At 39.7% G+C, this 65,977-nt stretch overlaps 1 protein-coding gene across 3 annotated transcripts; it reads right to left on the bottom strand.

Moving 5' to 3' along the window:
* Positions 1 to 6,681: 6,681 nt before the first annotated feature.
* On the bottom strand, positions 6,682 to 57,180 carry LOC127029105 (kinesin-like protein KIF2A). Of its 3 annotated transcripts, XM_050914747.1 has the most exons (20): positions 57,094 to 57,180; positions 55,656 to 55,775; positions 55,162 to 55,216; positions 53,020 to 53,142; positions 52,343 to 52,443; positions 49,868 to 49,963; positions 42,400 to 42,454; positions 38,973 to 39,135; positions 35,786 to 35,876; positions 35,578 to 35,641; positions 35,066 to 35,157; positions 34,685 to 34,827; positions 33,176 to 33,380; positions 29,103 to 29,213; positions 21,907 to 21,974; positions 20,009 to 20,122; positions 18,728 to 18,878; positions 17,250 to 17,351; positions 14,754 to 14,889; positions 6,682 to 8,453 (listed from the first exon to the last, which is right to left on the bottom strand). In XM_050914747.1, exons 1-20 carry the CDS (start codon positions 57,169 to 57,171, stop codon positions 8,368 to 8,370), a joined length of 2,154 nt encoding a protein of 717 aa, XP_050770704.1. In that variant the 5' UTR covers positions 57,172 to 57,180; the 3' UTR covers positions 6,682 to 8,367. The 3 variants fall into 3 exon arrangements, with proteins under 3 accessions (XP_050770704.1, XP_050770705.1, XP_050770706.1); XM_050914748.1 differs by lacking the exon at positions 20,009 to 20,122; XM_050914749.1 differs by lacking the exon at positions 20,009 to 20,122 and having other exon boundaries at positions 53,077 to 53,142.
* Positions 57,181 to 65,977: the final 8,797 nt, after the last annotated feature.

Raw genomic sequence — 65,977 nt, 5'->3', positions numbered from 1 at the left:
CCAGGAACCGGTAACCTGACAGTAAAGATGTTAGAGAAAGTTAAAAAAGTAAGTGTGAATTTCCCCCCAAGCTCAAAATACATTGTGGCTTAGACTATGGCAAACAGAAGGATCTTTAGCTATCTGATTCAAATAAGTAGAATTACTCTATGGATATTTTTCTTAACATTTCAATAATTCCAATGAGTTTTTAGCTGCTCATGTAAATCTTGTATGGTTCTATCAAACAATATTGCTGTTATCCATTTATGTGATGTATTGCATGTTTTGTGGTGGGGAGGGAAGGTGTGTAGCATAATAGGAAATATTTAAGAATTATTTAATACTTTAGCAATAGTTACAGATTTTTTTATAATTTGAATTTTAATCCCAGTTAGGAGGAGTTATATAAAGTTGCAAATATATACTTTGTTTTCAGGTTATTGCTTGTGAAATTGACCCTTGACTTGTTGGTGAACTTCAGAAGAGAGTCCAGGGCTGTCCTGGTTTCAGCTGGGATAGAGTTAATTCTCTTCTTAGTAGCTGGCACAATGCTGTGTTTTGGATTTAATGTGAGCAAACTGGCCACAGTTCGCTTTCACTTGGAAGGGCGTCCAGTACACCTGGAATTGACTGCACCAGGGGTGGAAACACAGCCCCACCATTTGCCATGGACTAATCCAGACCGCACAGGAACAGGGTGAAGCTCCGGAACATCGGCAATACATTGATGACATCATCGTATGGGGCAACACAGCAGAAGAAGTTTTTGAGAAAGGGGAGAAAATAAGGGAAGAATTTGGATTCTTCTGGAAGCCAGTTTTGCCATAAAACAAAGTAAGGTGAAGGGACCTGCACAGGAGATTCAGTTTTTCGGAATAAAATGGAGAGATGGGCGTCGTCAGATCCCAATGGATGTGATCAACAAAATAGCAGCTATGTCTCCACTGACCAGTAAACAGGAAACGCAAGCTTTCTTAGGTGTTGTGGGTTTTTGGAGAATGCATATTCCAAATTATAGTCTGATTGTAAGCCCTCTCTATCAAGTGACTCGGAAGAAGAACAGTTTTAAATGGGGCCCTGTCGTGGTTTAACCCCAGTCAGCAGCCAAGCACCACACAGCCGCTCCCTCACTCCCCATTCCCCCTGCCCCCCTGCACCCGGTGGGATGGGGAGGAGAATCGGGAATGAAGGCAGAACTCATGGGTTGAGATAAGAACAGTTTAATAACTAAAGTAAAATATAATACTAACAATAATAATAATGAAATATAATAATAATTATAATAGTAATGAAAAGGAATATAACAAAAAAAGGGGGGGGGGAAGGAAAAAAAACCCCAGTGATGCACAATGCAATTGCTCACCACCTGCTGACCGATGCCAGAGCCGCGATCCGCCCCTCCCGGCCAACTTCCCCCTGTTTATATACTGGGCATGACATTCCATGGTATGGAATATCCCTTTGGCTAGTTCAGGTCAGCTGCCCCGGCTATGCTCCCTCCCAGCTTCTTGCACACCTGCTTGCTGGCAGAGCACGAGAAACTGAAAAATCCTTGGCTTAAGATAAGCGCTACTTAGCAGCAACTAAACCATCAGAGTGTTATCAACAGTATTCTCACACTGAATCCAAAACCCAGCACTGTACCAGCTACTAAGAAGAGAGTTAACTCTGTCCCAGACTAAACCAGGACAGGCCCTGAGCAACAACAAGCCTTTGAACAGATTAAACGGGAGATAGTTCATGCAGTAGCCCTTGGGCCAGTCCGGGCAGGACCAGATGTTAAAAATGTGCTCTACACCGCAGCCGGGGAGAATGGCCCTACCTGGAGTCTCTGGCAGAAAGCACCTGGGGAGACCCGAGGTCGACCCCTAGGGTTTTGGAGTCGGGGATATCGAGGATCTGAGGCCCGCTATACTCCAACTGAAAAGGAGATATTAGCAGCATATGAAGGAGTTGGAGCTGCTTCAGAAGTGGTTGGTACTGAAACACAGCTCCTATTAGCACCCTGACTGCCGGTGCTGGGCTGGATGTTCAAAGGGAAGGTCCCTTCTACACATCATGCAACTGATGCTACGTGGAGTAAGTGGGTTGCACTGATCACACAACGAACTCGAATAGGAAGCCCCAGTCGCCCAGGAATTCTGGAAGTGATCACAGACTGGCCAGAAGGCAAAGATGTTGGAATATCACCAGAGGAGGAGGTGATGGGTGCTGAAGAGGCCCCACTGTATAATAAACTGCCAGAAAATGAGAGGCAATATGCCCTGTTCACTGATGGGTCCTGTCGCATTGTAGGAAAGCATCGGAGGTGGAAGGCGGCTGTATGGAGTCCTATACGACAAGTTGCAGACACTGCAGAAGGAGAAGGTGAATCGAGTCAGTTTGCAGAGGTGAAAGCCATCCAGCTGACTTTAGACATTGCTGAACGAGAGAAATGGCCAGTGCTCTATCATCTCTATACTGACTCATGGATGGTGGCAAATGCTCTGTGGGGGTGGTTGCAGCAATGGAAGCAGAGTAACTGGCAACGCAGAGGTAAAACCATCTGGGCTGCCCCATTGTGGCAAGATATTGCTGCCCGGCTAGAGAACCTGGTTGTGAAAGTACGTCATGTAGATGCCCACGTACCCAAGAGTCAGGCCACTGAAGAACATCAAAACAATCAACAGGTAGACAAGGCTGCTAGGATTGAAGTAGCTCAGGTGGATCTGGATTGGCAACATAAGGGTGAATTATTTATGGCTTGGTGGGCCCATGACACCTCAGGTCATCAGGGAAGAGATGCAACATATAGATGGGCTCGTGATCGAGGGGTGGACCTGACCATGGACACTATCGCACAGGTTATCCATGAATGTGAAACATGCGCTGCAATCAAGCAAGCCAAGTGGTTAAAGCCTCTTTGGTATGGAGGACGATGGCTGAAATACAAATATGGAGAGGCCTGGCAGATTGACTATATCACACTCCCACAAACCTGCCAAGGCAAGTGCCATGTGCTTACAATGGTGGAAGCAACCACCAGATGGCTGGAAACATATCCCGTGCCCCATGCCACTGCCCGGAACACTATCCTGGGCCTTGAGAAGCAAGTCTTATGGCGACACGGTACCCCAGAAAGAATTGATTCAGACAATGGGACTCATTTCTGGAACAATCTCATAGACACCTGGGCCAAAGAGCATGGCATTGAGTGGGTGTATCACATCCCCTCTCATGCACCAGCCTCTGGGAAAATCGAGCGATACAATGGATTGTTAAAGACTACATTGAGAGCAATGGGTGGTGGGACCTTCAAACATTGGGATACACATTTAGCAAAGGCCACCTGGTTAGTCAACACTAGAGGATCTGTCAATCGGGCTGGCCCTGCCCAATCAGAACTTTTACCTACTGTAGAAGGGGATAAAGTCCCTGTAGTGCACATAAAAAATATGCTAGGAAAAACAGTTTGGGTTACTCCTGCCTCAGGCAAAGGCAAACCCATTCGTGGGATTGCTTTTGCTCAAGGACCTGGATGTACTTGGTGGGTGATGCGGAAGGATGGGGAAGTCCGATGTGTGCCTCAAGGGGATTTGATTTTAGGTGAGAACAGCCAATAGATTAAATTGTGTGATGTTGTATGTTATATAATCCTGTCATTGTATATCATCATTATTACAATTGTTATATACTATATTAATGGTATTAATTAACTTATATAAGTAAGAATTACTTAGATTAATGAAGAATGAACTTTGACAAAACTGAGTGAAGTGCAGTAGTGATGGAACCAGAACTGACTGCAGCATGCAACAATCCAACACCACACATCATCCTCCTGCTGCGCCCAATGTCACCTGCCCACCACATCACACCGAAGCCCAATCCTGTTCTGCCGACTGAGCAGACTTCTTTGCATCATCCCTCCTGCCCAGACAGACTGTTATGACAGATGGAGCTCAAAGTCATGGACTGAATGAACTCAACAGACATTTAATAGAGATGGCCCATAGACCGTGGGAATGATATCTGTGTGTCTATATTAAAAGACAGGAAAAGTGGTGGTGATTAATTGGAAATGTATTGGAAAGTGTGGGATCTGGGCATGATGTAAATGGTATAGAATGAGGGGTGGATATTGTCCTGGATTCGGCTGGGACAGAGTTAACTCTCTTCTTAGTAGCTGGTACAGTGCTGTGTTTTGGATTTAGTGTGAGAATGATGTTGATAACACTCTCATGTTTTAGTTGTTGCTAAGTAGCGCTTATCTTAAGCCAAGGACTTTTCAGTTTCCCATGCTCTGCCAGCAAGCAGGTGTGCAAGAAGCTGGGAGGGGACATAGCCGGGGCAGCTGACCCGAACTAGCCAAAGGGATATTCCATACCCTAGAACATCATGCCCAGTATATAAATGGGGGCGAGTTGGCCGGGGGGGGCGGATCGCGGCTCTGGCATCGGTCAGTGGGTGGTGAGCAATTGCATTGTGCATCACTTGTCTTTTCTTGGGTTTTATTTCTTTTTTTCTTTTTTTTTTTGTTATATTCCTTTTCATTACTACTATTATTATATTTTATTATTATTACTGTTAGTATTATATTCTATTTTACTTTAGTTATTAAACTGTCTTTATCTCAACCCATGAGTTTTACTTTTTTTTTTTTATTCTCCTCCCCATCCCACTGGGAGCGGGGGAGGAGTGAGTGGCTGGCTGCATAGTGCTTAGTTGCTGGCTGGGGTTAAACCACAACAGTCACCTAAGTCTTACCTAAGCCAGAGTGACTGCAATGGGACATGCTCTTCTCGCAAAAGCAATGAATGGAATACAGCATACACAACTCTGGTTCTTATTGAGAACATGCAATTTTATCACAGATAATAGGCAAGAAGTTGACACTGTATTTTAAAAGCATTAAATTCTTTCAGGACTGAAGTGAGGTACTGGACTTTCATTTGACAGCATATTTTTAAATATACAAAATGACATATGGATTGATGCTGCCATAATTGAAATCTGTGTTCTCTGATCATGGACTTCATCTCAGTATATTCTTGTGCAATACTCAACAGTACAACCCATAAGTCTGGTCTGGGCAACAAAACCAGATTTGTAGTCATTCCATTTGTTTGGGATGTTTTTTTTGTTTGTTTTAAAGTTTATTTAACCACTTTTTTTTTGTTGTTTTTTTTGGGGGGGGTTGTTTTTTGTCAACTGTAAATTCTGGCAGCTATTTTTATAAGAAAACTACTTCACCCTTCAAGGCAAAGAAGAGTTTTAGCATAGAGCAAAGCTTTCAGTGAGTCTTAGAGCAATTCATGCCTGTGTCTTGACAGAAAGACTTACTGAAGTGTCTTAATATAGTTTGGATTATATATATTTGTTATTAAGGACAAGGCAGAGGTTTTTTCCCAAGTTTGCATTAACTCTGCATAGTAGCTGTCAAAAGAAAAATCCACTTAGGTCTGTCTTATGATTCAGGAAAACAGTAACTGTTAACTCTGCAGCATCACGTAGGGGTGAAGGCCTGACTCTCTACGTATTAACTACCATAAGTCATTTTTTCACGTATAGCATATCTCTTTCCATCAGACCACAGTAAGTGGAGAAGAGGCAAATTAGCAAAAACTCCTCTAAGATATAACTTCATTTTATACACGTCCAATGTCAATACTTTAAAAGTCATTGGAAAAAAAAAAAAAGTACAGAAACATGTACTTGAATTTGCAGGCATCCAGAGAGATTGTCTTGGAAAACTGAATTGCTCGTTTATTTTATAATTTAACGATTCTATTGCTGCTTCACTGCATATAGAACCAATTTATGAGTGAGTATAAGTAGCCACAGCAATATGCACAGACCAATACAGAAGGAACAAGTGTTGGAGATTTGTCTCACACGTCTTAAATGCTTTTGTTTTACAGGACAGGAATCAAGATAAGCTTGTCTGAGTCCTATTAAAGTAATTCCAGTCCATCATAGCAATGGGCTACAGGAATTCAAGTGCTGTAACCAGCTGTATCAGTTTTTTTAATCTTGATTCTCACTGATTCAGTATCTGTAGATCAGTAGATCTGATCTTTACAGCAGGCTCTATTGCAAAGGCTGTCTATTAACATCCCCCCCAGTTGATGCAATTTCAACTTGCATCTGCTACCTGACAGGACATGTCATTTACAAGGCTTACTAAAATGTTTCTGAAATCTAACTGCCTCTGTCCTTCCTGTCCTCTTTGGTATCCCTATAAACCACATCCTGCTTGTGGCTCTAGGCTTGCATGGAAGAATAGTAGGGAAGCAACTGTTTCTCATGTAGGATGTCTCAATCTTCAGAGGCTTTTTAGAAAGTAAGATTTCTCTAAAGCAACTTCAAAGAAACCCTCTGGTATTATACAATAACCTGTACTATTGCCTACTAACAAAAGCTGCTGCCTTCTATTTCATTGGGTTTTTTTCTTTTAACTGTGATGGAAGACATTCTTAAATGTTCAGAAAGATGTGTGATGTTTCTTTTAAGACCTGTTGCAAAATTTGTCAAGACAGTCCTCTGGGGAACTTCTTTCTATATGACAAATTTGTACAGAACAGTTAGTTCCAGAAGTGAATATTCATTCTGAAATCAGAGGCCTTTTGAAAAGTGTAACTCAGATGTGTTTACAAAATGAAACCCTTCCCAAAGCAGAACAGAACTTTCATAGAAGTAAATTCTCATCTGTAATTCATTTAATAGCTTAATTTATTAAACACAGTATGTAAAATCTACATTGTTATTTCAGTTTTCACGTTTACACACAGGAGAATATTTTTATTTTTAACCATGATGTGACAAGAGCTTCCCATAGCCTACCTTCCTATGGGAGATACAAATATTAAACACTACAAGAATTCCTGGCTCATTTCACTCTCTTTTCATTGCCTTCCCTTTATTTCCCTCCAGGCCTGGCACAAACAAACAGGCTTGTATTACAAAAGTAATTTTTAAACAGTTCCAAGGGAACGTCTGCTGATATGAATTCCTGGAAACAGGGAGAACTCCTAGAGAGGTCTACAATTCTTCATTTGACAAGTTCTTATATGAAAGGTCAATCTTTTTTGGATACTGACTTGCAAAAATAACTTGAGTGCCACCACCTAAAAAGTGCTGATACACATGGCGCCATTTGTGAGAATTCAGGTACTTGTGGGATTTCTATTAGTGCTAGGTAGAGGTATTGTGCAAATCCTCAAATGATGCAATTTCACCTCACTTTTCAGCTGCTGGCACTGTACAAAGGGAAAGATAGGTATTAGCTACTTTTTTTAAAGCATCAGAGATACTTAAACTATCTGCAAACTACAGTTAATGTACATGTAAGCTTGTCATGCATCAAAAGCCAAATTTTAACGATATGTGAAAGGCCAATATGTATTTCTTTAGCCGGATCTCTGAATTTTGACAGTTAGCCTATCCATATGCAAAGGTCAGATCATACCTTTATTCTGACAGCATTATCACACCATACCACATACTGTATATCTGCATTATCCTAAGATACAACTCTCCTCAGTACTTAAACATTACCCTTTATTATACATCAACTAATTTATATTTTTGGGGGTTTTTTTGTGGTTTTTTTATTACAGAGAAAATGTTAGAATTATATAACTATTCTTTATGGTATTCAAATAAATCTAGATTCCAGATTTTTTACAAGGAGGATGGAATGTCCAGCTGTTTCTCCACTCTAACAGCTCTTGCAGTTCCTCTTCAAAGGATATGGCACATGCTGTGAAATGCACTAGCTACCAAAAAAAAAAGTCTCAAACATTAAAAATGTACACACACTAAAAGTAATTTATATTGACAAATAAGGAATGTTGTTTATTAAGGCTGTGCTTCAGAAAGAGGATGTTTAGGGTTCAGTAGCCTTCATCAAGGCACAGAATGGGAAGAGGCAAGCACAGCTGTCTAGAAGATAAGTTATGTAAAACCACTAGTGCAGTATGCATGCATGCAAACACAATTTAAACCTGCACAGCTGGTCTTTGTAATAAAACTGAACATAGTTAAAAGGAAATACTGTGACTTTTTAATGGGCACAGTTTTACTTCATTATTAAAAAATGGCAAATATTTCCAAACACAAAATTCACAATTTGAATAAATGAAATATTTTAAACAAAGTGCTTCACAGATCTGAACCCTGCATGGTTGTACTGTCTGGTCTAGAAGCATTTTGTAGACATCATAGGAGCATTTCACACAAAACTGAAAATGTCATTCAGGTGAATAAGAAACAGGACATTTCCACAGACATTTCTAACGTTTTTACGCTTTCAAGTAGTTGAGTTCTTACGGCCACTGGGTTTTGTAACAAATGTGTGCTACAGCAGTACGGGTTCATAAATTCCTTTAGCAGCAGAGGCCCATTTCAAAGGGCACGTGGTCTTTTCGGGTTGATCTGTTTACTGGCCTGTTCCTCCTCTTGTAGAGCTGCCCGGAAAGATTTCACTTTATCTTTAATGAAAAAGAGAGAATGAGTACTGATGTGCCTGTGCTCAACATAGATCTTGAAACTAAGCTCTGATGCTCCACATCCTGGCCCTAATGCACAACAAAGAACATTCCTCCACAAAAATAGCTGATGCTACAAACTACAAGAGGATTGAGATAAGCTTAAATTCAATACTCACCATACAAACAAGTTGCTTAGCAACTTAGTCCCTTCTTAGGTGCTACCCCTGTCTCTAGGCAGGATAGGTTTGGAAACTGCACACTTGCATTGTGCAGCTCAAGAGGAAAAATAAATTGTACAATCTCTGGAAGCAAGGTCAGGCTTCGCAGGAAGATTACAGAGCTGGGGTTCGTATGTGCAGGGAGAAGACACAAAAGGCCAAAGCTCAATTAGAGTTGAAACTGGCCAGTGTTGTTTCAGACAACAAGAAAGGCTTTCTTAAGTACATTAATAGGAAGAGGAGGTCTAAAGAAAACATTGGACTGATACTTGTTGAAGACGGTCATCTGACTAATAGGGATGAAGAAAAAGCAGAGGCATTCAATGCTTTTTTTGCCTCAGTCTTTAATAATACTGACAGACCTTGGGCTGCCCGGTCCCCTGAGTCAGAGGACTGTGAGTGTGGGAACAGTGACTTTCCATTTGTGGACACTGAAATTGTAAGGGACCAGCTGTATCAGCTGAATGTTCACAAGTCCATGGGGCCTGATGGGATTCATCCCAGAGTACTGAAGGAGCTAGCGGATGTTATGGCAGGACCCCTCTTGATCATCTACCAAAGGTCTTGGGAGTCTGGGGAGGTCCCCGCTGACTGGAAGCTAGCCAATGTTATTCCAATTTTTAAGAAGGGCGAGAGGGAAGACCCAGGAAACTACAGACTTTTTAGTCTAACCTCAGTTCCTGGTAAAATTATGGAGAAGATCATATTGGGTACTACTGAAAGGCATTTCAAGGACACTGCAATCATCAGGCACAGTCAACATGGGTTCACAAAGGGAAAGTCCTGTTTAACTAATTTGATATTCTTCTATGATAAGATCACCTGCCTAGTGGATGAAGGGAAGGCGGTGGATGTAGTTTTTTCTGGATTTTAGTGAGGCTTTTGATACCGTCCCTCACAGCATCCTTCTCAACAAGTTGTCCAACTGTGAGATCACAGAATAGAATCATGGAATCATTTAGGTTGGAAAAGACCCTCAAGATTATCGATTCCAACTGTTAACCTAACACTGCCAATTCCAGCACTAAACCATGTCCCTAAGCGCCACATCTACATGTCTTTTAAATACCTCCAGGGATGGTGGCTCAACCACTTCCCTGGGCAGCCTGTTCCAATGCTTGATAACCCTTTCGGTGAAGAAATTTTTCCTAATATCCAATCTAAACCTCCCCTGGTGCAACTTGAGGCCATTTCCTCTTGTCCTATCACTTGTTACTTGGGAGAAGAGACCGACACCCACCTCGCTACAACCTCCTTTCAGGTAGTTGTAGAGAGCGATAAGGTCTCCCCTCAGCCTCCTTTTCTCCAGGCTAAACAACCCCAGTTCCCTCAGCCGCTCCTCATAGGACTTGTTCTCTAGACCCTTCACCAACTTCATTGCTGCTCTTTGGACACAATCAAGCACCTCAATGTCTTTCCTGTAGTGAGGGGCCCAAAACTGAACACAGTATTCGAGGGGCGGCCTCACCAGTGCCGAGTACAGGGGGACAATCACTTCCCTAGTCCTGCTGGCCACACTATTTCTGATACAAGCCAGGATGCTATTGGCCTTCTTGGCCACCTGGGCACACTGCCGGCTCATATTCAGCTGGCTGTCGACCAACACCCCCAGGTCCTTTTCTGCCAGGCAGCTTTCCAGCCACTCTTCCCCAAGCCTGTAGCGTTGCATGAGGTTGTTGTGACCCAAGTGCAGGACCTGGAACTTAGCCTTGTTGAATCTCATACAGTTGGCCTCAGCCCATCGATCCAGCCTGTCCAGATCCCTCTGTAGAGCCCTTCTAGCCTCAAGCAGATCAACACTCCCGCCCAACTTGGTGTCGTCTGCAAACTTCCTGAGGGTGCACTCGATCCCCTCATCCAGATCATTGATAAAGATATTAAACAGAACTGGCCCCAATACTGAGCCCTGGGGAACATCACTTGTGACCGGCCGCCAACTGGATTTAACTCCATTCACCACAACTCTTTGGGCCCAGCCATCCAGCTAGTTTTTTACCCAGCAAAGAGTATGCCCATCCAAGCCATGAGCAGCCAGTTTCTCCAGGAGAATGCTGTGGGAAACGGTGTCAAAGGCTTTACTAAAGTCCAGGTAAACAACACCCACAGCCTTTCCCTCATCCACTAAGTGGGTCACCTTGTCATAGAAGGAGATCAGGTTAGTCAAGCAGGACCTGCCTTTCATAAACCCATGCTGACTGGGCCTGATCACCTGGTTGTCCTGTACGTGCCACGTGATGGCACTCAAGATGATCTGCTCCATAACCTTCCCCAGCGCTGAGGGATGATGAGCAGGTGCCCAGCAGTGCTGGGTGAGGAACTGGCTGAATAGCAGGGCTCAAAGGGTTGTAGTGAATGGGGCTACATCTGGCTGGCAACCGGTCACCAGCGCTGTCCCTCAGGGTTCAATCCTAGGGCCAGTTCTGTTCAATATTTTTATCAACGATCTGGATGCAGGAGTTGAATGCACCATTAGCAAGTTTGCTGATGATACCAAACTGGGAGGTGCTGTTGACTCTCTCGAGGGCAAGAGGCCTTGCAGAGGGATCTGGATAGATTGGAGCATTGGGCTATGATTAATGGGATGAAATTTAACAAAAACAAATGCCGGATTCTGCACCTGGGACGGAGTAACACCGAGCACAAGTATAAATTGGGAGAGGAGTGGCTGGAGAGCAGCCCTGCAGAAAGGGATCTGGGGGTGCTGGTCAACAGCAGGCTCAATATGAGTCAGCAGTGTGCCCTGGCAGCCAAGAGGGCAAACCGCATCCTGGGGTGCATCAAACACAGTATAACCAGCTGGTCAAGAGAGGTGATTATCCCACCGTATTCAGTGTTGGTGTGGCCTCACCTTGAGTACTGTGTGCAGTTCTGGGCCCCACAATTTAAGAAGGATGTTAAGGTACTCGAATGCGCCCAGAGGAGGACAACAAAGCTGGTGAAAGGGCTGGAAGGCATGTCCTATGAGGAACGGCTAAGGACTCTGGGGTTGTCTAGTTTGGAGAAAAGGAGGCTGAGGGGCGACCTCATTGCTCTCCGCAGCTTCCTGAGGAGGGGAAGTGGAGAGGGAGGTGCTGATCTCTTCTCCCTGGTATCCAGTGACAGGACGCGTGGGAATGGTTCAAAGCTGTGTCGGGGAGGTTCAGAGTTGACATTAGGAAGCATTTCTTTACCAAGAGGGTGGTCAAACACTGGAACAGGCTTCCTAGAGAGGTCGTCGATGCTCCAAGCCTGTCAGTGTTTAAGAGGCATTTGGACAATGCCCTTCCTTACTAACATGCTGTAACTTTTGGTCAGCCCTGAAGTGGTCAGGCAGTTGGACTAGATGATCATTGTAGGTCCCTTTCAACTGCAACTATTTGATTCGATTTAATTCCCAGCATGTAACCTGTTCACGCTTAAATTCTGCTTCTAACTTACAGAGTATAGGGAGATACAGACTGCATACTTCCTTTTCCTTCCCAGCAGCTTCCAAACCATCCTTAGATGCATAAAAAATTGTATTTAGTGTACAATCAGTCACTTTTGTGCATTCTAAAACCCGGCAGAGTAAATTCTACTCCCCCCTAATTTTTCATAGAATCATAGAATGGTTTGGGTTGGAAGGGACCTTAAAGATCATCTAGTTCCAACCTACTTGCCAATGGCAGGGACACCTTCCACTAGATCAGGTTGCTCAAAGCCCCATCCAACCTGGCCTTGAACACTTCCAGGGAGGGGGCATCCACAACTTCTCTGGGCAACCTGTTCCAGTGCCTCACCACCCTCACAGTAAAGAATTTCTTCCTAATAACTAATCTAAATCTGCCCTCTTTCAGTTTAAAACCGTTACCCCTCATCCTATCACTACACTCCCTGATAAAGAGTCCCTCCCCATCTTTCCTGTAGGCCCCCTTTAAGTACTGGAAGGCTGCTATAAGGTCTCCCCGGAGCCTTCTCTTCTCTAGGCTGAACAACCCCAACTCTCTCAGCCTGTCCTCATAGGAGAGGTGCTCCAGCCCTCTGATCATCTTTGTGGCCCTCCTCTGGACCCACTCCAGCAGGTCCATGTCTTTCTTATGCTGAGGGCCCCAGAGCTGAACACAGTACTCCAGGTGGGGTCTCACCAGAGCAGAGTAGAGGGGCAGAATCACCTCCCTCGACCTGCTGGCTATGCTTCTTTTGATGCAGCCCAGGATACAGTTGGCTTTCTGGGCTGCGAGCGCACATTGCCGGCTCATGTCCAAGTTTTTCATCCACCAATACCCCCAAGTCCTTCTCCACAGGGCTGCTCTCAATCCACTCATCACCCAGCCTGTATCCATGTTCGGGATTGCCCCGACCCATGTGCAGGACCCTGCACTTGGCCTTGTTGAACTTCATGAGGTTTGCACTGACCCACCTCTCTAGCCTGTCAAGGTCCCTCTGGATAGCATTCCTTCCCTCTAGAGTATCAACCACACCACTCAGCTTGGTGTCATCTGCAAACTTGCTGAGGGTGCACTCAATCCCACTGTCCATGTCCCCGACAAAGATGTTAAATAATACTGGTCCCAATATGGACCCCTGAGGGACACCACTCATCACTGGTCTCCATCTGGACATCGAGCCGTTGACCGCAACTCTTTGAGAGTGACCATCCAGCCAATTCTTTATCCACCGAGTGATCCACCTGTCAAATCCATGTCTCTCCATTTTAGAGACAAGGATGTTGTGCAGGACAACTTTTCTATGAATGTGAAAAGCATTTGTGATTAAATTTTGGAAGTAAATAGATAAATGCATCATTCATTTGTTTCATCATAACTAGCACAAGAATGGGAGAAACCTGAGAAAGGAAATATGGTATCCTTTCATATTTCTCTCCCCCCCCATTCCCCAGTAATATGCCCAAGAACGGGAAGAAGGAAACCAAAATGATAGCATAAAAAAGTCATTCCCAAAGTGACAGGAATAAAAGCTGAAATATTCAGTGACCATTACGTGCCATGAGCATAACACAGAATTACTGTGAGAAAGAATCTTTGACTTAACAGTTCTTCCCTCCTGTAAAGCTATACATGTATCATGCTGCCTGTAAAGATGCAAGGATCTCTTAGATATCCTTTACCTCCAGTATCTTGTTTCAAAAGCAGTATCTAATAAGTTTTGGAAGAACAGGGAGTCACCGAAACTGTTCTTTCACTGCTGGTGTCTCAAATTGTCTTTTCCTGAAGAGGAAGCCATCATCCATAAGAAGCAAAGGAATGTACATCTAATTCTTTCCTAAAGTATACTGGTGCCAATACATGCTTACAAGGCAAGCAGGCCACATCTGATTTGCTTGATGTATTCTTCTAACTTACAGCAGATACTCAGACTGAGTAAAAAGTAAAATTTTATCTTATAAGGAGTTTTCTAACACAGATCAAAAAAAAAAAACCCACCCTTGAATTTTTACCAGTATAGCATGTCTGCTGGAATCCAAATAGATACAGAAACTAAAATGAAAAATTCATCTCCATGAGGTACCAAGCTGACATGCTGATTTTAGAAGACAAGTGAAAGAGTCAATTTTGGGAACTAAGAATTATCTGCAGTTTGTTTTTCAACAAAGAGATGCTGACAAAATTCCAACAGAAAGGCTGCTGAGGAAAAAAGTAGGCTAACAGTCAAGCTACTCAGAGCTCGATGCTACTCTTAAGCACAGACTGAAAAACAACAGCAGGCTCCCTGCTACACTACAGAGTGCAATAGAGCAGGAACTGGGAGTTCCTACTACTTTTTCTTCATTGCATTACCTTCTTTTTTTGTACAGTTCTTTTGGATTTTCTTTTTCCTTCCTTTATTGTTTTGGAACAAAGAAAAAAAACCAAAGTTGCAGGATCAAGTTTATACTTCCTGGAGGTAAAGCAGAGACTCTTCCTTTAAACTAGGATGAACTGAACACAGATGTGAACTTGTTCTTAGGCAGCAGAATAAATGTTCTTTCCACAGAACATTACAGGACAGCATAAGGTGAAAAAAGACCCCAAAACATAACCACACTCTTTTTTTTCTCCTCATTATTACTGCAAGTCTCCATGGCATATGAAAATGCACACAAAAGTGATTAAAAGCAATCTACCTCTAAGTTCAGTCAGAATATCAATTTTTTGCTCTAGAATTGCTTCAAGTTGGGTAGCGTAAGAATCCACATCATAGTCTACTTCTTCTGTCATCTCAAGAAGAGCTTTTTCATCTTCCAGCCATCTAATAGATTCCTAGATAAAAGTTAAAAAAACCCCAACTAAATACATTAGCAAAGTTTCAAGACAAGTTTCAAGACAAAGAGCTCAATTACTCCTTTTCTCAAGATGACCACACTTTTACTGTCTAGTCACCTCACTATAACAGATTTCAATCCTAAAATGAATCCTTATTCCTAATTCAGCAAAATTGTATGTTTTCTACATAGTTTCTTAACTCCAGTGGTCATACCAGCAACAGATAAACCCCAGCTACCCCAGTTCTCTTCAAATTCAGAACATTAGGTGGTTGTAAAGCTAAGAAACTCAGAACTTTATGTCATGGTTATGTCCCCTTAGGCAGGTATCAAACTTTGAAGCCAGGCTTCAATTTTAAGTACGGGCTGGTTGCCACTGACTATAATCACAGTGTCATTACTACAGTCAAGGAGCCAAGATAATTCTGTCCATACTCAAAACCAGTTTTGAGAGAAGCTGTATAAAAGAAGAGCTATTTTAAGCTCTCTATTGCATGAGCTAACTCCCCAGACAGATAAGAGTACTGTAAAAGTTGGTTAAAGCAGCTCTTAGGCATCTTTGCACTCCGAATATTACAAAAAAAAAAAGAGGGGGAAAAAAAAGAAAAAAGTCTTGCAGCAAAGAAGAATGCAACCAGGAGCTTAAAGCCTACAGAACCATGCAAAGCTGTGATCAGGAGAACTGATTCCATTGGAAATGCTTTGATTTTAAAAAAAAGAAAGCAGCTGACAGTTCTAGGCATGCTGGGCCTGAAATACTAAAATTAAGTCTTTCCCTCTGCGCTCAGTAGTCCAAGTAATATTGAAAGCATAGTCCAAACCCCATGTATGTTTTGTTGGCTTTCAGGACAGATGGAACTCACATTGGGATAGGATTCATCTCATCTAATGTAAACTCGTATATCCAAGAAACAAAGGAAGACCAACACCTCTAGAGCACAATTCATTCAGTTGATCTATTTTAGACATTTTTGTTAGGATAGGATGTTTTGTATCCCAGAATCAACAGCTTCCAGGAGAAAGCTGACAGAAGACAACTTCTGCATGTTACAGCTTGTAGATTTTGTATTGGTGCAGCCCATCTCCACCCACAGCATAAACTAACAAGCCATGCTGCGAACAAAGGGAGCTGAGGCTCGGACACATTTCCTTCTAATGACTGCTGTGAGGAGCAGTAATCTCCAGCATAAGGCCAGATGGACACACAGAGGCAGTAACATCTTAAACTAATGCAGCTTGCCTCTCCAGAAGTCGCAAGCATTAGGACACAGCTACGGCATATGGCATAAGACTTTCACACTTCTGCATGTTTTACTTCAGGGCTAATGTTTCATAATAACTAAATCTCTACATCTGTTGTAAAATGTGTTATTTGGCATCCTACTGTGTTACATGAACACACGTCAATGTTCCACTAAGTTAGATACCTAAATTGAGGAGATGTATGTATTCCCTACAGGTTTAATGTTTTGCTGTTTTCTTGCAGCAGATGCACCAAATGGACAGCCTGCCTAAAGACTCTAAGGTTATGAACAGAAGCAACTCACATTTCCTTCTGAAAACTAGTAACTCATACTTATTATTACAATTTATCTTGTGAATGTAAAAGGCTCCGTGGCGCTGACCAGCATTACACTGTGTGGGCAGTATTCCTTCCAAAGACCCTGACTAATAGCAAGTGAAAACCTTTATGTATCTGTAAAAAGGAAGCAAACAAGCAGTTAGTTAGAAATATATTTGTTTCTTCTGGATCTCAGTATCTCAGAGGAAGATGTCACAGAAGGATATTTAGAGGAGATACTTGGAAGGAGTATCGCAGTATCTTAGAGGGAGATGACCAAACAGAAATGGTGCTGATTGATAGAGACATTACTATTAATTGCCAGCTTTGGCATAGGAATATTGACATAGATTAGACAGTGAAATTGAAAATTTCAAGACCAATTGAGTAAGCTCCCTGCAACTAGAAAAAACAGTCACTAATGCTAGAAAAGAACTAACACAGAAAACATAGTAAATAGTTAAAATAGTAAAAAGAAAATAGCAACTTTTCTTACAATGAACGCAGTCTATTTAGGATTTTTTGTTGAGAAGAAAAGGAAAATTTTACTAAATTTCTGGGATGGTAGAAAAATATGCTTCTCTTTCATCATGGGGACAAAGATTAATGGTTATAGGATCTAAACATCTGTTCCTATTTGTTTGCTACAATGAGCTTAGCGCAATAAAACAATTTAGAAATCTCTGACAGCAGCGGAATGACTAGATGATATCCTACATCTTCAAGAGTATGCACTTTCATTGGGAAAACCTGAATTCCTGGATTAGGATAAAACAAAGTAGAGCTCCATCTTTTACCTGGAAGACAGCCCTGTGGTCTTCTACTACTTGCTCTTCCATTTCTACCATTTGTGACACAGCTTCATGGAAAGTAAATAACTGTGGAGAAACTTCCTCTTCCTAAAAACAATAGTTAAGCTTGTTAGTCTGGAAAGAACTGTGGCTACAGGAAATATATTGAATGTGATCCATCCCATCACAGAACATGAAAAGAAATATGCAGAAAGCAGAACCTGTCAAAAATAGAACTTAATACTTCTAACAAGAAAATCTCCAGAAATGAGTGGAGAGGGCAATAAATTCAAAATGTTCACAGAGTTAAATTTAATTCATATTCATTAAAAATTTCCAGCCACTAATCCTAGTGAATACTGGAAAACAGAATATTCCACATGAAAAAAAAACAAGTTAAAATAGTGGGAGGAGGAAGTCACAAGGGAAGAATGCTAATTTCTAGTAGGTTAACAATCAAAGGGGAAAGCGCTAGATAGGCTGCAATTAATGTTTTAGCAAGACAGTATGGTTCCTTATACCATGCCTTTAAAATCTTTTTAAAAACACATTGTACACAAAACACAGCTTAATTGAATTCCACATGAACAATGAAAAAGCATGATATGAAAGGATATCTGGCTGGAAGGACTGTCCAGTGGGAAGCTCTAGGAATCACTAGCATTTTCTTATAAAATAGAGTCCTGGAAGAAGAGCCAGTTACTAAAATGAGAAATACAGCAAACACCATGAAGAGGTGTTTGAGAAGGCAGAGAGTCTTGAGAAAAATAAGTTAGGGTAGTAAGGATTTTTCTTTTCTATCTTTCATCAGCATTTTCACAAACCAAGTTTTAATCCCTGTTGAACATTTAAGGAACCAGGACTAGAGCTGATAATCAGCAGTGAGGGAAAAATGCCCTTTAGAAGATGCTTCTCAGTCCCAGCTCTCCACGCATGCAGCCCAGGGAGACATCCTGGGAACATGATGTGGCTCTCTCCCAAACATTGCTCTGGGGTTTCACTCCATGAAAATCAGGATGTTAGGAAGAGGAATGATGGGTAGCCAGATTTCTAAATGCAGAGAAAGGCAAACTTGCTTGAAACAGGTGTTGCATGCAGGGAAAGTAATGATCAAAAACACAGGAGTGTTAAATAAAATGGACGCATTTCCCAGGCTACTTCTAACTACCTAATAAGAGATGAAGCTATACTGGAAAAAATGCACACTAAAAACCACGAGAGCCTAGAGCAGACCCTGCCTAGACATTAAAAGCCCTAATCAGCAAGGAAGATAAAGAAAAGTAAAACATTCTCCTCTTACCCTTCAAGGAACCTTTTTTTTTTTGTATGGGAATGAACATAATACCATAAAGTAAAAAGGTGAAGGGCCATGCTGTATCTACTTAATGATATTGCTAACAGGCTATAAATACACATTACTCTGGATTTGTTCTGCCACTGTATTTATCATCATCTCTTTCCATGTAATGCTGTAAACCACTCACGTTTTGTTCACAAAGCAGTTTGAGATCATCTCTCTGAGGAGAGCTCCCCACACCCCACTGTGTCTCTAAGTCATTGATCTGATTGGGAGCATGGTGTATAATGGGACGGATATCTCCTGCAGCACTAGGATCAACCATCAGCTCCTTCACCCTACAATCAGAAAATATTTAATTTGTAAATTAGTAACTTCCTGTGCAAAAGTCACAACCAAAAATAAAGCTCTATGGGTTTATGTGCAATTTAATTCATTTAATAAGGATGATGATGTCAGCTTCACAAATTTAATGTACTTTCAGTGACAAAAAGATGTTAGTCCAACTCCTAAAAAGCATGGACGATTGAATTTCAACTACTTGCAGGTGGATTACAGTCCATCTTCTAGCAAGAGGTATTTTTTGATTGAAATCTTACTACTCATTAACTGTCAAGAGGGCAAAAATCTCCAAACCCTCAATATTAACTCCTTAACAATGAATAATATTTGAAAGAAAAGTTCATTCAGCACCCTAAACCTAACCATCTTTCTTTCTCTGTGCACACAATTGTGCTTTAAAAAAATTAGTCAATCAGTACCCACTAGCTGTTATAAGCAAATCCACCAAGAATTCTGAAGAAAATAATAATTTGCAACCAAGTATCCCAGAGAATGAATAGATCCTTTAATTAAAATAATTTCAAAGGTGAAAATATCTTATTAAAATGTTAGGCTCTTGCAGCATGAAAATAGTTTAAAAGATTGATAATGATTCTGTCCAAAAAAAGCCCATTTAAAAGAACATTTATGAAACAGACACATCAAAGTCTGCAAGTATAGCAAGTTTTAGAACAAATTCTTCATTTTTTAAGGGGAAATTTTTTTTTTCAAGTAATACATTTACTACAGTGGAAACTGTATTTCATTCATCTTCAGAGTGATGAAAAGTTTTAAAAATATATACATATTAAAACTTTTTTCTTTTTTAATTAGACATATTCAAATTACCCTAAACACAGATTTGTCAGATTTGGTCCACTAAATGTACAAAGGTGACATCACCATTTTTTTTTAAATGTATGAAGGAAACTAGCAAGCCTGGATACAGAGTGTGGATGTTTAAGGAGGGTGAACAAAATAGTGGGAAGATGATTGCAGATCATGCAGAACCATCACCTGCCAAACAAAATAAAAACAAAGTATGTGTGACTCAAGGCAAGGGGACTAATGAAAGGTTGGTCTGTAAAATTACATTGCCAAAAAGAAAACTTAAAAATAAAGATTCCACGTATAGAATGAAGTAGACCTGGTGATTGAAGGAGAAAAGTCGTCATACTCATAGGAAGGAGAGAGATCAGAGCGACTGCCACTACCCTGTGAGAAGGGAATGTCCGAAGGACTAATTCCAAATTCCTTTACTCTGCAGCAGCAAAATACAGCAGCAAATTTAAAGAAAATGTTCTCATAAACACAGTTAAAATGACAACTCTTTGTTTAGCATTCTTCTTTAATAGTTTAACAATAAATTATTTTTATATTAAAACACAAGTAAGAGTGTCGACATATTTAAACCTTCTGCAAATAGAGTTACAGATCACTAACAAAATTGAACAAAACCAGTGCTGCTAATTTGCAGGAGACTATAATAGCAATGTTTTCAGAAGAGTAATTCCAGATTTCAGTTTGTGCAGTTAATAAAATTTGCTCTACATTCAATATTCCATTAAATAATACTTTAAATTCTATACTGCCTCCTGTCTTACACTGTGCAGACACTGGTGTTCAGCACCTAAAAACTAATTGTACTATGAAAATTATATATTGCTAGAAAAAATTAAAATACTACACAAAACACATGAAGCAACTTTACAGTGATAGGCATTTACTCCATAACAACATACAAATTTAACACCAAGGGAAAGAAACAGTTTCAGCACAATGATTTAGTATACTAGAAATAGGTATTTAATTTGTTTTGCAGTGTCTTTTTCTGGAGTCACTTCAGCAATGCGTATTCTATAAGGGATAGAAAGATCCAATGAGTCTTGAATGTGCAACATCCTTCCAGTCAAAACCAGCACAGTTATGTTACTGTAAGCAGGGGAGTAGATGCCCCCTTCTCACCAGGAAGGAAATCACATAGACTGGTCCAAGCCAGGCAGATTTGCTACTAACTCCCTTGATCCAAACACAAAGACATTCGGATACCGAGAGGAGCGGGCGGTAAGCTTCCCTAGCAGCCCTTTGTGCCCAATTAGCGACTGGCCGGGGGTGCCCAGCCAAGCAGGAGCAGACGTGGTTCTGCCCTACCTTTCACTGGGGCAAGCAGGCCACTAGGTGGTAGCCTCTTCTGGCAAAACCAGGCTTTCTGATGGCCCAGAAGCTTGTTTGTCTCCTTTGTTCTTTGCAGCAAAGCGGGGGGCGGGTCTCTGGGTCGTATGTCTGACTGCAGGCACACGCAGGACCCCATCTCCACAGACATTAAACTAAGGAGAACTGCAGCTGGGGAAGCCTCCTTTCAAACTCACTGAAGAGACGAACACTTTCAGAGAGCAGTACAGGTCTCAGAGGTGCTGCATCAGCCTCTGGAGGTGCTAATTTCTCTACACTGATTATAACATCAGCGTTGGATTAACTGACTCTTTACTTAGGGGTCTCAGATATTTGCCTGAAGTTGGGAAGTATAAAATTTGGGCCACAGCAACTGCAGAATTTTCATAAGAATAAACTAGTTGAGATAGATCTATATATGATATGATACATCCTATATATAAAAGAAACAGGCTGGCAACTGAAGCAATTCCACCAAGGAGATGAAAAATCACATTGCAGAAAGGTATTTCAGCTAACACCCCAGGGAATCATCATGAAAACCGACTACCCCTAATGCAAGAGGTGATGCCTCCAGAGCAGGGGCAAAACTAATAGGGGCATCTCCCAGATTCCTTGCAATCCACACTATATCCATCTCTGGATAATGGCTTAAATGCAGTTTCTATTGATTCTCTTGTAATGGTTGTAAAAAGTGACAAATTAAATTAAATGTGAGCCTGAATCAGTAATCAGTATTTTGGTTTTAATCTTATTAAGAAATGCAAGTACGTTAAAATTATTCAAGTAGTTAAAATAATTATACATCATGGAACAACAGTATTCCATACATCAGTGATCAACAGCCAGTATAAGCAATAACATTTTCCATACCTATTTGCGTATCTCAACGTATTTAGAGTGTTTTCACATGATGCCATCCCTGGAGAAATTGTAGCGATCTGGAGAAAACAAGCCACGCATTAATAAATTGCTTTGTACAGATGAAAGGGTAGATGAATTCAAATTAACTTTATTTTTTTTATCTCCACTTTCACTTGAGATGTTCTACAAAAACTGTCTATTATTTACAGCTGTCCTAATACAATGACATCTCAAGAAGAGAGATGTCAAGTCAAAGCTTCAATTTAATTTTTTCAACCATACCTGAAACATTAAGAATTCATAGAAATTTCAGTCAATATCTCCCCCATCTCACAGTCTTCGTAACATAATATGTAAACGCAAAACTCTAATTGAAAAAAAAAGACTCCTCAAAAAGGGAAATATGCAACTCAATAGAAAGTAAGTCTAATGTATCCTGCAAACAATTACCAGATTATTTTTATATATATATCTTTGTAGGCTGTTCTCCATTCAAGCAGACTGTATACTTATTTGAGAGATCTATTTTGGCCACAGTCCAAAACTGTACTTAATAATATTAAAGATAAGCATGTGTTTAACTATTTTCCTAAGTAAAGATTTATAATTTTTTTCTGAACTGGACGTTATCTGTAAATAATACTTGATAGCTATATTATCAAACATATCTGGAATCTATAAGTCTTTCCTTTTCCAGTTAAATAAAATACCCTGAAGATCTCACCTTCTTTTCAGCACTCAGCAAAAATAATAACTGTGATCAGGCAACAGTAGCATCATTATTTGTCCTAGCTTCTCTCAGTAGTCCAATTTTTTCATCTGTGCTCCTTTCAGGAGAGCCATAAAGGCACTACCCAGGACAAACACCTCTATGATCCTACACACTAACATTTTTTCTGGCAGCACAGCATCAGGAGACTGAAACTGATGAAGATTAGATAATCCTGGTCTTCTCTTTCATCCTGCTGCTGACATTACTGTACAAAAGCACAGGTAGTCATCCTGAGAGGAATTTCTCCTACTGGGGAGAAAGGAAAAATATGCGGTGGGAGGGAGTTAGAAAGTCTAAAGAGCCTGCTACCACATAGACTTAAGTTTAAACCTCTAATACTGGTATGCATCAGTTACTAATGAAAACAACAAGTGTAGATTTAAAAAGATCATATGATTGCATGTCTCTCTATAAAGCATTCTGGGTGCTAATTAACAAAAACCTACAAGTTCCTAAAATCCTTCCAAAGTCATTTAACATGAAAGGTGCATGCATCTCTTCCATCAGTTTAATGTTCAGAGTACACCACACACGGCAAATGTCATAACGCCAGGGGACTGCTCCAACTTTTTGAAGCATATAAGGTACAGCTGCTATAGGGAAGTGCCACTGTAGGTGCTGTCAGCTGTGCTGATACCCCCTTCAGGGCACAAGAACACATACATAAGACTCAGTCTGTTGAATAGAAACGTGCACTACATCATATGTCCTCATGCCTCAACAAGTCCAGTCCAGGCAGGACAGGAGGACTCCAACCTCTCCGTCACTCGCTTCCTCATTCGTAATTCCAAATGAGGATGGAAAAAGCAGCACTATTTATGGACAGGAATATCCTTAAAACCTGTAAATATCATTCTTCCTATTTTGAATGTGTCTACATTGCTTATAAGCCATCACAGTGGGATCAATGGCCCTTTTGGGACATTGAAGTCACCAAGTTCCTACTCCTCCTCTGGAGAGCTGAGGGGTCTGGCACTTCAGCTATGACTGCAGCATGTCAAGGATGCAGCACTGGTTAAAAAATGAGACTATTCTATGCAGCTACCTTGCAAATTTCAAATTATGATATATTATCCTACTATGTAACTCTTCAAAAACAACATGAAATACTGTGTTCAGTTTTGGGCCCCTCACTACAGGAAAGACATTGAGGTGCTTGATTGTGTCCAAAGAGCAGCAATGAAGTTGGTGAAGGGTCTAGAGAACAAGTCCTATGAGGAGCGGCTGAGGGAACTGGGGTTGTTTAGCCTGGAGAAAAGGAGGCTGAGGGGAGACCTTATCGCTCTCTACAACTACCTGAAAGGAGGTTGTAGCAAGGTGGGTGTCAGTCTCTTTTCCCAAGTAACAAGTGATAGGACAAGAGGAAATGGCCTCAAGTTGCACCAGGGGAGGTTTAGATTGGATATTAGGAAAATTTTCTTCACCGAAAGGGTTATCAAGCATTGGAACAGGCTGCCCAGGGAAGTGGTTGAGTCACCATCCCTGGAGGTATTTAAAAGACGTGTAGGCATGGCGCTTAGGGACATGGCTTAGTGGTGGACTTGGCAGTGTTAGGTTAACAGTTGGAATCGATAATCTTGAGGGTCTTTTCCAACCTAAATGATTCTACGATTCTATGAAATGGTTTTTGAAACTATTTAAGGACAAGAACTTCATTAAAATTGCAACAACTAATAAAGTTCAAAAAAACCTATTTATGCTGCCTGTATGTCTCTGGATTTCTTTAGAATGATGCAGATCCTAGTCATAACTGTCCACGGGGAAGTTATTTTCAAAATAATTTTTTGAAATGTTTTTGAAATTTGACAAGAATAAGTTTCCGAATCATATTTTAACCTTATATAGACGAGATGCTCCATCCCTAAAGATGTAACTTTTAAAATTGCAACAAGAAATTCCGTAAATGATAAAAGGCAAAGTCAAATAAAAATTAAGTGTAGAAATTACCAAAAGAAATTTGACTCAAATATCCCATTTAAAGATTAGTATATCAGAAAGGAAGTGGAAAAAGCCCAGTAGGTATTTTATACCAGGACATTTCAGGAATCTCTCAGAAAGTTAAAATCACAAGTTTTTACTACATCATTTTATATGCTTTCCATATTAAAAAGTATCACCTATTTGCAAAATGTCTTACTCTCTAATAGCACATTAGAACATTGGATCAAATCTTTGTATTGTTGAGGAATCCTTTTACAATAAATGCCTCCTCACTGACAAGCAAAACCAGCATCTTAAAAGAGGTCAAATTTTGATGAATTATCTTACATGTTCAATAAATAATATTCTCCAATTGAATAATACTTCTATGTTGCAATCTCTTTAATTTATTTTGCTTGTAATAGGCTAAAATATTTTGGAGGAAATGCTATCATTATCTACATGTTACCTTGTTATAACAGTATTGTACAGCTGTATTGGGTTTGCATGGCAAGGTTTTGGTAGTGGGGGGGCTACAGGGGTGGCTTCTGTGAGAAGCTGCTAGAAGCTTCTCCCATGTCCAATAGAGCCAATGCCAGCTGGCTCCAAGAAGGACCCGCCGCTGGCCAAAGCTGAGCCAATCAGCAACAGTGGTAGCGCCTCTGTGAGAACATATTTAAGAAGGGGAAAAAAAAAAAATGGGAAAACAACAGCAGCGGAGAGAGGAGTGAGAATATGTGAGAGAAACAACTCTGCAGACACCAAGGTCAGTGAAGAAGGAGGGGGAGGAGGTGCTCCAGGCGCCAGAACAGAGATTCCCCTGCAGCCCCTGGTGAAGACCATGGTGAGGCAGGCTGTCCCCCTGCAGCCCATGGAGGTCCATGGTGGAGCAGATAGATATCCACCTGCAGCCTGCGGAGGACCCCATGCCGGAGCAGGTGGATGTACCCAAAGGAGGCTGTGACCCCATGGGAAGCCTGCGCTGGAGCAGGCTCCTGGCAGGACCTGTGGCCCCATGGAGAGAGGAGCCCACGCTGGAGCAGGTTTGCTGGCAGGACTTGTGACCCCATGGAAAGGACCCACAATGGAACAGTTCATGAAGAACTGCAGCCCGTGGGAAGGACTCACATTGGAGAAGTTCATGGAGGACTGTCTCCTGTGGGAGGGACCCCATGCTGGAGCAGGGGAAGAGTGAGAGGAGTCCTCCCCCTGAGGAGGAAGGAGTGGCAGAGACAACGTGTGATGAACTGACTGCAACCCCCATTCCTCCTCCTCCTGTGCCGCTCGGGGGGGGAGGTAGAGAATTCAGGAGTAAAGTTGAGCCTGGGAAGAAGGGAGGGGTGGGGGGAAGGTGTTTTAAGATTTGGTTTTATTTTCTCATTACCCTACTCTGATTTTGATTGGTAATAAATTAATTTCCCCAAGTCGAGTCTGTTTTGCTCAAGATGGTAATTGGTGAGTGGTCTCCCTGTCCTTATCTCGACCCATGAGCCTTTCATTATATTTTGTCTCCCCTGTCCAGCTGAGGAGGGGAGTGATAGAGCGGCTTTCGGTGGGCACCTGGCATCCAGCCAGGGTCAACCCACCACAACAGTATATAACAGTATTGTACCTAAAAAGTTTTTCTATGCTTTAATTTACTTCACATAAAGTAGACACTCTTCTAGAGAACACAGCAGTGATCTCTACAGTCAACCGCAGAAACCTGAAATGAAACTACTCATTATTAAACTATTTTTGCATTAATTTTTAGAAGTTTGAAGCAGCGCAGTTAATTACATGGCTCTGCTGCAAACAAGCAGTCAGTGTACCTGCAGGATAAGTACTTTAATTTAATAAAATACTGTTCAACTTTAGCTATTATAAACCATAATGACTTGCCCTTTTCTTTCCCTGTATATTATTTCATCAGTTAAATTTTGCCAGTGTATGATATAAAAGCTAAACATGAACATGCTTACAAACCAGGCACACCCTGCCAAAGAGCCAAATGTAAATACCACACTGGAAGGCTGAATACATTTTCTTGATAAAAGAGGCAAAGGAAGACCCAGAAGAGTGGTAAAGCTGCAGATCATTATCCACTCTTCTCATCACTTGGCCACTGGAGTGCAAATCTCCTCTCCTCTTTCCAGGGAACTGGGAAGGACTGGAGGTAATTCCAGGCTAAGGTATCTCCTACACCTCCCTCAATTCAATATACACTGTTCAGAAACCTGTCAGATCTCTAGACAGGCAGCTTTTTTCTGCATCCATCTAGTTATCGCAGGAACAAGCGCTGCAAATGCGAGAGCTCAATTTAAACAATCGTAAAGATGCACTGTAGGTTTCTTTTCTTTCCCTCCTTCCTTTCAACTGTAATTCAGAGTAAGTCATAACCACCCAAGTGCTCTTCTTTCCACATCAGTATCTTAAGAAAAAAAATTGCTGATTAAATTCTTGATAAAAATTACATGTAAACAAACACTAAAACCAGAATGTCACAAATGGTCCTAGTACTGAGAAACTACATGAAAAAGTAACAGGAAGAATGAGTTTGAAAGCAGTATCTTATCATGAAAGGGTTTTCTTATTCTTAATTATAAAGTGACTGTAGTTATGCGAATGAGAAAATAAAAAATAATTCAAGCATATTTCCGCTCACTTTCAGAGGGGATTTTTTCCTTAATTTAGAACTATATTGAATATAAAAGGAAGGAATGTAAGCTTTATCAGAAATTAAACACTCATAGATCATGGATTATTCTTGATGGCATTCTCACACATTTAAACAGGAAAAAATGTTACGTCAGCTCTATGAGAAGAGTAATAATTAAATAAAAAAGCTTCACCAAAAGGAAGACAGCTTGTTAGCACTTTAAGGAGTGGTAAGGGTGATGGTGAGAACTTCATGAAACATTCACAAATGTTAATCCTTCTGTGTACAGAGAGCAATTCCCAACAGGCTAACTTTCCAAACCTTCTTCAGCAGTGTGGATACATTGGCTAGAGCTGCACAGTTTAGCTTTCTGATCCTGAATAGGATTTATGAAGTTATGTCTCAGTGGAAAGAAAACAATCCTGTGTTTTCATTAGAAAACTGAAGAAGAATAAAAGATTAATCAAAAATGCTATTTTACCACCATTTTCAAATTAGAACCATACCTAACATCTAAAGAGAAGACTAGGCTGCCCTAACACCATGGTTTTCATGTTGTGGTCTGCAGACTTCTGTGGCCTCTAGACTAATTCCAAGGAGCCTGTGAAAATTAACCAATGCAAATGTATTGGGTATGGCTGGGATGGAGTTAACTTTCCCCATAGCAGCCCTCATAGTGCTGTGCTCTGTATTGGTAGCTAGAAAGGTGTTGATAACACACCAGTGTTTTGGCTACTGCTGAGCAGTACTCACACAGCATCAAGGCTGTCTCTCCAACATTGCCCCCCCCTCACCAGTAGGCTGGGGGTGGGCAAGATCTTGGGAGGGGACAGATCCAGGACAGCTGACCCAAACTGACCAAAGGGATATTCCATACCATATGACATCTGCTCAGCAATAAAAGCTAGGAGAAAGGAGGAGGAGCGGGGGGGCATTCGTTATTATGACATTTGTCTTCTGGAGCAACCACTACGCATACTGAAGCCCTACTTCCCGAGAAGTGGCTGGACATCGCCTGCTGATGGGAAGTAGAGAATAAATCTTTTGTTTTTCCTTTGCTTCCGCACACAGCCTTTGCTTTTGCTTTATTAAACTGCCTTTATCTTGACCCATGAGTTCTTTCCCATCTTATTTTCTCCCTCCCTGTCCTGCTGAGGAGGGGAGTGATAGAGCAGCTTGGTGGGCACCTGGCGGCCAGCCAAGGTCAACCCACCACAGCAAACAAGCCTAACAGTCAGTGTCCACTGCAGAGTTTGCATTTCCATAAGGAGAAACGTTAAGGATGCGCAAATAAAACCACTGGACATCTGTGCTTTTATCTGTCCTTTCCACCATCTGACAGAAGAATTCTGTTTTTCAGATTGATGCAAATGCACATTTATACAGTACACAACTATTCATCCCATCTATCCCAACTACTTCTCCCCTCAACAGCCTAGAGCATATTCTGATGCCTTTGATACCAATTCTAAATTTGCCTGTCATTTAAAGATCATAACTCACCACTATACTTCCAGTCTACACCACCTTTTCCAAAATTCTGATTCAACAAACAATACTCTCATATAATTAAGATGTTATTAAAAACAATCAATCAAACAAAAAACCCCTCAAGCTAGAAGTGCTTCTAGCTATGTGCCTAGCTAGAAAACTATAACAAGCAATAAGAAAGGCCAATAAAAAGTGAGAAGGGAGCAAGTTATCTGAAATGTCTCTGCTGAAAGACTCACTCCAAATATAGTGTCAGTTAATGTATAAACTTAAGTTTAACACATTGCCAGTAGCAAGTGACCACTTCTAAACATAAGATCCTAAATTCCCAGCTTCTTTTCTCTTTGTAATTGTTAAAACATACAGTTAACTAAACAAACTTACCATACAGGTACGGGAGTTTTCTCCTATGAATGAATCTCTTAGCACCTGAGTAAGTTTACTTGCTCTGAATGGTGTATGAGGTTTATTTCGGCCTAAGGCTCTAATGCACTCCTGAAAGAACAAACAGGTTTATATTTATTCAATCCATGTTAAAGAAAAATACATAATACAAATGCAATTCAAAATCAGAAAATATATACCTTAGTTATGTTGCTGTCCTCTAAGATATCATTAACATTTACTATTAAAGCTTGAATTCAAGAAGTCTTAGGCTTTTACCTCTCATTAAGTTCAGTAGAGAGGTAGGAACTTAAAAAGGACTTAGGAGCCTAAAAACTTTCTGAATCTCATCCAAAATGTTTACATATATTGTATCCAACAACAACAACAAAAAATTCAGTGTTGATGTTAAATCTCCAGACTAACAACTCTTTCTGATTATGAGCTGCAAAAGCCTGAATGATCTACAGCCTCTGCCAGCAGAAGTGTGGACAGTGACTCGCGTTAACTCTATCAGTTAAAAGCAGTAGCTTTGATTCTGGCTCTACCACTGACTTTCTTTACAGCTCAGAAGAAAACACTGGTGCCCAAACTTTCTGAAAGCTTCCACAGGTCACAAACCTAGTAAGTATAGCTCTGTATTGATGTACTCAATATTGGAAGACACTTGAAAATGTAAAAGTCATTTCCTGTTTTAAAATATTCTTCATGTGAAAAAACAGGGATAACGTCTCCCCTTTCACTCACAAGAAGGGTATGGGGCTAAACTAATATTTGCAATTGGTTGGAGAGTTCCAGAGAGAAATACTGTACAGAAGTAAATATTAAGAAATTACTATAGAAGTTACAGCAGCAACTAAGTACAACAGTGCAAACCAAGATTGCACTAATCTAAACATCACTTCTGCCCACTCAGAGTTCTAACATCAGCTAATAAATTACTTCTTACAGAAAGAAAGTTTAAATTTAAATTTCTGTTTTGTTGTTGTTGTCATATTTTGATCATTAATTCTAGTTTCTGGCTTTGCCTTAATACTTTGTGTACAGGCACTTTGTGTTCAGATTCAGGGCTTCCTTGGTACAGTTTTAACACATTTACACACAGAACTTCTTCAAAAAACCACACATCAAAATCTTTTCATATTATAGCTTTGCTTTTAGCAGGACTAACAGATGGAATGGCTTTTGTGTTACATGAATAGTTCTACAGTAGTTCAGCTAATCCTCCAGCTGCAGCTATATCCTTGTGGCCTTTTGAAATTTCCTAGAAACAGCTTCTTCCAAAAGCCAGGCTAGAAACTGTGGGATGATAATCCAAGAAAACATTGCAACTGTGAAACAGCATAAAACAGAACTAAACAGGCTCAGAATAAAACTGCCATGATACAGAACAGAACAAACACAAGGGCAAGGTGGCTTTAACTAAAGCAATTATTTAAAAACTCACCAGCTGAATTTTATAGAATGGACACAGCTCAGATAAACAGAAAGACTGAAGCTTGTTGAATGTGAATTTCACATGCAAATGCTAAAAAGGACTCAACACTTATAGGTGAGCAAGGCAGTGCATTCCTTGAAATTTTTTAATTTGTTTGTACATTACTACTATACTTACATAAGGCGAAAAGCAGATTAGACAGGAAGAGGGGCAACAGATTTTCAACAAGTGACATTACAAACTAAAAACAGTAACAAATGTGTATGTTGAATTACTGATATAGCAACCAACAAGTTTAATTAAGATATTTTAATTTACTATAATGATTTTTAGTTTGCTCACTCCTGAAAAATTAGAATTGGATTGTCTCCTTAATAGTAAAAGGATTATAGGAGGACACTGCCAGCTTCTAAATTAATGGAGTTTTTAACTACTTTTGCTTTTCATCACAACTCAGAAAACCAGGTAACAAAATGACAACACTACTTCCATGTAGAGACATTACAGAAATAATTTCCTGTACCAAAAATCTGAACAGGTTAAGACAGGACTGATATCCACATGCAAATAGCAAATCTTGGATTAGCACCAAAAACCACTCCTCAGAACATACTAGTTTAATTCGAACTTGACAATAAATTCAAGGGTCTTGAATACAAATGGAAAAAGCTGTGTAATGTTTTTGGGGATAGATGAAAAATGGAAAACTAACATATCATTGAGAAACATCTATATCTTCTTGTACTGTTGTTTAGACCTCTGCAAGATCTCCACTTATTTTTATTTCCCCTTCCCTGTATAATTTAGATCACAATCACCAGTACAGCAGCAGCAGAGCCTTTCACTATAATTAAAAAGACAAGTTGTATGAAAATGAACTAAGTATGTTGTATGGGTATTGCACTGAAGGCACTAGCCAGCACAAAATCAGCAAGTAAATTAAAAAAAACAAAACCAAAACCAGCTTTATTCAATTACATTTGGAAACAAGTGATAATGTCAACACAATGTTGTTTGCATTATTTATTTTGATACTAAATCAAAACAGGCCACAGTTTTGGAACTGCTGCTTCCAATTTTTCAACATGACATACAATTTTGTAATGACACGTTACAATTTTGTGGTGTTTTGTGAGATCTGCTTGGAGTCTGATACAAGTCTTCTCCCAAGTTTATACTGGGATAAAAAAGTAAGCACAGTGATTTTTGGGTTTAGATTCTTTATATAAAACCACAGTGCTGGTGCAGAGAGTAGTAAATCTAAGCAAAACTAACCAACAACAGAGATGATAGATAAGTTCTGGGCCATTCAAAACTACTGTTTCCCCAACTGAGACCAAAAAATTACTTTCCCTATTTAGACTGAACCTCTTTCGAGCATTATAAAACAAACAAAAAAAGCATTTGAATATTTAAATAATATTTCTTAGCTCTCTTGATGTGTTCTGGATTAATGTATGAAAATCTGCAAAGTGATTGTATCAGACAATTTGCTATAAAGAGTAGTCAAAAATGGATTCCAACTTTCAAGGGTTATTTTAAGCGATTTGTTAATTCTTTCTGGATATAGTGCTGTTGTGTTGTTTTCTTCTTTAGTTAATTAATTAACAGTGGTAAATAAATCTGTCATAAAGGTAACTTTATTTTTTGACTTTTCTTAAAAAAAAAATATACTGAGATCAGTAAGAATACTTCCAGTTAGTATTTCAGACTTTGAGTACCAAAGTAAGTCATCTCTCCTCCCATTTTAGGTGTATATCAGAAAAGTGTTCAAATTCAACTACTGGGGATTTTTTTTTTTTTTTTTTAAACTACATGAAAGTTGATAGCACAATGTTTCTGCAATGTTTCTACTTGGTAATTACCAAGTTTCTTCAGGCATTTAAAGGAAAAATCAATACGTTATTGTCGTGGTTTAACCCCAGTCAGCAACTCAGCACCACGCAGCCGCTTCCCCCTCCCAGTGGGGTGAGGAGGAGGAAAGGAAAGGAAAAAAAAAGTAAAACTCGTGGGTTGAGATAAGAACAGTTTAATAACTAAAGTAAAATATAATACTAACAATAGTAATAATGAAATATAATAATAATAGTAATGAAAAGGAATACAACAAAAAAAAAGGAGGGGGGGGGAAGGAAAAAAACCAGTGATGCACAATGCAATTGCTCACCACCCGCTGACTGATGCCCAGTTAGTTCCCGAGCCACGATCCGTGCCTCCCGGCCAACTCCCCCCTGTTTATATACTGGGCATGACATTCCATGGTATGGAATACCCCTTTGGCTAGTTCAGGTCAGCTGCCCTGGCTATGCTCCCTCCCAGCTTCTTGCACACCTGCTTGCTGGCAGAGCATGGGAAACTGAAAAGTCCTTGGCTTAAGATAACTACTTAGCAACAACTAAAACATCAGAGTGTTATCAACATCATTCTCACACTAAATCCAAAACACAGCACTGTACCAGCTACTAAAAAGAAAGTTAACTCTGTCCCAGCCGAAACCAGGACAGTTATTTTACCTGTCACATCAGTAGACAATGTAGAACAAGCAAAGCCTGCAAAAACACTCGTTTTAATAGTCATTGCTATTATATGTAGAAGGCTTCCACCTACTCAAAGGCAATGGAAACATTTCAGTTACCTTGAGTGCTAAAAGGCTCTTGTTAATTTCCGCACCTTCCAGTCGCGTCTGCCTATCTGCACTGGAAGTATCTGCTCCTCTTTCATTGCCAGCCAAATCAATCAGAGAAAATTTACCATGCAATTTCCCTTTCCTTCTGAGAATAATCTGAAACACTGCATGACTTCGAGATGAGTGTGCATTTGCAGATGTCTGGCCAGATGTCCTTTAACAAAAGGAAAGAAAGGAAGGACATATGAACAGGCGAAGGACCATACATGTTAAACACACTACCCTCAGAACGTTAGATTTTTCAGGGCAGAGTCCTGTATTTACCCTAATAATTTGATGTACATAGTATAATTATACCTATTTTTCCAATTCTTCAAACAGAAATGGAAGATTAGTAACATTTTACTTCCCTCTTAAAAGCAAGAATAATCAGATCTCCAAAGATTTCAGACTATCAGAGAGCTTACATGTTGTTGTGGTTTAACCGGAGCCAGCAGCTAAGCACCATGCAGCCGCTCCCTCACTCCCCCCCTCACTCCCAGTGGGATGGGGAGGAGAATCAGGAAAAAAGGCAGAACTCGTGGGTTGAGATAAGAATGGCTTAATAACTAAAGTAAAATATAATACTAACAATAATAATAATAATGAAATATAATAATAATAATAATAGTAATGAAAAGGAATATAACAAAAAAAAAGAAGAGGGGAAAAAAAAACCCTGAAAAAAACCAGTGATACACAATGCAATTGCTCACCACCCGCTGACCAATGCCCAAGCAGCGATCTGCCCCTCCCGGCCAACTCCCCCCTGTTTATATACTGGGCATGACATTCCATGGTATGGAATATCCCTTTGGCTAGTTCAGGTCAGCTGCCCCGGCTATGCTCCCTCCCAGCTTCTTGCACACCTGCTTGCTGGCAGAGCATGGGAAATTGAAAAGTCCTTAAGATAAGCACTACTTAGCAACAACTAAAACATCAGAGTGTTATATCAACATTATTCTCACACTAAATCCAAAACACAGCACTGTACCAGCTACTAGGAAGAAAATTAACTCTATCCCAGCCGAAATCAGGACACATGTAAAATGCCGCACGTGGCATATTTATCTGATCAGGCAGCAGTCTATGCACAAGGCTAATTTTAAAAACAATAAAGCTGGATCTTAACAAAAAATAAAAATTTTATACTTAACTTCTGTCACTACATATCAAGGCCTTTTAGAACTGAAGAATCTGGCAGTATTCCAGATTATAAATGATGTGAATTTAAGTCAGTAAACTGGTTATATAATGCATGCAATTCACATCCTGTAGAAAAAACAGTTCGTATTTCTCTCTAGGAGAGAAACTCTAAACTATTTTTATTCAAAAGATAGGCAGATTCCTTACTTGCAGCCAACATTATCAAAAAAACCACTGCATATTAAAAAGCCATCACTATGAAGAGACACAAAAAAAATCTTGTTCCGATTCTTTAATTTACAATGAAAAATTGGTGGAAGCTATGGGAGATACCTGCAGCTGTTGCCTATTTCAATAAGCTTAAGAACATCTTCAACACATTTGACTTCCCGTTCCTGTAATCCCACCACCTGGACTTGCTGTTTACCATCTTCTAACACTCTTAATTTTGTCTTCCTGTTCAACAAGTCAAAAACCTTAGGGGGGGAGGAAACAGAACAGTTAAAGAGGAGCTTTAAAAGACATTTTTGCTTCAAATCTCATATCAAAATATGCAAAGCATTCTATGCACAAACATGATTGGAAGGGAAGTGTAAAGAATTATTTGAAATAAAGCTTTCAGTACAAAAAGGAAAAAAATCTTTTATGTGACAAGCTCACAATCTTGTTTGTGAAAGAAATTCCACCTTCCTCAGAAAAAGATCAGGTACGTACTTTACCACTGTAGATCTCAAAAAATGTTGCATATACTTGAAGTTCTAACTTCTTATAGTTTGGCTTCTTTAGCATTAAAAAGACATCTCGAGCTGTGAATACATTTCCAAAATAAAAAGAAATCTAGTTATGTATTTTCATTTAGTGAAGACTCATTAATGCATAACAGTCTATTTTACAGCATCTCTCATATTTTGCAAGTGTAACAGATAGGGTCAGTCAATCAAGTAAAAAACACTGCAGTTTAAACTGCCACATTACATTGGAAGATGCAGAAGACCCCAAAATTGTAAACTCAATTAATCATCAGTTATATTTCTTACGTTTTTGAAATTATCTCTCTATATATTTACTTTACTGTGTAAAGACTACACACCTAGGAACTATTTTTTATGTTACCAAAGCTCCACTGTAATGCAAAATATGTAGACTCTTATGTTTGTACGACAGGGAGTAGAAATGTATTGACCTCAACTAATTTGCAAAAAGCCAACAGAACAATAAAGTCTCACCTGCAAGTGCATATATTCCTTTAGAAGAATCTTGGTTCTTTCCTGAAAAGTCACCACCCATAGTCTAAATTAAAAAACCAAAGAAGACCAAAAATACACTATAAAGATCACAGAACTGTAACTTACATATTTGTTACTTATTAGAATTTATTGAAGTGTATCGTACATAAAAAGAAGTGTATTGCTGACATGTAGAAGAAATACTTACATGGGTTTTTCCACTGCCTGTTTGTCCATATGCAAAACAAGTGGCCATTCCCCTTTCAAATATGGTCTCCACTAACGGTCGAGCTGTAAACCTTAAATGCAAAAACCAACAATACTTAAGAAACTTAATTACTTTAAGATGCCACACTACCACAAGGACACTATAAATTTTAAGGCCAGAAGTGACAAAACTGGTTCTGTACTCTGAGAGGCCAAAGGACATCTCCACATTAATACCTGAACTAAAGAGGCTACCAGCTCTAAGGCATTAAAAAATCCTAAACAATTAAACAAAAGCTACAAGGTGTCTCTCATTTATTTTACAACAATATTATCCTCCTTCAAACCCTGAGAAAAAAAAAAATCCTTGTTTTAATGATGCAACACGGCACAGCTTACTACATGGAGTTTGGAGCTCCCTAAAGAAGACAGCATTAGAAGATACGGAAGTAGGACAGTGCAGCAGGTAAATACTTAGATTTTGCCAATACAAAAATTCCACTATAATTTTGGTTTTGGGTTTTTTTTCCCTAAATCAAGTTCCAAGATTAAGTTTAGAAGACAGGTGACCAAAACAACATTGCACGTCTTAATATTTTGAGAACATAGTTACGCTGAGAAAAGGCTCAAGAAAACGTATACCCAAGCTCATCAGAATGGAAAAATCCAGTTATCCCTTAAGTATTATTTGATGTGTCAAAAATATTCTCCAAAGTATCATTTTTCTATTTTAGAGAATTAATTTTTACTTTAAAAAATGTAGAGTTATTGCTCCTACTTCAGCTGCTTATCACCATTACTTCATTAAAAACTCCAAAAGCAAAGGGTAACCTTATGGAGGGTTACCTCCACTAGGTGATGGAGGTAAGAGTCTCTCTGCAACAGTCTCTCTTTCTAAACTTTTTCCAGGTGCTTACACATAAAGTATGTTTAGTGACAGAAACAAGAATGATTGTTTACAGAAACACTGAGGTGTTACAACCTCCTTTCATTCCACTTTGGAACAAACACAAGATCACTTACAAAAATAATATGGGTAAGACTGAGCCATTCAGCAACCAAGGGTTATGCAAAAATCTAAGTTTAACTGAATCATCAATTTTCATCAAAAATGTACCAGATGATTCCTGATCAGCCTTAGTCTTTCTTTTTTGCTTCCTCCAAACATATACTTCTTTTGTCCTCAAGAGGATATTCCCATATTTTGGTATTTGTTCTTTTTATATTTAAAATATAAATTTCAAGAAACCTATCCACCTAAGAAGCACGTTCCATTATCTCTGTTTAATTCAGTTTGAAATTATTTATTTTGCTGATTTATAAAAAAGGGACTTAATTATATGTATTTTAAAATAAGGCAAAATACAAACATATCTAGTAAAGTTTTTGTAAAGCATTATACAACTCCAAACGGTACCACGCCAAAACAGTCCAACTTTCCTTCTAGTAGAACCTTTATTTGCAATCTTGATCCTTCAGAAATATAAACTCTGATTCTCCTTTAAAATTCAAAAGGCATACCCATTCACACTAGTGCATGTTTTTTAATACTAAAGAAAACTTGCAACTCAGTGTTGTGGCTCATGGATTCAAAAATACTTAAAATACAGCTTAAGCAAAATAATAACAATAAAAAAAATAAGAGTAGTACATTTCTCGAGAACGTTTTTCAGTACAGAAATATAGTGAGTAATTTTAGCATACTGAAGAAAACTGGAATAACTTGTCATACTTTTTTTTTTTTCCACTGTGACCCTGATAGTTCTGGTGAGAGCAGACGACGATATCTATCTTCCTCTTAATTGTGTTATTACAAGAGGCCTTGAAGCAGATTATCCTTCACGTAATAATCATTATTGTGCCATATGAGGGAGAAGGAAAAAGCCTGTGCTGCTACACAGACTAGAGATTTACTGTTTCAGTATGAATACAAGCATCTTTCAATATTTTCCTATATTACTATTAATTTATTATGTAACTAATAAAAATTGTCCAGAAGAAACTCAGTACAAAAACATAATAACATTGTATGTCAAAACCAGCCCTCACATTTAAACACTATGCTCACAAAGACAAATAACAGGAAGAAGGGAGATTACAAGAACTGGTTGTTAAGCAGGAGGAAAACTATTGCAAGAGGCACATCTCACCAGCTACATCACTCTCCCACAGCTCTTCAGTATCAAGAAAGAAAAGATGCTACCAGTAGACAATCATTAGAGACAGAAATTTCCAAGGGCACAGCTTTGCTGTTTAGAAGTCTTTCATTAGTGTAAACTAACAGACTAAAAAGATTTTACTTTTGCTACCCTTCTCCTCTTACTTATATCAAGCATAAGACACAAGTTTTCATTTTCAAGGCCTTTTAATAATTCTTTTACTATGAATTTTCTCTTATCCACTGACAGGATGTTAGCATCTAACATCAATCAGGATATGATGCCAACTTTCACTTCCTAGTTGTTGGATTAAGAATTAAGATATTTCTCTGTCACTACTCCTTAAGGCTATGGGAAGCACTTTCTAAGCATAAGGAAAATAATCTTCATCAAATTCCTTTCTAATATCAATATTCCTCGCAAAAATCTTCACAATATTTAGACTGCGTACCAAGATTATGACCCGTCATGGTGTCTAACCTTGCCTGCTACTGTATCTAATCCATTTAGCGACTTGTACAAGGTAAACAGCTACTTCTAAACAAGTTTTTAAAAGCGCTGTGTGCATTATTCTGTTCCAACTGTGGAAGTGAAACAGAAGAATAAAGGAGAAAATGGAGATCCAAATACCTTGGGGCTGAGGGTGTGTGTGTCTTTGTTGCTGTTGTTTTTTAAATCAGAAAGATTCAGCATTTTGAGCAAGATAAATTAGCTCTATGTACCTCCATGTTACATCAGCTAGATTGCTTCCAACAGCCAAACTAGCTCAGGTATCTCAGCAATAGAGCAAATATAACCTCTCTCTCTGTGTCTCTCTAACTAACTGCAATTTTTCATTGCAGATGAAAAATTCAGGATAAACAGAGCTAAAACAAAAGTAAACAGGCAAAAGAATGGAGGTAGCAATATATATATCAGATAACACAGAGAATAGAAATAAAGTCCATGACCAAGGTAAGCCCACAGTTATTGACATGGGAGATACATGAGAAAAAAGATTCACAAAAAAAAAAAAGCATATACACATACCTGTAAACCATTTCATTAGGAGCCGTGTCATCAAAGGCATAATCAAAACGAAAAGTTTGGTTTTCTAGGTACCTTGTTAAATCCACCTTCTGTTTTGGTTCATGTACCATCACAACATCTTTACTAGGAATTGTTATTACATCAAGGTCTTTCATTAAAGTTTCTATAAAACAAATGAAATATATATATTTAAGTAGCAACACATCACTATTTTTTACATTTTTTCATTGTTTACACTCTTATAACATCTCAGATAACACAGCTTCTCCAAGTAACAACACTGCAATGGACTTGGGCTTCTGATACCTAGATAGTAATCTAAGTAAGAGATTTCATTTTGGAAGTCTAGTCATCCTATCCTACCAAGTGCTAGAAAGTAAAGAGAGGTTGTACAAAGTTGATTAGAAAAACTAAGATCATTAATGATAGCACTATCATTATAGCTTCATTTTAAAATTTTGTCTTTTTATTTTCCCTAAATCCTTAAAGTTATAGTCATATGTTCACAGCTTTCAAAAAGAAAAAAATTGTTTTCATTCTACACAGACATTTTCATTTGTGTATTCCTCCTGGAATCTAAAGTATACATCTTTAATATAGAATTTCTCTAAAGTAAAATCCTTTCTAAAAATTATCTTGTAAGCAGAAAAAGCTGAAAATGCTAATGATGCTTCCTATCACTGGGAATGAACAAAAGCCATCTAGATGTGATTTCAATAGTGAGTTCCCAGGTTATAATTACTACACAGCACTACAATTTATTGCTAATTGTTGTATGAGATATGACTCAGCAAAACAGAGAACCCAGCGATCCATGATATGCACAAAAATAAAGATCCTTTCTGTGTACAGTCAGGATCACTAATGTGTCCTACTTGCATTTCTACGTAAAATTTCTTAAGAAATTCTTCAAGAATTTGATGTGGCTTTATACAATCAGACAGAAATCTTTTCATCAGTTAACATACTGATCAAACAGTACAATGGTTATCATTGCATGACATTACACATCAACAGAAATATGCATTCAAGTCACTTTATAATCAATTTTTCAACTGCACGGCAATAAAATAAAATGCAATTATTCTGCATTAATCACAGAGAAGAAATAAGGAATAGTGGTGAAAAGATATATATTCTTTGCAGCAAAAGCTTTTTAGTTAAAGCAGTCAAAAGTTGTTTTTTCTTAAACGATTGTTTGGAGTAAGACATTTACCTGCTCCCAGCTATTTGTTATGACAATCTGTATTCCTTGTTGATGAAAATTTGAAATAGTGTCTCTGAAACCCACCACACAATTATATAATTTCTTAATTATAAATATATGTCACTGAAATAAAATCTTAAAATGTCAATCTGAAGACCTACTTCCTGCAAAGTCAATCCACAGAACGATTGGTGCTGAGAACACCTAAAGACTTTGGTGATAATTCTGTGTTTGTGAGACTGACAGAAATTGATTTGTACACTTGATTTCTATTAAATTATTTTAACATCTTACAGAATTTCAAAATACAGAACATGAAAGGGGAAAGATAATATTTTTGACGTGTTGTTATTGCAATAATAAAGGAAAAACTATTTATATTTTTCTCTTCAGAGTATTACACACTAATATCTTTGATTCCTTTATACTTTATATAATTTTACATAATTTTAAAACGTGGCATGAGAAATATTGTTTCTTATCAACTTTCAAAATTAAAGTGCATGTTCTCAGAAGACTGTATTATGTGGGTACTAGATTATCTCTATGGTTCCTCCCCAGCATAGATTATTTCATTAATACCTTTTTATTATAGCTTATTCTTAAAAATGCAAAATAACTTTAGTGCCAACCTCGTTTTTACTTAGACACTCATCTTCCTACCAACACCTCAGAACTATTTTTTTAATAGCTCCAAACCACTAATACCCAAGATATGCAACTTGCACAGAATCAAATCCCACTTCTGAATCCCAACTCATGCCTCATGACAACTTGCTGTCATTTACTGTAATTTCACTTTGTCCACCTTCAGTGCAGGTAGAAGGTAACATTCCCCCCAAATGTATCACATTTCTAAGTCATATTTTATTAAAGATAACCTCCAGTGCTAAAACAGAAACTGAACTGCTACCAGACTTGTATATTGAATGCCCTTATTACATAGGTTGTGCAAAATAGTTTCAATCATCAACCAATTTTTGAGATTATGCATTCCTTTCAGATCAATAAAAGAAAAAATACAGAGAATAAGAAAACAGTAAAAGTAAAAATAAAGAAAAAAAAGGTAGGGGAAGCAGCAACATGGAGGGAAAAAATAAGACAAAAGAAAACTAACTATATACTGACATTAACATATGTTTTCCCTTTCCCTTTCCCGTACAATTCTCCCATTTTCCTCTGGATATGCTCCAGATAATCCTCAATGTGTAGTTCTGACAGTACAAAAATAATAAATGCATCCCATGTTGTTTCAGAGTCAGAGTGATGTTCTTTGAGACCTTTAGCTAAACAAAATATAACAAAAAGAGAAGGAAAGAAACATCTTTCAAAATGAAAGTCAGCTTACTTTAGTGCTGGATTCAGACAGGCTGCAATCCAGAAGCATTTGTGGTTCTTAATGTCCCGCTGAAAGTAAAGAACTTCATAGAAAGACTGGGATTTAACTGGAGTTGAAAACCTAAATGTTTTTTTTTTTTTTGGAATACGGACTCCAGTCTGATCAGCAGGCAGTAAGAAAAAAAGTTGTAATACTAAATGTACATAAAAAGAAGTCACTAGGGAGTGATTCCAGTACCTAAAAATAATTGTTTAGTGCCATTTCATATGCCCTAGAGTATCCTGCCCAGCCCTGAGCAGCAACTCCAAGAGCTACAAGTCTCCAGTTTGTCTGTAACCCGCTAGCCCTGCGAGGATGTCTTAGGCACCCTTGGGCACCTTACATGTCAGAAGACACCAACATTCAGGCACCTGAATTGTTCTCTTGATGTCTGATTCAAGACCACTTGAAAGTATAAATATACATGTATAAAAAAAAAGTGTAGAAAAGTTTTCATTGGGTAGCTCACTGATCAGGAGATCACTTAAAGGATAGTTTAAAAGAATGGTGATCCTAACACAATGTAAGAATACTGAAGAAATTACAGTAGAATTAATTCCCAGATCAACTAAATACATCCTAGATGACCTTGGGAAAAAATTACAGTCTCTCTGTGCCTCAGCTCCCAGTCCATAAAATGGTGACAGTTAAACTACTTTTCTCCCCGTCTTTATCCAAGTTATGATAAGTTTATGAATTTTCTGGGTCCCTCACACATATTGTCTAGTATAACAGAGTTTCACCTTTGATCAGTATTTCTAGATCTCTTTAATACAAATAATATTACTATCAGAAGCAGCTTTTCAGAGAAAAAAATTCTGCAAAATCTTAAATGGCCATACCTTTTTTATTGAGCGGTCGTTTTCGTACACAAACACATATCCTGTGCTCATCAATCTACAAAGGAAACAATTTTTCAGTGAACTATACCCCAATTCCAGTTATACGATATTTTACTTCTATTCTTGAATTATTTAACCAATCATTTAAACAAAGAGAAATTTCCAAGACAGTGAGTCATCTGAACATATAAAAGCCCCTTGTCTCTGCACAATAACCAAGAACCCAAAAGGGAGAACCATACATTAATAAAACTCCCTGCAGACAGTGATCTGATCCTGCAGAGTACCAGGCACATCTTGGAACACTGCAAACAAATCCAGCTGTAATAGGGTAGATACGCTATTGACAGAAATTGTCACAATCTCTTTGATCATGCCCTGGTAGAATTCTCAATCTTGAGGGGTACAGGACAGGTAAAAAGTAGAGTCAGGACCCTAAACCTAAGAAAGGAAAACTTTTGGCTGTTTAGGGTGCTAGCGTGTGGGATCCCTTGGGAAACTGTCCTCAGAGATAAAGGAGCAAACGAGAGCTGGGAGATATTTAAAAGACATTTTTCTTAGGGCGCAAGAGCTCTCAGTCCCAATGTGCAAGAAGTCGGGCAGGGGAGGCAGGAGGCCAGCTTGGCTACGTCAAGACCTCTTAGCCAAACTAAAACACAAAACCAAAATGCATAGGCAGTGGAGGCAGGAATACACATCCTGGGGAGATCATAGCGATATGTCCCGGTGTCCTGGTTTCGGCTGGGACAGAGTGAACTCTCTTCTTAGTAGCTGGTACAGTGCTGGGTTTTGGATTTAGTGTGAGAATGATGTTGATAACACTCTGATGTTTTAGTTGTTGCTAAGTAGTGCTTATCTTAAGCCAAGGACTTTTCAGTTTCCCATGCTCTGCCAGCAAGCAGGTGTGCAAGAAGCTGGGAGGGAGCATAGCCGGGGCAGCTGACCTGAACTAGCCAAAAGGGTGTTCCATACCATGGAACGTTATGCCCAGTATATAAACAGGGGGGAGTTGGCCGGGAGGGGTGGATTGCGGCTCAGGCGTCGGTCAGTGGGTGGTGAGCAATTGGATTGTGCATCACTGGTTTTTTTCTTCCCCCCCCCCTCCTTTTTTTGTTGTATTCCTTTTCATTACTATTATTATTATTATATTACATTATTACTATTGTTAGTATTATATTTCACTTTAGTTATTAAGCTGTTCTTATCTCAACCCACGAGTTTTACTTTTTTTCCCTTTCCTCCTCCTCACCCCACTGGGAGGGGGAGGGGGAAGCGGCTGCGTGGTGCTGAGTTGCTGCCTGGGGTTAAACCACGACAGCCTTTTTGGCGCCCAACGTGGGGCACAAAGGGATGAGATAATGACAGATCTGATCAGAGTGTGTTAAAACAAACTTGTTCTAAGTATCCATTGTATTGGTTTGATAGTCACTGGTTACAATGTGGGTTCTTTTGCTCTCAAAGTTGGTGGTATAGTTCTTGAAGTTGCGTTATGTAATGCCCTACTTGCAGTATATGCTCCCTGTTGTGCTGTTTATCACCTGTGGGAACTGGGCTAGAGTTATCATGTTGTTGTTGTTTGTAACACTGGCTTATGATATGATAGAAGTGCAAGCCGTGAAACTAATCGGGTGTTTGTACTCGGCATTGTTGTCACCTCCGTACTTCGGGAGCTGCCTATGGGAGACTATTAATAATTGTACCTTTTACCTTTTCTCCTCTGGGAGCCAATCTGTGGAGGAGAGATCTCCGTACTTCGGGTGCTATCTGATAGAGAATATTAATAATTGCACTTTCTACCTTTTCTCCTCGGGGAGCCAACCTACTGGGGAGACATCTTCCCACATCTTTCCTTTCTCTGCCAGGTTCATTACAATAGCATTGAAGGAGTTTGTAAATTTTGAATATCCTTGGGATGTTGAACTTAGCATGGTCCTACTGCTAGGAATCAGCCTGTTCCTGAATGTGATTCAGATCTTGTCGAGGGTTAAACAACTATTTAAAAAATCCACCCAGAGGTCAGCTCCCACGACTGCAGCTACTCCAACCCTGGTGACAGGTACTGCGGCTACTCAAACTCTGGCGACAGGCACTGCGGCTACTCAAACCCCGGCGACAAGCAGTGTGGCTACTCAAACCTTGGTGATGGATGATGCAGCTGAACTAGAGAATCAACCGGTGCCAATATCAATCATCGCCCCTATACAGAAGAAGAAATATACAAAAAAATCAGCTCGCTTAGCGAAGGATGAAGGTGAAGCAGGGCCATCACGAGAACAGGAGGAAGAGACAGAACCAGAGATAATCACCCGATCCCTATCCCCGAGTGAGCTGCGAGATATGCAAAAAGATTTCAGCCGTCATCCAGGCGAGCACATTATCACCTGGCTGCTCCGATGCTGGGATAATGGGGCAAGTAGCTTGGAATTAGAGGGTAAGGAGGCCAAGCAGTTGGGATCCCTTTCTAGGGAAGGGGGCATTGACAAGCCAATTGGAAAAAAGACACAAGCCCTCAGCCTCTGGAGGCGACTTCTATCAGGTGTGAGGGAAAGGTACCCCTTCAAGGAAGATGTTGTATGTCACCCAGGCAAGTGGACCACCATGGAGAGAGGTATCCAGTACCTGAGGGAATTAGCCGTGCGGGAGATGGTTTATTATGACCCAGACGATGGGCGGTTACCCACAGATCCAGATGAAGTCCAATGCGCACGACCCATGTGGCAGAAGTTTGTACGAAGTGCACCATCGTCGTATGCCAATGCATTGGCAGTAATGGACTGGAAAGATGAGGAGGGACCAACAGTAGATGAATTGGCTCGCCGACTTCGGCAATACGAAGAAAGTCTCTCTTCCTCCCTCATCGCGGCTGTGGAGAGACTGCCAGACATACTAGCCGAGAAACGGTCCCAAGAGTTCCAGCGATTTGAGGATAAGTTTGGCCGCCCACCTGTACGGACCAATACCTCAGCTATTAGGAGAAGGTATTCTTCTGGGCAAGAGAGAGGAGAGAGAAGGTATATACCACGGGGTACCCTGTGGTTTTACCTGCTTGACCACGGAGAGGATATGAGAAAGTGGGATAGAAAACCTACCTCGGTCCTAGATGCACGGGTACGCGAATTGCGAGGAAAAACAACCACAAATGAGGGTTCTTCCAGGAAAATAGTTGCTTCAGGCTCCAGTGAGCACTGCGAGCGGAGTGGCCGACAGAGTGGAAGGGCTGATCTTACTCCTGATTCTATGAAAAGGAATTCTAATCCATTTTTACAACAAGTGAGTGGAGAATCCTATGACCAGCACTAGAGGGGCCCTGCCTCCAGCCAGGTGGAGGAAAGGGACAACTGGGTTTACTGGACTGTGTGGATCCGATGGCCTGGCACATCAGACCCACAGGAGTATAAGGCTCTAGTAGATACCGGTGCAGTGTACCCCAATGCCATCAAGCCATAAAGGGGTAGAAGCTATTTGTATTTCTGGGGTGACAGGGGGATCTCAACAGCTAACTGTATTGGAGGCTGAAATAAGCCTAACTGGGAATGAGTGGCAAAAACACCCCATTGTGACTGGCCCAGAGGCCCCATGCATCCTTGGCATAGACTATCTCAGGAGAGGGTATTTCAAGGACCCAAAGGGGTATCGGTGGGCTTTTGGTATAGCTGCCTTGGAGACGGAGGGAATTGAACAGCTGTCCACCTTACCTGGTCTCTCTGAGGACCCTTCTGTTGTGGGGTTGCTGAGGGTCAAAGAACAACAGGTGCCAGTCGCTACCACAACAGTGCACCAGCAGCAATATCGCACCAACCGGGACTCCCTGATTCCCATCCATAAGCTGATTTGTAGACCGGAGAGCCAAGGAGTGATCAGCAGGACTCGCTCACCCTTTAACAGCCCCATATGGCCAGTGCGAAAGTCTAATGGAGAATGGAGACTAACAGTAGACTATCATCGTGGCCTGAATGAAGTCACACCACCGCTGAGTGCTGCCGTGCCAGACATGCTAGAACTTCAATATGAACTGGAGTCAAAGGCAGCCAAGTGGTACGCCACAATTGATATCGCTAATGCATTTTTCTCAATCCCTTTGGCAGCAGAGTGCCGGCCACAGTTTGCTTTCACTTGGAGGGGCGTCCAGTACACCTGGAATCGACTGCCCCAGGGGTGGAAACACAGCCCCACCATTTGCCATGGACTAATCCAGACTGCACTGGACAAAGGTGGAGCTCCAGAACACCTGCAATACATTGATGACATCATCGTATGGGGCAACACAGCAGAAGTAGTAATTTGAGAAAGGGGAGAAAATAATCCAAATCCTTCTGAAAGCTGGTTTTGCCATAAAACAGAGTAAGGTGAAGGGACCCGCACAGGAGATTCAGTTTTTAGGAATAAAATGGCAAGATGGACGTCGTCACATCCCAATGGATGTGATCAACAAAATAGCAGCTATGTCTCCTGTTCTTATCTCAACCCACGAGTTTTACTTTTTTTCCCTTTCCTCCTCCTCACCCCACTGGGAGGGGGGAGGGGGAAGCGGCTACGTGGTGCTGAGTTGCTGGCTGGGGTTAAACCACGACACCCGGGAATGCAGGGAGGGGATCAGGAAAGCCAATACACAGCTGGAGCTGAACTTGGCTAGGGACGTGAAAAATAACAAGAAGGGTTTCTTCAGGCACATAGGACAACAAAGGAAGATGAAAGAAACCACACTCCCCCCCCCCAATGAGCAGAACAGGAGATCTGGCTACAACTGACATGGAGAAGGCTGAGGTACTCAACAACTTTTTTTGCCTCGGTCGTCACCGGCAAGTGCTATAGCCACGCCACCCAACTCACAGAATCCAAAGGCAGGGACTGGGAGAATGAAGTACTACCCACCATAGGAGAAGATCAGGTTCAACACCATCTAAGGAACCTGAAGGTGCACAAGTCCATGGGACCTGATTAGATGCATCTGAGGGTCCTGAGGGAACTGGCAGATGAAGTTGCTAAGCCACTCTCCATCATATTTGAGAAGTCATGGCAGACTGGTGAAGTTCCCACTGACTGGAAAAGGGGAAACATAACCCCCACTTTTAAAAAGGGAAAAAAGGAAGACCTGGGGAACTACAGGCCAGTCAGTCTCACCTCTGTGCCTGGCAAGATCATGGAGCAGATCTTCCTGGAAGCTATGCTAAGGCACATGGAAAACAGAGGTGATTGGTGACAGCCAACATGGCTTCACTAAGGGCAAATCGTGCCTGACAAACTTGGTGGCCTTCTACAACGGGGTTACAGCGTTGCTGGATAAGGGAAGAGCGACTGACATCATCTACCTGGACTTGTGCAAAGCATTTGATACTGTCCCACACAACATCCTTGTCTCTAAATTGGTGTTGTGGTTTAACCCCAGCCGGCCACTAAGCACCACGCAGCCGCTCGCTCACTGCCCCCCCACCCCTGGGATGGGGGAGAGAATCAGGAAAAAAAAAACCCTCGTGAGTTGAGATAAAGACAGTTTAATAGGACAGAAAGGAATGAAAAACAATGATAATGATAATAATAATATGACAATAGTAATACTAAAAGAATTAAACTATACAAAGCAAGTGGTGCACAATGCCATTGCTCACCACTCGTTGACCGATGCCCAGTTAGCTCCCGAGCCGCGATCCCCCCTCCCAGCCAGCTCCCCCAGTTTATATACTGGGCATGATGTCATATGGTATGGAATAGCTCTTTGGCCAGTTTGGGTCAGCTGTCCTGGCGGTGTCCCCTCCCAGCTTCTTGTGCCCCTCCAGCCTTCTTGCTGGCTGGGCACGAGAAGCTGAAAAATCCTTGACTTAGTATAAACACTACTTAGCAACAACTAAAAACATCAGCGTGTTATCAACATTCTTTTCCTACTAAATCCAAAACACAGCACTATACCAGCTACTAGGAAGAAAATTAACTCTGTCCTAGCCGAAACCAGGACAATTGGAGAGACATGGATTTGACAGGTGGATCACTCGGTGGATAAGGAATTGGCTGGATGGTCACTCTCAAAGAGTTGCGGTCAACGGCTCGATGTCCAGATGGAGACCAGTGATGAGTGGTGTCCCTCAGGGGTCCATATTGGGACCAGTATTATTTAACATCTTTGTCGGGGACATGGACAGTGGGATTGAGTGCACCCTCAGCAAGTTTGCAGATGACACCAAGCTGAGTGGTGTGGTTGATACTCTAGAGGGAAGGAATGCCATCCAGAGGGACCTTGACAGGCTAGAGAGGTGGGTCAGTGCAAACCTCATGAAGTTCAACAAGGCCAAGTGCAGGGTCCTGCACATGGGTCGGGGCAATCCCGAACATGGATACAGGCTGGGTGATGAGTGGATTGAGAGCAGCCCTGTGGAGAAGGACTTGGGGGTATTGGTGGATGAAAAACTTGGACACGAGCCGGCAATGTGCGCTTGCAGCCCAGAAAGCCAACTGTATCCTGGGCTGCATCAAAAGAAGCGTGGCCAGCAGGTCGAGGGAGGTGATTCTGCCCCTCTACTCTGCTCTGGTGAGACCCTGCCTGGAGTACTGTGTTCAGCTCTGGGGCCCTCAGCATAAGAAAGACATGGACCTGCTGGAGTGGGTCCAGAGGAGGGCCACAAAGATGATCAGAGGGCTGGAGCACCTCTCCTATGAGGACAGGCTGAGAGAGTTGGGGTTGTTCAGCCTAGAGAAGAGAAGGCTCCGGGGAGACCTTATAGCAGCCTTCCAGTACTTAAAGGGGGCCTACAGGAAAGATGGGGAGGGACTCTTTATCAGGGAGTGTAGTGATAGGATGAGGGGTAACGGTTTTAAACTGAAAGAGGGCAGATTTAGATTAGTTATTAGGAAGAAATTCTTTACTGTGAGGGTGGTGAGGCACTGGAACAGGTTGCCCAGAGAAGTTGTGGATGCCCCCTCCCTGGAAGTGTTCAAGGCCAGGTTGGATAGGGCTTTGAGCAACCTGATCTAGTGAAAGATGTCCCTGCCATTGGCAAGTAGGTTGGAACTAGATGATCTTTAAGGTCCCTTCCAACCCAAACCATTCCATGATTCTATGATTTCCACAGAGATCTGATAATCTTCATCATTTAAGGATTCTGCTCCTCTGACTTCTTTGCAAATCAAAGGCCCTCATCACCTTCAAAGATCAAATATTAATCTTTATACTCAACGGGGTTTTTCAGAGAAGCTTAATGGTTTTGTGTGCACATCCCTTAGCATCCCAGGAAAATCTACAATATAGAGGCTGACTGACTACTTAGTACATGTTGGTATTATTTTGTAGTCAAAAGATATTTAAATGACATAAAAAATGACTGAAAAAAATAAACCCATGTTATAAAGAATACTAATATATATTAAATTATTTATTTTTTATATTTACAGACAGAAGTATATTCATACATTGAAAAAATTGGAAACACAGAGCAAAATTCAGAAGGATAAAAAATTTCCTCATCACTGGGGTACTTACAGGATCTGCAGTTGTCAGTGGTCTATAATCCAAACTTCCCCTGAAATCTCTTATCATACACATAATTTCATAATTTGGGTTTGTAGCATCAACATCCTAGGGAAGTAAGCAACAGAATTTCTAATTACTTTTTTTTCCTGAAATGAACTAATTTCAATATCTTCTAAATTTACTTGTAAAAAAAATATAGATCAACTGAAATGTTAATTTTTCTCCAAAACGCCATAAATGTCTTGACTGCAAGTTTAATGCCTTTTTCCATTCTGATGTAGCTAATTTACTGATCATAAAGCAAAACAATGATATGCCTTCTATTTCATATTTTTGGTTGGCATGTAATAGAAAATACTTTTTAATTGAGGACTCATTAAAAGTCTATTCAAGAAAGGACTCCTGCCTTTTGCCAGAATCTTCACATTAAAGAAACACAGCTGAACAATTGCACAACAGATAGCATATACAGTCAACACTTCTTAATCTGAGGTAAGGCGGTCCAACAGACAAATGGATACACTCTATTATACAGGTACAAAACACACTGCAGAGGACAGTGCAGGTGCCCCAGCTGCTCTAAACACAACCCTGCTGGATCCAAGTTGGTTAAAGGAGGTTGATCCTACTTGCCGGTCCTGAGTTAACTCCTACAGTTACTTGGATGCATTGGAAACTCTTCTAACACTTCTAGACCCCCCAAAAAGCAGAAGCAATCCCAATGATACACAATAGGCTACATCCAGGCTCACAAGACCTCCTGTCCTTAAACCTGGAACCATCAGTATCAGAGCAAATGGACATGTAAGAGGCCATGCACAGAGCCCCTCTAAACCTCGTGAAGCCTGAGCTACTGAGCCTACTGTGAGCTGAGCTAGTTCTCTGCAGAATCACTCAAATGTCCTTCCTGTCACTTCTCCCTGCAACTGTCAGTTTTTACCCCGTTTCAGGACATGCTGCTGATGCCATGCGTAGCCAGCTCTGGTGCTCAGACCTTATTAAGCTTTGCATGGCTTCCCACAAATGAGCTAAAACTCCTTCTGGATCACATCTGGCTGTGGAAATAGCGTAGGCACTTTCAGAAAGCACTGCATTGGGGTTAATAAGCTGAAATGGAGCCAGCTCATGTCTCTATACCTGTGACACAGCTGATCCACACCTCGGACAAAACTGTGCCCTGGTAAACAAAAGTTGACTGTACCTTTAATTTGTTCACCCTGACTACAGTGAACTAAAAACTACTTACAGTAAGTCCATACAAAATGTATTCCTGCTGAAACATTTCCTTCTAACATTCAGAAAGGGGTATTGCTTATTATGGAAAAGGTATTTGCCTAATATTATTCAAACCCTATTTAAAGGTCTTGCCCACCAGAAGCCAGTGCTTGGCTAATTATTGCTGCATTTCACAACAACAGAATACACAAAGCAACACGAAGCATAGATACATATAAGTCACCAAGAAAAACAGAACTTTCTCATACAGAAGTTTAAGACTCGGATGCAAAGGGAGTTGTCACAGAAGTGATAAAAAGAAAATTTTAGGTGTAGTACCACATCAAAGAATTTTAATATATAAAACAAAAATTATTTGCTCCTCACACATAAAGCCATAGTAATATTTTGCATTTGTTTAAGTGGATGGAAATTAGAGAACATGAATTCAACATAAGTGATTTTAGGTCAACTTAGAAACATCATTAAACCATGAAGTAAATTGCCTGAATTATTTACTTGGTGGTGGTACTTCTCATGTCAGTAGCAGATTGGTAGTATCTCTTTAGAGAGACTAACACATGCACACAGGCCTGTCAACAAGATTACGCTACTAGTTTTGCTAAAGCTTTTACACTACTGTGACAGAAAGTCATTTAATATTAAGAGATTTTCTCAAAGGATTAACAACTTCATTTCTTTCACACAAGTTTCTAACAACTTGCTGCCAAGCTGTTTGCATGATGCAAAGCTAAATTATACATATACAGGTGTAATTATGCATATACAGGTGTAAAGGAAAAAAAAATCAGTGTTCAAACTTGAGCCTCAAATAGATCTCCTACAAAACATCAAAGATCATAAAGAACAATTTATCATAATGTTGCAATACCTCTTGTAGAATAACAGCCCTATCTAAAAGCCAAAGATTTGATTATTTTCATCAATATATTTTCATCAATATATTTTCCCTAAGAAATAGCTATCATCAGTACTTGATTTTTAAATAACACACAGAAAGATAAGCAATTGTAAGCAATTATTTCTGTAGGAAGAAAAAGAGGGGGAAAACTGTCTAAAGAAATAGTTATCAGAGCAATGCAACCATGCATCAAAATATTTATCAAAAATTGTATACAGGATGAAAACATTTAATTTCAAGATTATTACAGTTCATAAAAATTATTGAAGACTGAAGAAAAGCACAATAATTTTGCAAACGTCTTCTCTTCCTGACATACGTTTTCCATCTGAGCTAAAAATACTAACCTGAGCTCTTTTTTCTCTAAGTTCCTGCTGCTGTAACCTTCTTTTTTCACGTTTCTCTTGCAATTTTTCAACCTCTTTTACACAATTAGATTTTCTACGTGCTTAAAGAAAATGATATAATTTTAAAATATTTTTAGTGTTGCATGAATTTAGTATTTACACTATAACATTTCAATTCTACTAATTTATGAATAATTAGAATGCATTTATTTATATCAACTATCTTTTCAAGTAAATCAGTATTAGTACAGAATAATTATGGCAATTTAATTTCTAAAATTTATAGAATAAATGAATTAGAAAAAATCATGGGAATGGGACAATAATTACACAACTGAAAATATAAGGACAATGACCCTCAAAAAATATTTGGACATGTGATGATATTTGGATACATGTGATCTCTTGGTTTGAATTAAAAGAAAGCCCAGGCAAATTAAAAAAACCAACACCATCATGGTTAAAAAAAGATAAAGGAAAAACAAATTCCAAATACTAGAACAACTATGACAAAAGTGAACATTTGTTTAGCCACAGAACACTGAAAAAGCTTCTTGAGGAAGCCTACAGGCAACTGCATATGTAGACCATTTGTCATTTATGGACAACAACATAATCCAAGAGAATGTACATGTAATGCCCAGAATGAATGAATCCTTGATACATGGTTTACATACAAGGGGGTCCAAATTCCTTTTTTGCAGCTTGAACTGGAGATATATCTGAAACACTACCATTCTGTTGTGAGGAGGAAGACTGTTCAGGAAGCTGAGTAGGCCGCGCGCGTGCAGAACCAACCACTGCAAAAGAAAAGCACAAAGCTCATCTAGATACGGAAGAGTAACGTTTCTATCTGATTCTGAAATACTTTATTATGACGAGATAAAATGAGGCCCCTTTCAAGACACAACAATTTATTGGGGGCAGGGGGGAGCCATACATGTAGAAAGTCTATTAATAAAGACATTCGGTATGCAGCTTTTTTTATCCTAGTGTTATACACCAACACAACATAATTATTAAGTACCAATGCTGCACATGCATATTTTTAAATACTCCACTACAGAATTAGTAGAACTTATTATGTGCATAGAATGAAGTATGTACTTGGAGATATGCAGTTTTGAAGTTTAAAGTGTTGAAATTTTATTTATATTGTAATTATACCCAAAAATCCAGTAAGAAAAAAGGACCCACTGTTTCACATTCTCTAGATGTTACAAAATGGTCCCATCCCATTGAACCTACAATCTGTGGACGAGTAGAGGGATATAAATGAAAGGCAGCAAAGTGCAGCTCAATCTATGAGTGGAAGAAACAAACCTTTTTGACACTATACTGAAAGGGATACAGATACAATCAATATGTCTACCTAAACTTATTGATTCGATATGTGATAAGGATGCCAATTTTTGAAGATGCAGAGTGATGTCTGTTCCCAGTGAATGCAGTGGGAGTGGCGTGCATGCAAGCCTCTTTGGTAGAGCTGAATGTTTTAAGTTGTTTTTCAAAGAGTTGCTTCAAGCAGCTCTGCTTCAGCTGGCCAGTTTCCTAACAAGGTCTGCCAGAAGAGTACGAAAGTGAAGGTAACAACTTTGATTAGTAGCCTAGAGATGACATTCCAAATGAAAGCCAACACACTGTGCAACATGGAGACAACTATGGAAACAGGTATCAAATGGGATAGACAAGACAAATCCCCAGATCATTCCAAATATGATAGGAGATCTAGTTTATAGCATGAATTAACTACACTAAACAAGACAGTGTGCTGAGAAAAGTTTAATTACAAGGCCAACAAAGAACAAATACTTAGGCTGACTGTGAATAGTAAGATGCACAGGACCTATTAAAATACAAGCTACAGGGTTATTCCATACCAGACCATTTACTACAAATGACAACGTGTATGGATGTGAGGAGAGCCCATCAATAAGATGTCTCAAATTTAAACCATATTAGTTTGAAAAAAATTATCCCCTCCTCATGAGATTTCTGATTTAACACCCCCAGAGGCAAATGGCAGAAGGGAGAAAGTGATCCCAATCGTCCACCAGAAGAGTCTGAACACTTGCAAAGATATGCAAGCCCACTTGTTTTTCAAGTTTAAACAGATGGAATGGAATCTAGTCTGAATTAATGACAGTAGATTAATGTTTGGAAGAAGAATCATCACCATCATCAGTACAAGTTAACTTTAATGCAGGAGAGAAAATGAAAACAATAAGCAATAACTATTCTTTCTCATGTTATTAGATGCATTACATCTGTATTCATCCAATACACACTTTTCACCTATCCTCCTGTGATATTTCAGCATTTTTGTAGATTTTTCGCTATTAACCATAGAGTGAGAAATAACCCGTAGGGTTTAAGTACTCTGAATGAATGTTTACACACAGACTGTTAGAAAACTAAGCTAAAAAATTGAAAGCATAAGAATTTTAAGTGCACTAATTAATGTATATTGAAACACTCAATTAAGCTGAAGCAAATTGAGGATGCTTTAATTTGGAAAAGTCCACACATGATTTAATGTAGCATAATTAATTAACCTCAAATTTTTGCACCTTCAGTTCATTCAGCTTAACTTTCCTAATGCTATATTGCTTAAACTTGCATATAAATACTATCCATACAGTATGCATTCCTAAATATACATAGGAGTAATTCTAGGAATGATGTACCATGTCTTTTACATTTCACATGCATACACACCGAATTAGAAATGCAGAACTATTAAGGAATGTTAGATGAGCAGGAGATTAAAATGTTCCCATATTTTTTATTTCCTTGAAATGGAAAGAGATAACATTTACCTCTGTTATCTCTGGCAGGAGCGTCATTCTTAATAGGTGCCACAGTTCGTCGACTCTATAAAGAAAGAAATCTCTGTTATTTGATCACCTTATTATTGAAAACATAAACTGCAGCCCCACCTCTGCTTCTTTCCAGTGAATAAAAATAACATGACATCAGCAATACAGAGAGGTGATTGCTGCCAAATCCTTCCCTGAAGAGCCTAGGGTGAAGACTGCTTGAACTATACGTACTGTTTCAAAACCTCCAAAACCTTTTCTATATTTTTCCTTGAGATATATTTAGTTATATAAATATTAGTCCCCAACTCCCTCTCTGCCAAGCCTATTCTTAGAAAATTTTTAGAAACCCCTATTCACCATAGGAAAAAGAAAGGAACACAGTTATCAAGTAGCTCCACAGACACAAAAGTTAGATTTAAAAACTCAAGCATAACAACATGTATAGGAGTACTGTAAGTTTAATATGAACATGTTGTGTAGGTATTACCAACCTTCACGATTTTGTTTACTTTGGCTGCTGGAGTAGGTGGTGGTGGTGTCTCTGGACTAGGTTCAATATCTTCATCAGGTGCAAGATCTGGGTTAAGTGAAAATATGCTCTCCAAGTCAATCTGTGTAAAAGAATATAAAATGCATTTATGAGTCTTAGAACAATATTCACCCTCTCCATTTCTCCTGTTATGTTTGAGAATAAACAATAAATATATTTAGTGTTTTTACCCCACAATTTGTTAATTCTATAACCTGAATGATCTTATTTTATGTTCACTAAAAACAGTGTAAGCTTTGGTCTTCATATTAGTTGAAAACACACCCTTCAGAAAAGGGATTAATTAGAAATGACCAATAGATATTAATAATTTTGTAAAGTGATTAAATTAAAACAGAAGTAGCTAGTATTACTGTGGTAATTTGACAATTACTGCAGAATATGAAAGACATTCTGTAACATAAAAAGAAAGAGATCTCAATTATTTGAAATTTCCCAGACAGTGCAAAAGAAACAGACGAATTACAACCATCCAAAAAATAAAAGCACAATTGAAACCATGTTAAATTTATCATGCTATTTTTTTTCCTTGTAAGTATTCCTCATTCAAAATGCTGTAAAATGTAAGGGAGGGGAGGGGCAGGATCTTAAAAATAGCTGGCTTCAGATGTATTGAATCTTGGTTTCCTAAAAATCTTAAATAGCTTTGGTCTCTATAGACTGCCATTTCCTCTGGCTGGACCTTTAAAAGACTTCACTACTGTACAGATTCTGTGTGTCCAGAGGGATGAGCTCAGCTGATGAGATCACCAGGACATTCTCACAACTTTTTTTTTCCTTTTTCCTGTGTTTTCACAAAACTGGTGAAGTGTAATTATTTCTGAGCTGCTTCTCCAAATCTCAGCTGAAACTGGCTAACATGGTCCAAAATTTACAGGAAGAGGGGATAGCAAAGCATAAGTGGGACACACACAGACACAGTTTCTTAAGGAAAGCAAGGCTGGAAAATTATTGCCTAAAATAAATAAACAATCAAACAAACAAACTAGCAGTTCAATCCCCCAATAATACAAACACAAAAAGATTTCTAATCCAGCTCCCACTGGTTTCCTGTCTGAACTGCAAGTCATTCTCCCTCTCAAAAATTTGATTTTTCTACTTGTAAAAAGGGGTAACAAGGTCAGCCTTTGTAATCTAGTTCAAAATCAAAAGATGAAAAGCACTATTTAAAAGCTATGACAGAGCTCAGGAAGTCAAATTTAATACAACAGAAACCAGCATTTGCCCAATAACTCCCATTCAAAACAGTCTGTAACCAAAGAATCATCAAGTAAATTAAGATTTATATTTTTCTTTGTTTTCAGTGCAAATTCCAAAGTAATATTCATGTAGATTACACATTTTTTAAAAGAGAAAAGTTCTAAAATAATTAGGTTTACCTCTTTGCCTTTAGTATCTCCATTTTCAATCCATTCAACAGTTACGCTTTCATTATCTTCATTTAGGGATGTTACCATAGCTTGGTGAATTCGGCCTAGAAAGGAAACACAAATGATCAATTAACAGATAGAAAAATTTTCCAGAAGTTATTTTAATCCCTGCACTGAGAAATGCAGATAGAGGCAGGAAGAAGAGGGTTTAAAAAAAAAAAAAGTGATAAATAGAAGATGATTCCTGGCCACATACTGTAAACTGGCCCAGATTTGATCCACTAGCGGAGGCTCTAACGGGACAGTCAGTGTACAAGTGAAAAACTCAATGAACAGAAAACTGAGTGGTAAGTAAATAAAATACCATGTGAAAGCCACACCACTTAGACTCTTTTCTGAGAGTCTCCCACAGGTGGGAATGTTTCCTGAGGTGCACTCCACAAAGGCTTGTTTGTCTCCCTTCTAGGCTGATAAAACATTAAATTTCCCAACATAGGAGGGAAGCCCCATGAAATTGTATTCTGATATCCATTTCTTATGGGCATTCAATCAGTTGGTAATTCAACTAAAATTAAATTGCCTGCAATTTAATACAAATCATCATTTTAAAAACAATTGCTAACACAGACTGTTAAGCTGGAGTTAAGGTGCCATTGCTATGACTTCTCCAGTGAAATATCCAAAGTCAGCAAGCCCCCATAAAGTACAATAAAACCAGTAAACTTTCAGTAGGAATAAGGATTTTCCTTCTCAAATATGTAGTGTACTGCATTTTTTTAATGCCATCTGTCATACTTTATCCTATTTCCTACATGTGGTAGCGAGGAGCAATTGGAAGAGCAGAGCAGCCATGCACTGACAAAAGTGCATGTCACATTGATTTCACATCTGTGCTTTGCCCTAAGAGTACCAAGAACTGGGGTTTCTAAAGAACACGAGTCCAATGCGACTGCTCCTCTAACACCCTCCTTTAATGAGCCATAGCACGAACAAGCAACCCCTTACTCCATCGCATTTGAGAGGGAAACACAGGTGATACAGTAAAAAAGGAAACCTAAATAATGTTTTGTTATCTCCCCAAAGGAAAAAAATGGAAATGTAAAGCTTTATACACCCAGCAAGAAGTATTTTCATTGCAACTGTACTTAATCCTTCCATGAAATCCCTGAAAACCACACAATTTTTAATTTGTTTGTAGCTTGCAGTGTGCAGCCCCCACACACCCACAGCGGCCCCCACAGGTGTCTCTACCAGGCCACCCTCAGTCCCACCAAGCTCACCTGGGCGCATGCCCATGCACTGACACAGTTCCCCAGCAGCTCTGCAGGACAAGCGCAGTCTGGTAATTCTCACATCCACACACCACAGTGCGCACCTCCTCCCGCAGCACCGTCAGACAAATCCACTCCTCCAACGCCATCATGTCCCACCTGCCTGCCACCCCTGAGCCACCCCTCAGAGACCACACTTCAGCACCCACCCTGAGCCACCCCCCAGGAGCCCAAGGGCCACGTGCAGCTCCAAAAGCACAAGCCAATTGTCCTGGAGCAGTCCGTGCATACACTGCTGCTGCTGGGCACCCGCTCAGGGACGAAACACAGCACAGTCCTTACGCATCTGCTCTTGTCTGGGTCTCCACCTTGCATCTTCTCTTCTCCTTTCCTAAATCTCCCAACCTCCCAAATCCACCCCAATTTTCTCCTCCATTGATTGTTTCAAACTTCTGTTTCAGCCATTTCAGTCACAATTTGACAGTTTTCCAAAGTTAATGTTTTTATACAGTCTAAGTCTCTTAGGGCCTGCTGAGGGACAGAAAGGAAGAAAAATCTTAACTGGTATCCCAAATTATCTCACTTAACAGCACAAGTAACAAATGTATATTGTTAATATATCTTTTATTGCAAAGGCTGCCTAAACATTCACATCTAGTTAAAATTAAGCAAAAAGAGAGGCTACAGGGAAGCATCATGGAAGGTAACAGCAAATCTGTGTACTCTAATATAACATGCAGAGGAAGAGACTAACTGAAACTCAGGCAAAGCATAGCACATGGGGGAACTCGCAGAGCTGTCGGCACCCCTGGGCAGCACTGCTTTTGCATCTGCGGTGCTTACCTCACCAGCAACAGTACATTACATACACATTTCTAACCTCTGCACTTCTCCTTGCCTAAAGCATAAGATTCAGTCCACCACTAAAGATTAAGTAGGTTTTTTTACTTAAAAAAAAAAACAAAACCAAACTTCCCCCTTTGCTTCATTTGGTTCCTTTCCTCTAGCATTTGCTAGTTTTTATTTCCCCGACCTGTATTTTGTCTGAATAAACCCTTCCATTTGTGCTTCCTGAGCATCATTCTCCCAGGCACCCCAGCTGCGTGCACTGCAGGGACAGTCTGGATTCCTCACGGAGGCACTGCCAGCAGGAGATGCACAGGCAGGGATCACAGGCGTGCCCTCCCCTCCGCACACAAGCGTTCCTCCATTTCCCCTCATCCAAACGACATTGTGCAGGCACACATCCTGCCCTCGGGACCGTGCCCGAATTCTGCTGGTGGCTGGGCTGAAGCAGACTCACTGAGCATGATGTTCCCACACCTCATTTCCTTGGACAAGCATTTTTGTGTAAGTTTTCTTTGTGCAAGGTCCTCAATACACCTCTCCATTAATTTTTCTGCATTTAATAACCTCTAGTGACTTAATTTGGTGCAAGAACACTCTGTTGTAGAACTGTTTCAATTAGCTAGCTATCTATCTATCTGGTCTGTTAGCAAAGTAGCAACAGAAGCCACTTTCTTCCTGTAGCAGTGCCACTTCTGCCACTTCTACAAACAGCATGCTGGGATGCAAGGACACAAAAACTTTTCAGCACTGTGGGAAGTGAAAGACTTTTCAAGCTTACATTAGTATAATCTTCTGCTACTGTTTTGAGGCTTGGCCCAGCTGTCAATCCGGAATCAAGAGAAAACTGATATATGAAAAATGTAAATTTAGAGAAACATATGTTATACAATACTATAATAATCTTTGCATGTTAACAGATTTTATAAATTTTGAAGAAAAGCACTATTCACAGCCTGTGACACTGTATTAGTCACAGAGCCATCATATAAGTCCTATTACCTGCTCCTGTGCTCTATTACTTTTGACAGAGAACGAATAATCAAAAAAAGGTTTAATCTTTGCCATAACAAGTGAAAGGAGATCAAAGCAAGCTGATGAATGAATAGAAAATACTGAATCCTCTCACAAACACAGTAAGCCAGCATGCCATAACAAAAGAATCACAATAAATCTTCCATCTCTGTGCCAGACTTTATCCGCTCCCTGGCCAAGAAAGTCAGGATTGAATAAAAAAAAACACTAACAAAAATAAAAGTTATGTCCATCTTCCAAATATTCTCAGTTTAAATAGAAAATTTATACTATGTTTAAACTGGCAATATACCCATACAGTTTGTTCCTCAAAATTCTTTATGTGTTACTAAAAGTTTACATGTTATCGAACTGCCAGAAAGCACATGTACATCTTCATAATTGCCTCTTGCTCTCCACAAACAGTATTCCATTATATTTTTCTAGCACACAGCTGAATACAGCAGTTGTGAAATTCAGGAATGCCAGCAACCAATTAGGCTGGCATAAACCTTGTCTAGCATATAAAGCAAGACCAAGCTGCAAATGCTAAAGCATAAGAGCCAAATCAATCTGCAGAGAGTGGTTGAAGGCAATGTCCCTGATTTCGGGTGCATTTTCTGGAGTTGGTATCAAAATCTGAAATGTAAACATGTTCATGTAAACATGAACGTGCATTATGACAAACTGAAAAAGGAGCAAGTGATTCGAGAAAGACTATCTTCACACACATCTCAAAAACAAAAGAAGAAAGTAGAGTCATAATGCTGATACACCAATTCTTCACTCAGTGTTTCTTTAATTTTTATTGCCTCTCCTCACGTGATTAGAATTCACATCACAGGCAAAACTTTTTCTGGGAAGTCGGTCCATTGCTATAGAACTCAAAACTAATGGAGAAGTTTGAAAAGGCTATTATTTGTGTAAATAAATTCTGTCATACAGTGCATGGCATCTGGCTTATCTCCTACTGACTAGAGCATGCAGAAAATATTGCTGCAAATACAGCAGTAAGACAACACAAATGTATGTGAAGCCATCACTTTACAATTACCTTAAATACACATACGTTATGATATTCTCACCCCTGTCAATACAAGTGAAGAATAGAAACTCTCCATTCCCTCTCTTCCTAGTCATCTTATGAAAATTTGACAAACAGAAGAAAGCAAGCATAAATATCTGCAGAAATAGCAGATAAATCCCCTCTATTGTAAGAGTTCCTAGGCTAGCTATTGGTACAGAAAAAAGGTTTAGGAAGCAGTAGCAAAAGCAAATAATCAAGGCTAAATCAAACATTTTGACTAACCCTCAACCTAGGCAGCAATGGCAACTGATAGAAATACCAAGCTGTACTTAGATCCTTACCTCTAAGCAAACTGAATGTTTTCTACCTGCAAAACTTCTCGAAAGTACCACAATTTTGTAGCAGTGATCAATGACAGTACTAAAACCATGGCCTTTTCATCTTCCTAATACTTTTCAGAAACTTAAGTTATCAGTGTTAAATATGGGTTGGTGGTTTTTAAATTAGTCTGGGCTAAAGCATTAGCTGACGTGACTCAAACCACTTTGCGCTCTCCTAAGTGAAAAGGCTGAAAAAAGACCACAACCTTCTCTGCCCTTCCAAATAATTAAAGTGCACTGGCCCCAAAAGACACTGTACTCGCACTTCTCATGCAAAAGTTTTGTGAAGTCTTAGAAATATCTTTGAGCCGTAATAATTAAAAATTTACACACAGGCTCTGGATCAGGCTATAGAGAAGAAAGGTTCATAATTTCCACTATGACCCTCTCATTCCTCCCCCAAAACCAGCAGCAGGACTCTGCCCGGCAGCGTTAACCTATCACCATCATACAGTTGATGGTGATGAACTCATCATATAGTTGAGTCTTGTCAGCTCAAACCCAGGCAATTATTTTTAGCAGGACCAGGCTATGGCAATGTTAATGGACCCAACATTCAGTAAAGGAAACTCACAGCTTATGTTAAATCCTCTGAACTTGCCACTTCTTTAGGAGCACAAATGTGTCATATTAGCTCAGGCAGTGGTCTGGTCAGCTGAGCACTTAGTTTTTCTAAGTGCATCAATAGTAGATGTTTCACAGATGAATACAAAAATATATTACAAGTTAACATCTGCTACAGAGCCTCACTGAGGATGACCACTGCAACAGAAGCTACTCATCCCTTAAAGGATTATAATGGGCATTTGTGAAATAGCCATGATTTTCCTAATCACATTCAAGAGGGACTAACATGAATGTTATCTCATCTAGAGACACCTGGACATGCTTGACCTTCACACTCTGCCACTTGATATTAAAAAATTAAAATTACGAAAAGTAGAATTTTTTTCACTCTCTTTTAAACAGAATACAAACCCCAAGTTTAAAAAAACCCCAAACAACTATGTTTAGGAGAGACATGAGAAGAAGCAGCATTTACCAGAATTACCATGGTCCAGAAAATTGTCTCCTGTGCTACAGGCTCCGATCCTGGCAATTCTGGTGGAAGGACTTTCCTGCTCTTACAGAGCTCAGGGAGGAAAAAAATAATCCTTTACCCACCAAACAATGTCTATAGCAAACTTTCAGGAAAAAATCCCAAGGAAAAAGAGAATTCCAGGCTCAGTGTCTCCAGCAATGTTACCTGTGGTGACGTCCCTATTCACGCAATCAGCGCTTGTTATGGTTCTCCCTGCGCTATATGGACAGTCCTGCTGCTAATCCCCCAAGGAAAAACTGGAAGTTACTAGTGACTGATGTCCACTTTCTCCACAACACTAAACATGCTTGATTTTGTTTCAAAGTTTCATTTATCCATAAACAACTAGCCTTTTATTTTCTTTGTATCTACCACAGTTATGCTTTAGTTTTGTTTTACTTTATCATATAGATTTGTTTCTTTGTTTCATTTTTGCCATGCCACCCTTCCTTATTGTCTTGTCTCTTGCCTTAGTTATAGTGTTATCACACTGTCAAATGGGTCACTAAACATACACGGTACCTGCCATATTTCTAAAGCAAGTTCTTAAATATTTTTTTAAAACTCCATATAATTTTAATTAAAGATATATTTTAATATTTATTTTTGTGAATGATCCCTAGCTACCAACTCATTTTGTTTTATTCTCTAAATTATCACTGCAACACCCAAGTCCTTCAAATGACAAGTTTGTTACAACTGCATTTTATGATCTCCATAAACCTCTACAACATAACAGACAGGAATTTTGAGAACAGAAACCAACATTAACCAAATCAAGTTTCCCATATCTGCCTGTATATTTCAGTTTTGAATTAAAATCCAACTTAATCTACTCTTGCCCCCATCTAGAAAGCTACCAAACTCAGAAAACTCCCCATCCAAGATATGTATCTAATTTCTGTGCAAAAACCAATCAAACATAGTGCTTTAGAAAAACAAAGTTCACAGATCTTACTGACAATCCACTAACAAATGGGGGGGGGGGAAGCTCACACATGCCACTGAACTGTGTATAATATTTAGCTTCAAAATACAAAGAGCACATTTAATGTCCTTCGTACAGCAAACAGGACACAAGCAACTTTTTGGTCCTCCTTGCATTCAACACCAACAACACCCTCCAACCCTCACCCCAAACCACTAAATTATAATTTGACGTGTCCAGTCTAGCTGAACTTGTTAGCTGTCTATACTGATGCACCTTCTCTAAAGAAGTTACCTAGAGCTGCATCCCAGTGCTGCTGTCACAGTTTTTGCTTCTCTAATAATTGTTAAATCTCCAATCTTTTCACATTGCAATTCACTGGTTTTTTTCTGCTGACCTTTCATTTTCCAAGCAGATCTCTAAAATTTCCCTTTACATTCAAAACAAGTTTCCTGTGTTTTCCCTAGTTAGAGGAACACTTTGTTTTTTACTTCAAGGTAGGTCCAGTTTCTTTTGGGGACGGAGAGCTAATACTCTTTTAAGCACATTTCAAAGTGCATTATTTCTCATTAGTGAGTTCCTCCTAAAACATCTTCCCTTTATTTGGTTTCAGAAGCTTCAATTGCCAGTGAAATCAATGGCAGTCAGCTCACTGGCTTCACAAAATGTTAAGAGTATCTCACCACCGTAGCATTCGGAAGCTACAGCTACATATTGCTTCTGTAGGTGTCAGTGTCAGAGCAAGAGAGGAGACTTGTTTCTAAAGCAGCTCAATTCATAAAGAAGTATCACATCACAACAGCCAACAGATGCACTGATATTTAGATATTTATCAGCAAGTTATTTCAGCTGTACCATGTCAGTGAACCTATCATTTTTAAGAGCAGAGAAGTTCTCCACATATAACTTAGCCACAGAAAAAGATATTTGGAAGGAAGCACCTGTCCAATCATATCTAATACATACTACCATAAGTCCCCTATAAACCGAACACATTTCACCTTTATGTTATTAAGTGGTCTGCCTATGCTATTCACCCCAGAAAGTTGCACTAGCACCTCACTGTCAACGTACACAAACTTTTTTCCAGATTACATGTGTTCACAGTCATTTAGTACTCTGTGCTTTCTTTTATGGCTTATATAAAGACACCTGTACAAGAACGGTGAGCCTATCTGTACCTGTTTCTGTCCGAGTATCTCCTTTTTCAACACTGGCAACCAGGACGAGGTGCAATATCCCACACAGGCTCCAGACTGCTTTCCACAGGAACACTCACCGCCAAATTACAGTAATTCTAAAATTGCACTCACTTTTCCCCTTGTCACTTCACCCTGGTAGTCCACACTTATTTTGTGATTAATTAGAATATCAAGAATTTTCTCCTGTCATTTACAGTTTATGATCTCCCAATTTATAGCAAAAGCACATTTACTTTGTGCCATGTTTTACCCCAGTTGTTTCATTCCATATTTCCTAATCTTCCTGTATGATATAAATCTCCACAGAGATGATACTTCCACTCTAGCATAGTAATGAAGTTTCCTGAGAACAATGTTACTTTCTGTGTTATGGCCAGGAATTAATAACTATAATGGATGGAAAAAACCAGCCAGCCAGTCCCAAAACTGATCCCAGAAGGCACACTATTAGGCAGAAATTATTAGGTACACTATCATCACCTGTCTTAAATACATTACCATTCTTGTATTAAACTTCATCTGAATAATTTTTAATGCTCTATGAAACATTTTACTGAAATTCAGAGAAACTTATGACTGACCTTCATAATGGGTTGATACCAGTAATGCTGCGCAAAGCCTCTCCCATACTGATGCACTGGCAGGGCCAAGCTCAGGTCATGTCATCCTGCACTCAGCTCCAGGATTCAGCACTGCATTTATCCGCTCCACCTCTAGGACGCTAGTTTGGGACATGGAGACTAGAAGCACTTCAGCATCTGTCCTCCACTGTTTGCTACTACTTTTAGTTGAGGCACTTAAGTTCCTAGAGTGCTTCAATTAGATTTGTAATTCCCCCTCCCCGTTTTACTGCAAAATCAAGCAGGATGAGCTAAAATCACTTCCAAAACTGATGTTAATGTGATGACTGATTGCTCCATGACCTAAAATTCTTTTATTCAGTTATGCTGGTTTTGTCATTGGGGTACCGCAACAGTCTTTTTTTTTTGATGGGGAGGGGAGGCAACTCATATGAGGATCTATCATTTGCTGTCAAGTTAGATTGTGTCATGCTCTTACTGAAACATGGCATAACCCATGACCAACCTTCTCATTCTCAAGCAGCAGGCAGTACTAGGTTGTAATAGAAAAACTCAAGTACTGG

The sequence above is a fragment of the Gymnogyps californianus genome, unplaced genomic scaffold (genome assembly GCF_018139145.2).
Source record: "Gymnogyps californianus isolate 813 unplaced genomic scaffold, ASM1813914v2 HiC_scaffold_72, whole genome shotgun sequence".
Classification (NCBI taxonomy): Eukaryota; Metazoa; Chordata; class Aves; order Accipitriformes; family Cathartidae; genus Gymnogyps; species Gymnogyps californianus.
This window is presented reverse-complemented; position numbering and strand designations above follow the sequence as displayed.

Coding starts and splice junctions, on each gene's coding strand:
- LOC127029105 (XM_050914747.1), bottom strand. CDS start 57,171: ATGGTAACATCCCTAAATGAAGATAATGAAAGCGTAACTGTTGAATGG. Junction 34,828..35,065: donor TTGAGATCTACAGTGGTAAA/GTACGTACCTGA, acceptor TCCCCCCCTAAG/GTTTTTGACTTGTTGAACAG. Junction 8,454..14,753: donor TATTCTGACTGAACTTAGAG/GTAGATTGCTTT, acceptor TTTTCATTAAAG/ATAAAGTGAAATCTTTCCGG.